The 57,365-nt window shown below is 43.1% G+C and overlaps 2 long non-coding RNA genes across 2 annotated transcripts; both read right to left on the reverse strand.

The window, feature by feature from the left end:
* Positions 1-7,770: 7,770 nt before the first annotated feature.
* On the reverse strand, positions 7,771-12,006 carry LOC120324793. Its single transcript, XR_005566377.1, has 2 exons — positions 11,759-12,006; positions 7,771-10,729 (listed from the first exon to the last, which is right to left on the reverse strand). It is a non-coding gene; the product is annotated as an uncharacterized LOC120324793 (long non-coding RNA).
* A 750-nt stretch (positions 12,007-12,756) lies between these two features.
* On the reverse strand, positions 12,757-56,212 carry LOC113986925. Its single transcript, XR_005566375.1, has 3 exons — positions 56,084-56,212; positions 18,001-18,108; positions 12,757-14,966 (listed from the first exon to the last, which is right to left on the reverse strand). It is a non-coding gene; the product is annotated as an uncharacterized LOC113986925 (long non-coding RNA).
* Between the last annotated feature and the right edge of the window lie 1,153 nt (positions 56,213-57,365).

The following is a 57,365-nucleotide window of genomic DNA, read 5'->3' on the forward strand; positions in this document are numbered from 1 at the left end:
TTTCACCATTCTTCCTCAGTTTTAAGAGGTTTAGCTCATCATTCCACAAAGTCAAAATACCTGTTTTTCAGTAGTCACGGTCTCTTTTTGGTTATTAATTTTAGACTGGAATTTGGGCAGATAATCTTGAAAAGTCTGGAGTTTCTTAGAGTTATCTTAACCCTTTCATTCTGGGCAGAGTTATTCCTGTGTTAACAAATTCATCTGCTGCAGATTGCCCAGATACATCTCAGCTCCTCACTCCTGCACCAGTTACAAGCATCCACAGGCAACTGCAGGTCATTCAAGTCTTCTTCCTTCACTGAATTCCCCAGTTGTTCTTGTGTTCCCCACAGGATAAACAAAACAAAATAGTGTGGCCAAAGCAGCTTGGAAAAGGAAAACCACCACTGCTTTGACATGTTCATCATCTCCAAAGTGCACGAGATTGAAAGAGCATTTTGGAAGAGCCTCTTCCTTTCACAAGACTTCCTATAGAGGAGACTCGGGGGTCTTTCAGATGAGGCCTCTAAATTTGCTGCTTCTTTTTGACTGCACCACCAAGAGGCCAAAGGCAAGAATCAACAGTTCTGGGGTTTGCACTGGAATTGTTTGTGTATGGTGAGTGTTATAAAATAACATTTGTGTTGAGAGGAGACATATTCTCGTCGACTTTCTCACAGAAAAGCCTCCATTGCTTTTAAAATTTGCCAAAATGAGGAAAATAAGAAGGCTGACAAAGAGACTCGATATTTTCCTCCCTTGCACTGCTGTAGGAATATGAGGCTCCCTGAGGACATCACCCCTAGCGTGGTTTTATGTTCCTGGCATGTGGGACAGAAGATATGAGTGATTGCCAAATTTGCCTGTCCTGGGAGGGCCCCAGCAGCAGGGCTGAGCACTGGGGAGCCTCAGAGGATGCTGAAGTCACGTTCGGAGCGCCAGGAAGAGATGGATGTTGAAAGTGTACAAAATGTGCTATGAAATACCCATCTTTAAAAGCTGAGCAGGACAATGTTTGCCATGTAATTAGGGATGCACACAACTCCAAAATAAAGATTGCCTTGGGACCATAAACATGGCTGGGCAGAACTGAGCTTAATAAATCATTGCACTGTCAAGAGTCATTTTATGAAAAGACTATTTTTTCTAAGATTTAGACTGTGCTTTGTCCTATTGATTTTTAATTCTGACAGTTGTTTCCCTTCATAATTTTTAAGTCAGACCCATTGACTGTTATCTGCCTGGAGAACTCTCTGTCTCTGTACTTATGGTGCCTTTCTGTTGGGGCTGCAATTCTACTCTATAGTCTAGGGTTGAGTAGTGCTTCTCTTGCCAGTCAACTTTGTTTTCTTCCTGTGTTTGGTGGGGGTTTGTAGTGGTTTGAACCTTGTTTTCCCCAGAAGCTAACAGAAGTGGTAGACCCCAAGGGGTGGAAACCCCTGGAAGTTTTGAAGTTCTGCCCAATGGGCGCTCCTGCAGGAATGTAAACATATCACAACCAGACCGGAAAAGAAGAGTTGTAGTTTGGGGTTGTAGGAGAGGTGGCCATGTTGTAGAGCCACGAGGAAGGGGCTCTGAGCCCCTTGGGGCCTCTGGCCCCCTCCCAGCCCCTGGCTGGGGGCTGCAGGGACCTGGCACAGCATAAAGCTGGGCTAGGTGCCTGTAGTATGCCGGGAGATGTTTTCTCCATGGGCACAGAGCAGCAGCCGACGCTGACCAGAGAAACGGTGGCAGAGAGCCAGAGATAAGACCTGAACTGAAGGAGCAGAGAAGCAACATGCAGCACCAGAGAAAAGACTCCTGGAAGGAGAGTCGAGGAAAGGAGAGCCAGCAGCTGAGAGCTACAGAGTTCTTGGGGGTAAGACTGATACCAGATCCCCAAAACTCCTTTGAGACCTCCTGGAAGGAGGAAGATGATGGACTCTTACTTGAAAGAGCCTTGAAGTGCGACATGCACTGTAGAAAGGAGCTAGAGAGCTCCGAGAGGAATGCAGGGGGAGTTGACCTTGGCTTCCCCCCCCCTCGCACTGCTGCCACGGTGGCAGCCTGAGAGACAGGGCACAGAGGCCCTGCAAGAGATACCAGACCGTCACGAAGACCCCCCTGTGTCTTCGTGATATGACGTGGTGATACGACCTTGTCTGGGGTTACGAAGCCACGGAAGACCCCTCGGTTGTGAGGCGATGGGGCCGAGAGAGAGGCTTGGATACCTCCCTTGTGGATGCTGGCAGAAATCCAGCTATCAGCTGCTGCATGCATGAGAAGAAGAAACCTGCTGCCTTAGAAGATGCTGCTGTTAAGAGACTGGAAGGGATCTGTCCTTCTTTCCCTCCTGGACTTTTATTTGGAGGGGAGAAGAGATCTGATCCATTGTAAATACTATATGTCATGGTAGAGATAGTTTGTGATCATGTGTATAATGTGATATGGTATTTATTTGTACAGTCATTGTAATATATTCCCTTTCCCCCACTTTGAGTCTGGTGTGTTTTGTCTGGAAAAACCTCTCTCACATTAGGTTGAGATGTGGGAGGGGGAATGGAGCTAGGGAATTGGATGTTGGGGCTATCTCAAACCATGACAGGGTTTTAAGCCTTGGGGTTTGTTTGCTGTGGGTTTTTAAAGTTTCTTTTCATGCTTTAGTCCCTTTATCATACTTGCCTTTGCTAAAAATTCCAAGTATCCAGTTCTCAGGCCATATCTTAGATACCTCCCATATTTCTTCAATATCCTTCCTTTCTTTCCTTCACCTCTTTCAGGTCATGTAATCAAGTCATCTTTCATTATTTGAAAAAGTGTCCTTCATAAGTTTTACTTCATCAGCTTCAGGCAAATGCTGAATCTACACACTCAGTACAGACATGGAGAGCTTGAGGCAGGATCATCCCAGGCTTCCTTCTCTTCCTCCCTGGAGGCAGGGGGTCCGTGTGATTCTGCCAGCACCTCTGCATGGGCCAGACAATCAAACTGCTTGAAACCACTGTGGGAAATGGTCTGGACTAACTCAGCAACTCATTTGTGACTGAGTGTCTTCTCCTGCACGCTCAGCTCTGGGAGAGGGTGTTCATCCAGCCAGGGATCAGTGACAGGGACCTTAGAGACCTTTTGCAGGGACAGTCTGACCAACTGACTCTTCTGATCACTGTTATCACGTCTGAGGAGACACTCAGTTGGAATTCTTGCTCCATTTACAGCAGCATGACCTGAAGATGAACTGGGCAACCCTTAGAGAGAATGAGCTTCAAACCAGCACAAAACATCTGCTGTGGCTGCCACCTTGGCCTTCAGCTCCACGTCACAGCAAGGATCAGTGAGTGTTCAGAAAACATCCATCTTATCCTTGCTTTTCTGTTCTCCATCCCAGCACAGCTGTCAGGGGCTCACACTCCCTCCGAACACGGGCCAGGGGCAGCTGTAACACCCCGGGAGTGGGAAGCCAGCAGGGATTCATTGGAACACCGAAATGAGGGGGTTGCCACAGGATCTATGAGGAAGCAGCAAGAGTGGGGCTTCCCCAGGAGGGGGACAAGCCAGAGGCCAAGGGGAGCCCCAGTTCAAGCCGTGCCCTCGCCAGCAAGGCCCAGTCCCACTGGGTGCAAACAGGGCAGCCAGGGCTGGGTGCTGCTGACGGGATCAGTCCCGGGCAAGGAGAGCAACGAACCAGCTCCAGGGGCCATCCAGGGGGAGTCCAGCAGGGAGCAGAGGGACTATAACACACACCTAAAGCCCAGCCAGGAGATGGGCCCTGCCTCCAAGAAGGCCCATCCAGGAGAGCAGCTGCTCACAGCAACATCCAGGGTCAATCCAGGAGGACGGTGCCCCCTCAGCTCAGGGAGGGAGGGAGCCACTGGCCTTCAGCTTCAATGGGGCACCAGAACCCCACGGCAGGACATGTGGGTGGGAGTGTGAAGGGGCCCAGACCCAGCTGTCAGCAAAAAGGAATTTGATCAGCTTGAGCTGTAAACCTTGGGCAACAAGGGCTGACAAAAATCCCATGATCTGAAGGAGCTGGACCCTTCTCACAAGACCTGTAAAAGTTCAACCTTGTGGATTTGGCCTGGCTCCTGCAGCAGAAACAATAAAGGACTCTTGGGATAATTGTATCAGACCATGTCTAAGCCCTTTAATCCTCTTCCCCCTTGGAACCTTGGTTGAGAGAAATATTAACCCATTGGGCAACGGTAGTAAAAACTTGTGTAATTCCCTAATTAACATAGCTCGTCCTCCTCATTAAGATGTCCTGCTCCAAGACCCTTAAATTGTGTTCTGGCGTTCAATAAAGTGTTCCAGTTTATACCCCACACTGGGGTTGCTTGGTTTGTGATCCCCACTGGAGTGCCAGCTGAGCCTGCCCAGGGCCATCACACCCCATCAGTGCCCTCAGGGCCTCACCTTCACACAACTGTGCTCAGGGTGTGGAGGCCACAGGCCCCTTTCACTGCTGCAAACTCCTCCTTCTGCACAGCCACGAGCTCCAGAGTCCTCTGCACTACCTTTGGTTGGCAAAGACTGTGGGGTCTGTGAGGCTCCAGGGCTCTTAAAATAGTGGTGAGAAAGGACTCGACATCCTGGCCAGATTTCCATAACCAAGGCTGGATCTGCAGCCCCCTCCATCCCATTTGTCCATCCCAATGGGAATATACAGCTCCTGTAAGAGGTCAGCCAGGAACTGCCCAGCTCCAGCTGGTCATCCAGGGATGACCCAGTTCCCAGCCAGACTGTGCAAGCATAGCCAGGATTTTAGCAGCATTTTAGGAGGGTTCTTAATTTCTTGTAGAGGCAAGGAAGAGGAGAGCACAGATTTGTCCACAGAAAATGTTACTGACCTTTTTTTTTTTAATAAAGAAAAGCAGAAGAGGGAAAGAAGTGCAAAAAAAACCTCCTGACAATGGCACTGCAGGGGAAAATGTTGAGACTTGGCAACATGCAGAGAGGAAGGGGTGGGGCACAGGAAGGAAGATTTAAATGCCACTTAGGGGGAAATCAAAACTTGGGCATGACCTCGAAGAACACGATCCCTGCTTGGGTTCCCAGTGTCCTGGGGTGCATCAGGCTGGTCAAGAGCTAAAATTTATGTTCTTCTCTTTGTTTGAACTGCCCAGCACAGGAGCAGGGAACTTCTTAGGTGAGGCTGCTGGTGGTGACACCAGTACAACCCACAGCTCCTCCAGTTACAGCCTTCCCATGATAGTTCCTTATTCTGAGCTCCCCATCCCTTACAACAACCACAACAACTCCACTTCTTGTCGTTGACATCTGTGGAAGAGATTGTTTGTCTTAAGACCAAATCAGTTCCTTGCAAATGTCCAGATCATCTGGGAATATTCATTGGTTTGTGTTGGGCATCGACTGCAGCAGAACGAGTTCCATGAGTAAAGAAAATCCACAGTGTACATTCCAAACCTGGAGGAAGCAGTGATGATGCAGGGAGGAAAAGCTGGATGGCTGCATCCTTGTGGGTTTAAGGAAGTTAATTCTTCTTTTCCTGTACACCAGTCAATAAAACCAGCTTCTTCCACTGGTCCTAGAAAACCTCCTGAGATGGCATTTAACAATTCCATTTCCACATGTCTTATCCGTGATGTGCTTCCCTTTCATTTTTGGCATTAAACTATATTGTGTTTCCCAGCACTGATGGAATTAGAGGTTATTTATGCCATAACATGGCTTCACAAAAGATGAGAGAAAATAGAGATTGCTTTATACAATAGTCTGGATTAGCAGATTAAGTGAGCTGGTTAATGAAAAGGTTTGTAGATTAAATTCTTATGTAGCCTACTCTCAAAAGGTGAATTATCTTTCAAAATATATTTTGCCTATAATTGTTCTGACATTATTTACCTGTATCCCTCCCCTTAGATTATACCTGTCCAGTATCAGATAAATTAGAATTTGCAAAGACTGTTCCCTAAAATAAGGTGGGGCAGAAGGGACTAGAGGTATCAAGAGTGTCTGAAATCACACAATGTAGCCAGGAAAAAAATACTGATATGTCAAAGAAATTACATTAATATTAAACATTTACATCAAGAGCTGTGTGGTCAATAAAAGGAAGAGAAAGCTGAGTTGGTCCAGTTGCTGGGAACTTTTCCAGTTACCAGTGAGAAATATTTGCTAGAGGATTGATTCTCTTCCTGTTTAAGATTGCCAGACTATATTGGAAATGGATAGAAATAGCCTGAAACCATAACATTTCTCTTATTCTTTGCCCAAGACTATATTAGGACAAGCTTTGATTTGCACCAGCTGGTCCCAGTCCTGGTGTGCAGAGGTGGGCTGGGAAATGGCAAAGCCAGGCCAGCCACGAGCTGGAGCTGAGGAGCTGGAAGGGAAGGGCTGTAGGAATTGGTGACCCCCTGTGACAGCAGCTCCAGCCTTCCTATCTGCAAACCCAGCTCCCACTGGAGCGGGACCGGCACAGCTGGAGTGACTGAACAGGGAGAATCCATCAGTGACTGAACAGGGAGAGTCCATCAGTGACTGAATCAGAATCCATCAGTGACTGAATCAGAATCCATCAGTGACTGAATCAGAATCCATCAGTGACTGAATCAGAATCCATCAGTGACTGAACAGGGAGAGTCCATCAGTGACTGAATCAGAATCCATCAGTGACTGAACAGGGAGAATCCATCAGTGACTGAACAGGGAGAGTCCATCAGTGACTGAACAGGGAGAGTCCATCAGTGACTGAATCAGAATCCATCAGTGACTGAATCAGAATCCATCAGTGACTGAATCAGAATCCATCAGATCCTGATGATCCTGATGATCATAGAATTGGGCAAAAGCCCAAAGGAGGGAAGGCTCTGAGGGAGCCTGGGCCAGGTTGTGTTCAGGTACCACCAGGAATGCCACTGCTCCCAGCACAACACCCGGGTTGCTTTCGTGAAAAGTCTCTACTTAGATTTTCACAGGGCCACAAATTAATCAAGATGTCCCATGAATTTCCCCACAAATTAGAACCAGGAAGAAGACCCTGAATGGCCCTGCAGTCGATGCCACATCTGGAGGAGAACATAATCAAGCTGACTATACCCCCAGTGCATTTTCTTTTCAGGTGAGTTCCATTTGGAAACCAGCAATAAAAGCTTCTGAACAGGGAGATGGGAAGATTGGTGGATTTGGGGGGGAGGCAGAGTGGGTTTGGCCTTTACTATTTTGGTGTTGATTTTTTCCACCTCCTTTTTATGTTACATGTGTCATTTTTGGGGGCCTGGTGCCAGATTTCTTATTTCCTGAGAGGCTGCAGCTTCTTAAAGGCAGCAGCTGCTGCAGCTGCATTAGAGGGGATTTGGAGCTGCTCTCTGCTCAGGTAGGACAGAGCTGAGTCTGTTCCTCAAGTCAAATCCTGTCCACTTCCTTTCCAATTCCTGCCTCTTTTTCCCCAATCCTTTAGTGATGCTGCATGTTGTAAAAAAAGATACCATTTCTTGGTTATTCCAGAATTTGTCTTGCTCTGGATTTTATGTTTTCCTTTTCAGCTGTCAACGTAGAGGAGATTTTGGTGAAGGCTCAAAGTTATTGTGTGATTAGAAGGAACATGATTCATGTGTACCATATTTCTGAAGTCAATATTCTGGAGGAAAGCTGACTATTTTAATGGCTAAATCATCCCTTGAACAAGCTGCTGAAAATATCTGTCGTTACCTCATAATTTAGAGACATCTATAAAGATAGGTGCTTATATATCTCAATATATATATTATATCTTGAACTGGTGCTGCAAACACCAAGGATTTCTTCTTGCAATACCTGGAAATCACTTTGTTTAAAAGGAATCTCACAATCTTTTAAAAATATATTTAATAGGTCTTCACAGATACAGGTTTGTACCCACAGATCTCGATGTGACATTTCCTGTTTGCCAGGAATTTATCTTTTGTAGGAATTTTTTTTTTCCCAAATAACAACCTGACTTGTTTTAGATTGATGCACCAAATTTGTGTGTGATTATTATCACTAACACAAATAAGAGGAGAAATATATTTCTGTGTTATCCATACAAAGCCACACAAAGCTCAGGTTGATGCTGCACCAATGCTCAGAATCTTTTAATTTAAAATCCATACTGTTTTTTTGTAGAATATTTCCTTTTTTGTAGTAGCTTTTTTACCTTCTGAGCCATTCTCAATTAAACTTTTATTATTCAGTCATAAAATTTCCAAGTAGAATTTTTTATATCTTTAAAATACAAGGAGCTGATTTGCCAAGACCCTTGGATTGATGGGCGTTGCTTAAACTGCCAAAGAAGAAACAAAATTCAAAATTATGGTTTCCCAACAGTGTTTATAGTCACTGTTTAACTCTCAGTTTTATAAGGAAAAATTGTCATCTGCTGTTTTATCTTTGTGCTCACTGAGACTGGAGTGTTTCCAATATGCAACATATATGGACCACTAGTTTTATTTATTTCATATTAGGAGGGGATGGTAATAAAGTCGAGCTCTAATGCAGCCCTGAAATACAAAAAGCACCTCTTTAAAGCTCTAATAAAAAAAATATTTGGGGTTTTTTGGACTTCCTTTTTTTTTTCATTTTCTCAATTATACTTAATTTAGAACATGACGAAACAGGAGATAACACAGCTCGTTTTTAAAAGTGACTGTGGTTCACCAACTGAACTCCCTTCAAGCCCTCTGCTAATGAAAGTTGGCTTTTCCTGGGAGGGGAAGTGCAGGAATGACATTTGTGAAGCTCCTCAGGTATTTATGAGAAGATAAAAATCCTCCCCATAACCACAGGTGTTTTTAATATTTGGGGGGAAATTCCACTGAATGAGTTTTGGGAGTGTTTCAGTAACTGTGTTTCTCTGTAATTGCCACAAATATCTGATGCAAAACCTATTCCAGCTCCTGTGAAAATGGCAGTTCTCTGCTGATGTTATTTCATGACCAAAGTGTCTGGTTCTAGGAGATTATTTTAAAGAATCCAAACTCAGCAAGTGCCACGCTCATGCAAATTGTGATTATGGTTCTCTTTATCCTTAAAAATGTAATAATCCACAAAGTATATATATATTAATATATATATATTATATTTATATCTATATTTATATATACACATAAAGTGTATACACACACATACAGATCCCTGCCAGCTGGCTGTTTACAGGAAGTTTTGAGTTATTAAAATAACACTTGTAACATTCTGATTTAAAGTATTTGTTGAAAAGCTTTTCTCAAAGAATTAAAGTATAATTTAACCACACTTTCTGTTTCATGTAAAGTCCACTGAGTTGTTTTAATCTACTATTGTTTTAATCTACTTTCCTGGCTCCCATATACTTATTAAATTTTTTCCTTATTCAATCTTGCTTTCAGTTTCCAAAATGCCAGATAAGTTTTACGCTGTTAGTTTCGTGTTTCAAATGCCGTATTTTCCTTTAATATATGAAATTGATTTTTCACAGTGCATTTCAACATTCCTCAGGCTGAAAAGACACAAGCTACACTTAAAAGGAGAGCTTTTTCAGGTTAAATTGTCCCTCCCTCCTTCCATGTTCTGTGGGCAGAAAAATAACCTGAGCTTTACGTGGCTGACGAAAGCACATCGTAATTTTTGCTTGGGTTTCATTAGTTTTTAGAAAATCTGGCCAAAGTTTGAAACTTCAAATTGATTTGTGAACGAAATAAAAATATGTATGTGTGTTGAGTAATACATCTGGGGGGGGGGGAACTCAAAACCAAAACAACCAAATTGCAATTCAGATTGTCCTTGCCTGATTAGCAATGTTGGATTTTATAGATTTTCGGTGAGTCTGAAGAAATAAAGCCCTTGCTGGCAGAGAAACCTGTTTCAGCTGCTGGATAAAAAAAAAGAAAAAGCATCTTAAAGAAAGTCTTGATGAATAAAAAACTTCCAGGGACAGATTTTACCGAAGTCACAAACCTCCCCAATCTGACATTTAACTAATTACTGACAAAAAGGATTCTCACTTCCCTGTCCAAAATGGAAACTTTAAATGTATTTCCTTCAGAAAGAATCTTAAATAAATACTACTTTTTTTTAATAACTCGAAAATGAAATCCTTGCATGTTTAGCACAGTCACCTCTGTTACCGTAACGGGGTTTGTGTTTCGAATGCCCACGTGCTGCAAGAGCTTGAGGTCATTTTTGGAATCTCCCAGATCCCTTTTTTTAAGACTCTGAGCCCCACAGCTCCCTTGACTTCTCGCTGCCATGCTGCCAATCCTCCCCAGGGGGGTTGTGGACGGAGTTTTCCACGTGGGAGCTCAGCTCAGGAAATCCAAGGAGTGAATCACGGTCCGTGTCCTGCACAACCTGACTCGTGTGCTTGCCCTTGCACACTCCAGGTGGGATAATTGGCTGCAATAATATGTTGTATGGCACTTCAACGAGGATTTTTATTCATAATTAGTATTAAAATATAACGTTTTTTATAAATCTAAAAATTATTTGTAAGCCATTTTAATGATTTCATTGTTGAAACAAGTGAAACCATTTTTTTCCTGATCTAGGTTTGCTCCCAACCTGTTCGTGGGCACGAGCCCATCCTGACTTGCCCTGTCCCCATCCCACAGTCAGGGCAAATGTTTGGCCCAGAGTTGGGATTTTGTCCTTGTTTCAGATTAACACTTAAGAAACAAGCTTAAGGTTTTGCCAGTACAGTCCAATGAGCAAAATCTGTTCAAATTATTTTATCCAAGAATCCTCTACAGCATTCGTTGAAAACAGGAGCAAGATCTTCTTCAGACCTGCAGAATAAGCCTGTAAAGTTTGCCAACTGTGAAAATAAAAGACAAAAAAAAGGACAGAAATGTATTAATTGTCAGACTCAGAATCTGGGAACCCTTTGGAAATTTATAGCTGTGCTTCTATTTAAATATGACATTAAAACTTTTCAGTCTAAAGCTTCGGGGAAAGAACTAGAGGGGAAATATTACAGCAACATCTTTAACAAATTACTCAAATTCACTGCAAACTATATTTTGTGGAGACCAAATTCCCTGGCAGGCTTGGAAAAAAGGAAGGGGATGTCAAAATATCACACTGCTAGGAAAAATGGTGCCTTTCAACATTTCTTTAATGCTCTGCATTGGCTCTTTCACTCTGTGTGTACCTTAAACAGAAGTGTTGAAGAGTTGAGGCAGCAGAAGGGGAAGCCTGGACAGATCCATTGAGCTAAAATTCCTCCTGCAATTTGCCTTACCACATATTGATTTATTTTTCCATTTTTCCCAGAGAAATATAAATCCTATATTTCTCATAATTCTAGGAAAGGGTTTGTGGGACAAAGGCATTGAAAAATTTTAGTTTTTTGTTTTGGTGTCCAACAGGAATTACAAGTTTCTCTTGAATGTCTACTGTGGTCTATTTTTCTCACGAGTTTAAACAGGCATTCTTGCAAAAAGGGTTTGCTGCAAACCTGGTCACAAAGCCTTGATCCCAGCAGTTTCTGAGGGACAGGATCTGCCTGCAGCTCCTTTTGGGAAGGAAAGACAACTGCTAAAAACACAAACCCAATTTTGTGTGCCAGTAAAACTTCCAAGACTTATGATTTGGGGGGCTGTTATTCAGTAAAATGAAGATGTGCTGGTGACTGATGACCATGAGATTAGTTCAGCTGGTTAAAACTTGGTGCTAAAAATGCCAATCCTGTGTAGGGGCCATTCACTTAAGAGCTGGACTGGATGTTCACTGTGGGTCCCTTCCAACCCAGAATATTCTGTGATTCTGCGCTGACAGGACAAGAACATTACACCTCACAAAAATTAGGTACCCAAAGGACACAGTTAAAAGTGTCTGCACTAACCCCCAACTTTGCTCCTGGCCCATTTAAAATTAGATCTTGGGCACCGTGACAGCTGTGGGGTTTGATGAGCCTCCAGGAGGTTAAACAGGAGCTTTCTCTTCTTTGTTTTTAAAGAAGACCTTTAGAGGTGCCCAGTTTAATCCAGTAGAGAAATTCGAACAGCTCAAACCACACCTCGAGTCTCCCGTGCTTTGCTACAAGGAATCCTCTCAGTTCTAAATACTGACAGTTTATCTGCCCCAAACAGCAAAGCCAGAGTAACAAAGGTTACTCTGGTAACCTTTGGTTTAGCCCTGGTGCAGTTTGGCATCTTTGCCTAAATTAAATTGGTCCACATTGACACCACTGTGAACCCAAGGATCAACCACGATGACCTCAATGCATCCACACCACAGAAAAGGGCTGATTCTCCAGAGCTGTCCAGGAGTCCTCTCCCATTCTAAGCTAAATCTGTGCTCTAGACAAAGACTCAAACACACTCAGCAGATTTTAGCTGGTGGCTGAGCTCTACAGCCAGCTCTGCTCCACCACTGCTTGTTGGATCAATCCTGGTCACAGGAATGTGCCCAGCCATGAACAAGGGGAGTGCAGTCGCAGTTTGTTTGCCCTGGAAATTTTCTGTGCATTACACTGGTAGAAGGGCACATGAGGATCCAAACACACACTCTGAACAGACAGAAAGGTTTGCTGGTTTGTCCCTAGTCTTGATATTTTCTGCTGGAGGAAATGCATCCTTCCTCTGGCATGTCCCAGGCCAGGCACTGCAAAGAAGAGATTGTTCTGAACAGGCTGTGAGCTGCTCAGAAGCTGGTTTAGAGTGTAAGACAAACTCAGTGAGATGCATCCTTAGGCAACACCACAGAAATCACCCCTGATTTTTAGCTGTTGAAACAGAACAAAAAAGGGTCAGTGTAACACAAACTGTCTCACAGCCTGTGAAAAACCACTTCTGAGCACTGTTTAAAACAAACCTTTCGGCTGAAAAAGCCACAGAGGGTGATTTCCTGAGGATGGGAGCCCAGATTTCTGGCTTGGGATGGGAACAGAGGTGACGTGTCTGCCGTGTGCAGTGGGACACACACTTGGACACAGGGCAGAGGTATCATTTTTAGACACCATGAACAGCTTCTTGGGGCTCAACCAGGCAGCCAAGGAGCAGAGGGATGGAGCTCTGGATGTTGCCCTGGAGCAGCTGGTCAGACAGTTCAGTTACAGAGCAGCTGGATGTGATTTTCCTCAGGATTCCTGTGGAGTAAAACACAGGAGGAATGATTATGGAGCAAAAAAAACCCATCACAGCACTGCACTGAATAAAAAACTTACTAAATGTCTTACATAACTTATAAAATAACTAATAAAAGTTATTAAAGTCTCAAGTAGATCAAACACTCAGATAAGAGCAGAGAGAGCTCTTGCCCTGGAAATCTAAAAATGTTAAGGCATCAACAGGAGAGATAAAGATCTGTTGTTGATACACCACAGATTTATTATTTTACTTAAATGCATCTTTCAGCAGTGCCTTTATGAAGGCACTTAAACATACTGAGCTGACACAGGACAAGAATTAAGTCCAAGACTGGTTTTGTACCAACAGTTGTTTAAAGGCTAGGGAAGAATGGATGTTTTCCAGAAAGGAAAGAAGTCCAAAAGGACTCACAGGATGCTCATAGTTGCCAAATGTTATCCAGTTCTTTTCCAGGATCCTTAAGACAGTTTTTGACAGAGTTATTCAGACCAACCATGCAGAAAGCATCAGGAGGTCCTGCAACAAAGCCTGGACAATAAAATTTCGACAATGCAAAGACATGCCAAGAAGGCAAGAACCGGAGTCCTTGATGACTCCTTGATGAGCACTTTGCAGAGGAGTTGTCAGAGTGATTTTCCAAATCAATTCTTATCATTGAAAAAATGCAGTTAACACACTGGGGGAGATACTGGAGAGGGAGGCAGAGGACAGACACCACTGCATTAACCAGCGATGCACCTCTGCAATTCTACCTGCAGTTATGAATGGTAAAATAATCCAGAGAGAGACAAAAAGGATAATCCCAACTGAGGAACCATTTCCCATCCAAATAAATCCATGTAACACTGGCTCTCAGAAGACATGACTGAAGAAGGTGCATGTGAAGTACCTGTAAAACAACCAACAGTGCAGAGAGGAAACGACTGTTCAACGTTCATTGAATTCCAGAATTAAACTCCATTTCCAGGCAACTGATTTAGTAAAATATATTCAAAACATATAAAGAAGACTTCAATGTCTTACAAAAAGTGCCCTTTCTGTTATAAGTGCATCACATTTTAGTTCTGAGAACAGAAGGGTTTTTATAGCCAACTATTTCATTACTGTTCTTGCTGAATACGTATCCAGTGTTTGTTTTGACACAAACCAGACCTCTGCTGGCATGGTATTTCCAACAGGGGTGGAACAGAGTCCTGCAGATCCCTGACACACAATAGTGGTCACATCTACAGCCAGATGTTCAGACACAAACCCTCGGCTTGCTTCACTAAATCCCACTTTCATTTGAATTCAGTAAATTAGTAAATTTTTAAAGCAATACAACTTTTTATCCCCCAGCCACATACTGTTGAGCCAATATTGTTAACAGTTGGATTCAATGGTCTTAGAGGTCTTTTCCAACGTTAATGACTCTCTGGTTTTATTAAAAGCAAGCACAGGTTCTGTGGTTATTGGCAGAGACACAGGAGGCAGATTCCAGTTTGAACTTCCTTGCCAGTTCATGGTGTAGCCCAACAGGAATGCTGAATGCCATTCCTGGGATTCATTCATGGATCCTTCCCTTCTCTCCAGCTCCTTTGAGGACCCCCAGCAGTCAGAGCCAGCAGGGCAGCTTGGAGAGGCACAGACACCCCTGAACTGCAGTTGCCCAGCACTGACACAAGTTTTAACTCCCCAGGATGTGCTGGGGTGAACTGCTACCAGCACCAGGACTTTGTTTCAAGACTCAGTGTTATTTCCAACAGAACTTCTGCTTTTTTCCACTTATTAGTTCTTTTCTAGATGCACAAACCTTCACAGGTCAGTTGTCCCCTGTTACCCATTCATTCCCCTCCATGACAGAGGAGAGGCTCCTTGGGCAGCAACATCAACCAGTAGGACATCATTTGGGATTTTTCCAGTTGACTTGAATCAACTTCCAGTTCACACTGCTTTGAATAAGTTGTTGATTTTCTCTCCTTTCTTGAAAGGAAGAAATTTTGTTAATTCTTACAATGCAATGCAATTAAAGGGAAAAACACATTAATTTCAAAGCTCAAATCCTGTCATTATTAGCACTTTCTTTCAAAACATTCAAGTTGAATAAACAGAGCATTTCAAGATGAATATTTTGAAATAGTCCTTGCCAGCTGTATCCAGTGGCAAGACAGTGATTACACCAGAAACTTGTACATCTGCATTTCCTTCAGAGGGTACGAGTTGTCTGCTGCTGTAGTGGGCTCAGAGCTGCAGAAATTGTAGCTCCCAACCATTCCGAACTCACTTCTCAGCAATCCAAACCCCAGGATGTGGGGGGCTGGCTGCAGGGCCAGGAGGATCTTTGTCCATTTCTCCCTCCATCCTACCTGTTGCCAAAATTAAGTTTACCAAGATTAGAGGGTGAAGCCTTGTGTCCTTTACTGTGACCTGTCTATAGATTATCATTTACTTGAAGGAAGTTATTGAAGTCTTGAATATCCAAGTCTAGTCTTGCCCCATGAGTTGGCACATCCCAGCATCCATGGGCTGCATAAATCCCACTCTTGCGTCTTCAGAAACGTTGGGACTAAATACACCCGTTTTTCTTAGGAAATTGTTTAAAAATCCATTATCTTCTTAATAATTTATTATTTTAAATGTTTTTTTTCACTGTCTTGGTGGTATCTGAGGGCAGTTGCCCTGGAGCAGGGGTGCTGGATGGTGCTGGACTGGAGCTGCTGCCTCTGCATGGATGTCATGTTTTAACCCAACTGGCAGCTCAGCCCCAAGGGGGAGAGAATTGAAGGGTAAAAGTGAGAAAACTGGAGGGCTGAGATAAAGACAGTTTAATAGGGAAACTCATTCCCCCCTTGCCGTGGGAGGCAGGTTCAGCCACCCCCAGGACAACCAGGCTCCATCACAGTAACGGTGACTTGGGAAGGCAAACACCATCCCTCCAAACATCCCCCCATTCCTTCTTTCCCAGCTTTACACACTGAGCATGATGCTGGACAGTCTGGAATATCCCTGGGGTCAGCTGGGATCAGCTGTCCCAGCTGTGTCCCCTCCCAACTCCTTGTGCAACCCCAGCCTCCTCGCTGGGAAGGAGCCTCATACCAGCTCCTGTGGAGGAAACAAACTCCAGCATTTTTTTTCCCACATTTCCATCCTTATTCCAGATGATTTTTTTGATCCTGCTTGCTCTCAGCTGGAGCCCAGCAGTTGGTGCATGCCCTGGTCCCTACTGTGTCCTGAGCTGCAGATCTCCCAGGAACAGATGGATTCACTCAGTCTGGGATTGTGCCACGCAGAGATTTTATATCTTTTAATTTGCAATTGGCCAGCAGAGAGGCTGCACAGCTGCAAATTGTAGCCCCTCTTTAGATACATTAATGGATATTTATTCCTGTGTCCAGGCTGCAGCATTGTCACACTGTCACCCAGCACAGCAACCAGGCAGCTTGAAAACAAAGTCTCACAATCCCACCACATTCCAAGATAAAATGAGTAAGAATTAATTGCTTTCTATTTCTCCTCAGCCCTATTAGATGTAACAAGATTGAAACCATCCCTTCCATCAAAGCATTCGAGAGGGGACTGAATTAACTGATGTCAAACATTCAAACTGCTTTGTTTTCTAGAGGAAAATCAGAACATTCAGGCAACTTTGAGATTCGTAATAATTAGTTACATTTGTTTTTACTGAGTTGCTGTTCATGGGACTCATAGTTCCAACCTGTATCTGGAAAGTGGTTGGGAATCAGCAGATCTGGCCTGTTTCTGTCACATAAAGGCCACTTCACTCTCTGCCTCCTTCTCCCTGTTTGTAATAATGGTGACTTCTCTGTGTAAAGCATTTTGTAGTGTTGTGGCAACACATTAAATATGTAATAGATTATTATTAAAGCAGAAGTGCCAATGTCACACAGGCAGTGCTGGGAGAAGAATGCAGCGTGGCACCAGAATGGGGATTAAGAAACTAGAGCCATGAAAACCAGCTAAGTAGGTTTGAAATGATGAATAAAATTATGACCAAAAATGAAATTAGAATCAAAGGCACTTGGAAATGGAGACTGGCCAGATTTTTGTTTTCTTTTAAATGTGTAAACTGGGAAACTATAAATTGGGATGGATGGAGAGGGACAGAAGAGAAGACATTGGGACAAGACAAGATGGGTCTTGGGGAAGGGTCTGGAGCACAAATCTGATGAGGAGCAGTTGAGGGAGCTGGGGGGGCTCAGCCTGGAGAAAAGGAGGCTCAGGGGGGACCTTCTGCCCCTCTGCAATTCCCTGATGGGAGGGTGGAGCCGGGGGGTGACTGGACTCTGCTCTCAGGGAACAAGGAACAGGACGAGAGAAAACATCCCCACGTTGTGCCAGGAGAGGTTTGGATTGGATATACGGGGAAATTTCTTCATGGAAAGTGTGGTCAAGCATTGGAAGAGGCTGCCCAGGGCAGTGGTGGAGTCACCATCCCTTGAGGGATTTAAAAGACATGTAGATGTGACACTGAGTTTTATGTGACACAGTTCAATGGTGGCCTTGGCAGTGTCAGGATTATGTTTGGACTCAGTCTTAAAGGTCTTTTCCAACTCCAGTGATTCTATGCTTTTAAAATAACACAGAAAAATCACATAAATGAAACAAAACACAGAAATAGGTAGAAGAATACAAATGGCCTTTCCAAAACTTGGGGGCAGACTGAAATAGTTAGCAGAGCCTTCAGAAACAGTTTTGCCAGAAATAAGCAAAATTTTTATGAGGGGCCTTCTGATTTAGTTACAATTGTTTCCAGGAAACAAACAATAGCAAAACTTATTTGGATTTAAGGAACCAGGCATTCAGATGCATAACAAACACACACACAGCTCTACCAAAACCTGTGTGGGGTCAGAGTGATGATAATTTATCACCTTAAGGAATTGCTTCAAGATGAGCTCAAATACAGCAGTTTTTGGCATAATTGCCTGTCTTTACCAAATACATGCAGTTTGAAGTGTTTTTATGTTTCCTAATGATTCTCTCAGTAAAAAATTACCTGGAGTTGCTGCTGGTTACTATGGAGAGCTTTGATCAGCTGGAGTCTACCTGGATTGCTCCTCAGCCACCATGAGAAGAGAATATGCAGATGGCATCCCAGCTAACGCTGTTTCTCATTCAAGTCCAAAACAAAAAAAGAGAACAAATCTTTAAGAAGCAGAAAGCAGAATCAATACTTTCAGTCCAAAAATAATAATAATAATAATAATAAAAAAGACAGGTATCCACCACTTCACTTGTGACTTCTGACTTTCTCCCCCACCCCCATCAATGCAAAATAAAGGATCTGGATGTTCATCAAAGCACTTGGTGTTTTGGATGGTGCCAAGGCTCCATGGGAAGGGCTGGTTTCTGGGACTCAGCTCTTCCAGTACCAAGGTCTGAAGTCAGTCCTCTGCCTGCCTTTCTGTCTCTTTTTGAGCAAGGCAACTTTAAAGTTTTAGTTTATGAGTACAAGCTTTGAAGAGTCTCTTGGTGGAGATTACAAGTGGAGGGATCTGTGGACAAGCTCCTGCCACAGGTACCCCTGTCCTAGAGATTGGGTGGAGGAATAGCATGAAAATCCATGTTCAGGTTTTCAATGGAGGGGAAAAGCAAGGAAGAGATGACTGAGAAGAGATGGTTAGACCAGGACTTTGTCCCTCTTCTCCTGGGAGGGTGAAAGTGTCCGACCTCGATTGAGGCTGGTTGGGATCCTGCCCTGGGGAACAACGTGCAGATGTCACAGGCAGGTGATTCATTAAGGAAGGTCAGTCCTTAATTATAAAAACCTAAGTGGCACTGGAAAAAGAGGAGAGCAAAGAAACCAAATGCAACCTGAAGAACAAAGAGGTCAACACTTTTCTCAGTGTCCCTTGTGCTCTGAAGCTGCACTGGAGCTGCAGAGACTGGCAAAGAAATGCCCCTGGCAGGAATTCCCATCTCAGCCCTCCTTCTTGGAGGGGAATCTCATAAGATGTGTGCAAGGATCCAGAGGGAGAAAGGACACTAATCCTGCTCCTGAAGCAGCAAATCTGTGGTTGTTTTCTTTCCTTTGGTTCAAGATGGGGTTTTTTTTCCTCCTCTTTTCCTAATTCACAACTTCCTTTTTCTGACTATTAACCAAACAAGCATGGGTTGAACAACAAGAATATTCTTCAAGGCTGGGTTGGAAAGGGCTTGGAGCACCCTGGTGTAGTGGAAAGTGTCCCTGCCCATGGCAAGGGGTGGAACTGGATGATCTTTATGGTCTTTTCCAACCTAACCATTCTCTGAAATTCAATGCCTGACTTTTAGGCCAAAAGAACACAATTAATTAACAAGGGCTTGTCAGAAATCAATCTTATGGCATTTAAGACCTGACAAACTGTATCACAAGAAATAGTTATTTGAATGTCAACTTCAAAGCCCAAACCATTTTATTCCTTACCAGCTTTTATTGAAGATGTTAGTCCTGTGATTAATTTGAAATAATTCTGAGCTGCTCTTGGCACCTGTTGATGAGTAAAGAACGGAGTGTTGCACGAGTTCACACCAAGAACTTGTTCTCTACACAGACATAAGGATGTAAAAAAGATGTTTTCCATGAAAGCCTCATTTTGGAGGGGGAGGAAAAAAAAACCAAGAAAGCACCACCACCAAAAAAACCAACCAAACATTTCAGATCACTGTTCCAAAAAGAGCACAAAGCCAAGACAAGAAGTCATCAAAAAAGCTCATCAGACCCTGTTAGTGCTCTGGGGAGAGTTCACTGCAATTCATGTATCTCTGTAAAATCCTTTGATTTTATCAAGAAAACATCTTCTGATTTTTGTATAACTGACACAATGTTTCCTTTTGCTCATTCTCAGTGTATCCAAAAAGTCAAGTTCTTGGAAAGTCTGGACTTCAAAATTCTTTGTTGCAAAAAGTGTAAAATAAATCTGTTTATTGCTTCCTGATACAATGATTGCACCCCTACTGGTTTTAAAAGGGAATTAGGAGAGAATAGCAGAATATAAAATTCCATCAGAAGACAAAGAGGTGTGGTGGTAGACACAAGGAAAAGTGTCTTAATACTGGGAGTGGAAAAGTAAGAACAATTACAGATTATTTCTGCAAGCCCTGGGAGTCGTAAACACCAGATCATCTGGCAGAAGAAATAGTAGAAGATTTATAAGAAATAAAAAACATTTTAATTGGGAGTACTTTGAAATAATGGTCCTCAAATAACATTATCACATTGGTAAGGGAGTAGCCAAAAAGAGCTTTGTAAGTGCCTGCAATATTGTCAAAGCGATTTTTCTGGCAGGAGAGCAGCACCAGCCACAGATGTTGGCTGTCCTACAGGTTTGCTTTTCAGAAAAGACACCAAATCCTTGGATTAAATGTTCATTAAAGGGAATACCCAGTTCTCTTTCAATTTGGCAAACACATGATTATAAAATGTCCTCATCTGGATAATATTTTTTTTTAAATTTGCACAATGACAAAATTCCATCCAGGCTGCCTGTTTGGATGACAGTAAGTACAATCACCACCCCTCCCTTCTTCAGTTCCTGCCCCAGCAAGTCAATGAAGAAACTTTTTTTTCCCTTCCTTTGCTTTTCCCACAGTACTTGAAATAAAACATTTACGAATATTTGGGCCAAATCCACTGGAACATTTTAATAACAGGGCCAGAACATATTCCACATTTTCTATTTTCACTAGGAAAACCTAAACTTGGTGCATTTCTTCCCTTATGCCCATTTTTCAGTAAATAAAAATAATAAAAAATACTTTTAAAAATTTACAATCTTCCTAGCCAGAAGGGAAGTAAAAGAAATAAGAGCTACACCATAACTGTGCAAATCTTTCACTTGCAATTGCTTTCCTTTATGAGCCTTTGACTTCTCACAGACTTTACCTTCCCAAATCCAGTGAGTGTCACCATCTTAAGTGGTCAATTGATGGGGACAATCTGGCACATCCGGTGATGGCCATCAGAACATTACACTGATGGGACTTTGCAGTCCTAAAATCACAGAATCACAGAATCAGCTGTGTTGAAAAGACCTCCGAGATCATCCAGTCCAACCCTTGATCCAACCCCGCCGTGGTTCCCAGCCCATGGCACTGATGCCACATCCAGTCTGTCCTTAAACACCTCCAGGGATGGAGAATCCACCCCCTCCCTGGGCAGCCCATTCCAATGGCTGAGCACCCTCTCTGGAAAGAATTTCTTCCTAATGTCCAACCTGTAGAACCGATGGGGGTTGTTGTGGCCAAAGGGCAGGACCCGGCCCTTGGCCTGGTTGAACCTCATCCCCTTGGAATCAGCCCATGGATCCAGCCTGGCCAGGTCCCTCTGCAGGGCCCTCCTGCCTTCCAGCACATCAACTCCCCCCCCAACTTGGTGTCATCTCCAAATTTGCTGATGGTGGACTCAATCCCCTCATCTAAATCCTCAATAAAGACATTAAACAGGACTGGGCCCAGCACTGATCCCTGGGGACACCACTGGTGACGGATCCCAGCTGGATGCAGCTCCATCCCCACCACTCTCTGGGCCCAGCCATCAGCCAGTCCCTAACCCAGCACAGAGTGCCCCTCTCCAAGCCTTTTCCAGGAGTGTACCATGGGAGACAGTGTCCAAGGCTGTGCTGAAGTCCAGGCAGACACATCCACAGCCTTCCCCTCATCCACCAGGAGGGTCACCTGGGCATAAAAGGAGATCAGATTGGTCAGACAGGACCTGCCCTTCCTAAACCCGTGCTGGCTGGGTCTGATCCCTTGTCTTCCCTTGCTTGCTGCAGTACTGTGAGCACCACAACCTTGTGGAGGGGTTCTGGAATTTCTAACAGCAGCATTGCTCCACCTATGAGGTGTTTAGAAGAGTCAGCAAAGAACATCACTTAAAAACTCAACATGTTGGGTCCTCAAGGGATTCTGCGTTCAGGTTAGAAACCCCATCCCAAAAATCTGGTGCACTCAGAAGCACTGATTCTCCCATTTCCCATCGTGTTCAGGATCTCCATTTTGAAGACAACAAGACATCTTTGGGAGCTGTTCTCTCCAGTTTACCTGGGACTGGCTTAAAAAGAAAGCTGTCCAGTGATATGAGGGATTTACAGAGCTTGGATGTCTCCAGTAAGATTCCTGGAAAAGGTTTGTGTTGTGGCTTAAAAAGGTGATTTCTCTTGCACACACCGAAAAATTATAAGTTTTTTTACTCCTCCCTTTTTATAGGTGCCAATGAAACATTCCCTACAGGAACTGGAATGATATTTTGTTCTCTGGTCTACCTGTTTCTGCTGTCACAGCCTATTTACCTCATTCCAGAGCATTTTCAGTTCATGGAATGAAAACTACTTTTATTTCTCAAATGGGTTGTTTCCAAAGTGTAATCCACTCAGATTTAGTGTCTGTGTTGCTACTGCTGTTTTCATTTTCTAGGTCTCGGCTATAGCTGAACTTCATTGTCCTTCTACATAATTGAAAGATGCAGGAAACCTTGAAACTAACCTTTAGCTGGCATCAGAAACAGTCACATTCAACTTTACACGACACTTTCCAAGCAAACAAAGAAGCCTTTTAAAGGGTAATAAGCCCCTCTAGTTTTCTGTTACTTGATAACAGAGTTGAAGAAGTGTCTGGATGATGCTCTCAGGCACCTCATGTGACTCTGGGGATGGGCCTGTGCAGAGCTAAGGGTTGGACTTGATGATCCTTGTGGGTCCCTTCCAACTCAGCATGTCCTGTAATTCTGTGCCCTTCCAGCATTTCATCTGGGAATTGCACCCCATGGTAAATCCAGATCACATCTATCCACTTCACTCACTTGCAGAGCAACCCACCACAGCCCAAAGCTTCATCCCTGCCCTGCCTGCCCTTCGTATTACTCTGAGTCAAAGCAGAGGCTTTACCTTCATTACGACTGTTGTTAAGGTGCTCCTTTACTTCCCAGCTGCTGTGATCACAGAGCCTTCAGGAACAAGAGCCGCTTCAGAGGTGTCCCAAATGGTGTTCAAAAAACTTATGATTTCATCATGATTTTGAGCTGTATTTCCCTTACAGCATCAGCCATTGCAGGTGGACAGTTATAGTAAAATCACCACTGCAGATGCATGTTCTTATTCCTGTGACTCTTTCTGTCCATGGCAGTAACCAGGGCTTTTACCTCTCCCTCCCCCTCAGCTGTCTGACTTTGATCTTGAAGCTGGGGGTGTGGAATGCCATAAGCCAGGTATCCAGGAAGGTTTCCTTGTCTCTTTGTATTAGCTCAGATAAGACAGAAAGAACACAGGAAAGGGACTACCAGGTCAGAAATGCAGCTGAAGCACAGAAGTCGGGGGCTGGTTCCTGTACAGCTGGATGCCATCTCTGCTCCTGCCAGAACAACTCCTCCTGAACGATGGAGACAATATCCAGCTCCCTCCTCCCCACACTCAGGACTGGTATATTTGAAAAAGGGTTCATTTAGAACTAAACTGTATCCACGGCTCTCATCACATGAGATTTTACAGCAAGAGGCACACTGAATAATTCTATCCATTCTGCATTCAGACCTAAAGTTTCCCCTTTGCTTTTTTACTTGGGTGATTCAGTTTTTATCACGGGCTGGTTTTTTTACCTAATTACATATCCACACAATGTAGAAAGGTGTTTCTGTGAGATTTAAGATGCTGACAAGTGACAGATGCCATGAACCCAACACTCACAATACATCCCCCACAGAAAATGAGGGAGCCTGACCCGGCAAACACTCACCAACATGTGCATTTATGAGCCAATGCTCAGTAACATCCCTCCAGTAATTAAATAGGCTTCAAAAATTAGGACATAACTTCACTAGAGTCAAACAGAATAACCTAGGGAACACACCTCTACAGTTAACAGCTTTTTTTGTTTCACAGTGGGATGATATTTCACTGTGAGTAGAACCCAGACTACCAAGGGGGAACAAAAAACCAAAACAAAAAAATCAGTCTTTGGAAAGGAGCCACAAGAATCACTTCTAGACATGCAACAGGCTCTTCATCACCTGAAGTTTTTAACACATCTGGGCACTCAAATGATGGAGGAGAAAACTGCTGTTACATGGCAACACAAAGACAAATAGAATGAGCTGTGGGTTGCAATGAACAGGGAGTTTTGTTTTCAGGTCTTGAAGTGTGTGGTGTTTTCCTTAAATTACCCTTGTTTGATTTACATGAAGAAGTACAATTTAGACAATTCAGATCTTCTCTTTTCTTTCTCTTAAAAAAAACCTAACAACAAAACAACACCAACCAACCAGCCAATCAAAGCTTCTCCACCAGCAGTGAGGCAGACTGAAATCAAGACATAAATTATACTAAAGGCTCAAAATCTAGAAGAAAATAATGCAATATCTTTCAAACTCCCCAATTTCTGCCAAAAAAAATATCACTGCAAAGAGTCAACAAAATGTTGATTCCTCTGTGTTTCCTGTAAAATATTCCCTTAGGAAGGAGCTGTGCAACTTGTAAGCCTCAAATGCTGTTGAATGCAGGTGAATCACTCAGTTGAAGTTACAACAAGAACACATAGAGGGTTAATTGAGCTCCTAACTTTGGCCATGGAAAATAAGGGAAATTTGTGATAAAGAGTCTTTCAGACACTGAATCACTGTGAGTCAGTGAAAGAGAAAAGGTCAAGGCATTAAACTGCTATGATTGCTTCTACAGATATATAGAAATCAAATATCAGGACACATTTGTAGTAATAGGTAATAATTCATCTGAGAGAGGCATCCAGCCCCCGGAGGGTTTTTAGTGACTCCTGCCATGGCACACCTTGCTTTGGCTTGTACTCAGCAGTCCTGAAGAGAAACTAATGTGATGTTATTCAGGGGAGAATTACAGTAAGATAGAGCAATGCAGTATTATTAATGCAGTATTATTCCCTGAGTATGGACCAAGGAATGAGTGTCATCCCCACGAAGCTGAAGGATTGCCCACAATTGCACTGCTGGACTCCTGGCAAGCCTTTGCTGCCAGTTCTGAATGCCAAGCTTTCCATACCCACGTGGTGAACCACATGTGGTGGCTTTAACAGGAGGCACAAGAGCCGTGGTGATCCCAGGCACCTCCACTTTCCCTGGAAGTACATCCCACAATTAGTCCTACCCAGCTTTTTTCACAGCCCATCCCCAGTAGCTTCTCTTAGCACCAATTAATTTTGTCTTTAGGACTTTGTGACAAAGAACCTCCCCTGATCTCATTTTCAGGCAGCATTATAGTTTTGCCTGTGTGTGAACAGGACTCACTTTTGCCTCTGCAGACCAGGCAGGAGATGCCAGAAACACCAATCCCAACCCATTAAAAGTATCTCTGCCAACCAGTTATTAATGCTGTTCCTTGGAAGGAAGAAAGGGTTCTTCCCTTGTTCTCTCTGTACTGAAGGAGGTGCCATCAGTTTGGCTGCCTGAAATCAGAGTCCAGGGTAATATGGTAACCTGGGCAGCAGCCAATGGTGGCATTTAATATTTTAGGTATAATGTCAAAAACTAGGCCCAGAATCTTCCCCACTGTTCTCACTGGGGGGTTCCCAGCCATGAACCAGGTCTAGGTTTCCTTTATCCAGTTCAGAGGTATTTAAATCTAACAGCAATTATGTGAAATGTCTGAGGAATCTGAAGTAGAACACTGATGCAGTTCATCCTTCATCTTCATTCTGAATTCCATTTCATTCCACAAAAACCTTCAGGTCACATCAGACCTACTCAGGGCCCTGAGAGCTCCAGGAAACCAGGTGAAGTTCGGATCAGGGAGCTGGAATATAATCCCTGTTGTGTGACTAACTCAGGATATTAAACTATGGGGCTTATCTGGATGTAGATGGATGAACTGAGTGTGTCAGTCAGCAGAGATCCCTTGGATATACCATATATATTACCTGAAAACAAGCCAAATGGGTGAAAGGGGCTCCCTTCTGGCACTCATGACTTAATTCCCAGTTCTTTTGACTGAGAACATTTCAGCACATACTACTCAGCACCAGAGGGGGTGTCTCTGTGGGACACAGAGCAATTTTCCTCCTGGCAAGCATGTTTTTGTAAACAGCTATTCTTATTCTAGCAAAATGTGTGTCAGACTTCAGCTTAAGATGGGAAACAAAAAAGACAACTCAAAACCCCAGTAAACCAAAAATCTGCACCATGCCATAGTTTTATTGAACCATAGGATTTCCTGGGTTGGGAGGGACCCACAAGGACCACCCAGTGCCATCCTGGGCCCTGCCCAGGACCCCCCAATGTCCCTCAGAGCATTGTCCAAACCCTCCTGGAGCTCTGGCAGCCTTGGGGCTGTGCCCACTGCCCTGGGGAGCCTGGTCAGTGCCAACCACCCTCTGGGGGAAGAACCTTTTCCTGAGATCCAACCTGACCCTGCCCTGGCACAGCTCCAGCCCTTCCCTCAAGTAGTTTATACTGTTTTGTCCTGACAAATTGGGCTGCTGGCAGCAGAGTGCCTGTGGAGCTGGGATTAAGGAACAGTCAGCAAATGCTGGTAATTAAATGCTTTTTTTGGGGTCAAATTTGAATGAAATGAGAGTGATGACCATGGGCCAGGGTGAGAAGGCCAGACAGGGCAGCTCTCTGCTCCCACACCTCTCAATGCACTAGGTGACTAAATATATTTATATATTTATAAATACATATGTCTTTGGTCAAAACTCATTCCTTGTGCACTGCTGGGGTCAAAGCAAAATGAAAATCCAGACTAAGAATTTGTCCCCTGGGTGATGCTGAGAGCCCATAAGCTTTCAAAGGGATGTAAACCAGAGCTAAAACTTTGTACCTGCACAACTTCATTTTAAGAAGGGCAAGGTTAAGAGCAGTAGGTTAAGAGAAGCTATTTGTTAGGCCTGAGTAGAGTGTTCCTGTGCTGCAGCACAGCTCCCAGAGCCCCTTGTGGGGGGGGGTTGCTGGGCAAGTCCCACTCATTTCAGCTCCCAGTATTTCATTTCAACCCCTTTGCTGAGCCCCAACAACACAAAAGCCAAGAGAGAGCTCTTTCTATAGAAACAAACACACCAGAAAGCCTTTCACGTTTTGTTTTTAAGATAGAAGGCTTCATCAATTATATAAGCTTTGCTCATCCCCAGCAGCTGAGAATTTGAAGTGGAGAAGCCGCTGGCAAATAAAAAAAAAAACCCAAAGGATTTTGGGGTTTGCTTATTTACATGGAGAAGGTCAACAAAAGCAGCCACGCTGCTGAATACAGCTTTCAAATGATGCATTCCTTGCACAGAGACAGTAAAATCTCCTTTTTCCACAGGGAGACCCTGCACTGTGTCACTTCCAGGTGTTGTCCTACTGTGGTCCGTGCTCAGTTCCCAGCTGCCATCCACCAGCACATGTTTCTCTTCATGCTACAGTCTATAAACATTTTGCCTTCAGCAGCAATTCACTTCAGCAGCATTTTTGAAGTTCAAAGAACTGCTTCATTTCTTTATCAGTCCTGTGTGTTTCCCTCTGTGAGGAGAAGCAGAGAAGCCTCTATTTATCAGTCAACCCGGCCTGGAATTTCCCACAAAACTGACTGAGAGGTTAAATTTTCACTCTTTGAAATTGTAATCAAAGATCAGTTTTAAAAGTGCATATTTAAAAAACCTTGAGCTTCTCTTTCATTGAGCACACAGAGCAGTAGGGGGCTGTGAGTGAACCCAAGCTCAGATAAACAATCCAGGATTATTCTTTCGTTGTGTTCTGCCTTGATCCCACAAACCACTTTATAAGGTTTTCCCGTCAGCAAGAAAAATAATTGTTTTCAAAATTTGATTAAAATCAAGTATTTAGTGAAGATATTAGTAGTCAGATATTATTAAACTTAATAGAAGCTTATTTTCCTCGCTATTCCCATTACTCCTGAAGTTTATTAATCTTGCTTTAGAAGTTTTTTAATTTATTCTTTATTTTAAAACCTTCTAATAGCTTATTAGAAGCTTAATAACTTATTAAATTTTCAATGTTATTACACTTCTAATAAGTTATTAATACTAAAAGTTACTATTCAGAAATAATAGGAATAGAAGGAGAGAAATAAATAAACTAAATTAACTAAATAATTAAACTTCTAATGAGTTTAACTTATTAGAATTTAATTTATTCCATCCCTGCTATGCTTATTATTTATGAAGTTCAATTTCTTGAATTCAGCAATAATTTCCCACATAAAACAATAGGTTTTGTTTCACCAGAAGTCTAAATGGTATGAAACATTTTCATTCTTTCTTTTTTTGCTTGTGTATTATTTTGCTATTTCTTCTCAGACAAATCTACACAATAAATACTTAAAGAAGAGCCACAATAGAGTGAATTTGGTGTTATTTCTAAATGACAATGTTTACTGTTCTTAAATATTCAGCTAGTTGTTCTATATTCAGGGAAATATTGCAACCTGTCAAACTGTCAGTTTGCAAAATGATAATTCTCAATGTTTAGGCTTAAACCCAAGTTGTTATTTTGTATAATCAAGGTTGTGTCTGTGCAAACAAGAAGAAAATTCTGCAAATACTGGAAGTGTGCTGAGTGCCTGCAGCAGTGCAGGAATACACAACCAGCGGCTCCCAGTCCCTCTGGGCAGTCTCTGAATCAAACACAGGCAAATGTCTCCAGATGTTCACTTTTGCTGGCACTGCTCTTGCTTTGGGATCTGAAGAGAGTTGGTTTCATGCACTGAGAGAAAAGTCAAAAACCCTTTTCCTCACGAAATAGTTAATATTTCCAATATTTACCAGACATAACGTGTTGCACTGAAACGTGGGCCCACAGCAAGTCAGTCAGGAGTCAGAGAAGTGACTGCCTGAGGAAATCATAGTCCGTCTGCAGGCCATTGAGGAAAAGAAGTGTTACTAACTGGTCAAAGTGACAAAAACTAATGCTGGCTTTTGTGGGACCACCTTGAAATCCCATCTCTGTTACGGATCTTATAAAAATTCCAGAGCCCAACTTTTCTTTTTCTTTTTCTGCCTTTAAATCCACACAAACACAGCCCAGCTTGAATCCTGTGCCAGAGCTCAGGTGTTCTTTGGTCCCTGTTTTCCTTTGGACCCTTTGATCTCTTTCCAAGCATTATTTGGGATTTATGTCCTGGGAGTACCTAAACTCTTCCCACACTTTGTAAGAGGATGGATTTCCCCCTGTACTGCTCATCCCCTAGAGATCTGAGCAAAGTTTATCCAAGAGATTAGAGCATTTTTCCTCTCTGACATTCTTCATTACAAGTTTCAGTCACTTCTCCTGATTTCCACCTTCTTCATTACACTGTGCACTGAATATGTTCAGTTTACCTTGAGGTAGAGACCACGAAAAGCAAAGCCAGGACAGCTCCTGCAAACGTTGTCCTGCTTGGATATATCCCAGCAGCATGATTTTCTCCAAGCACAAAGGAGCTGTCAGAGGGCACCTGAGGCTCAGGAGGAGGTGGCAGGGCAGGGCAGCTCCCAAGCCTGCTCCATGGGCACATCCAAGGCTCTGCTGGAGCTCCAAGGGCTTCACCCTGTGCAGGGCTGAGCAGCAGATTTATTTCTCTTCTTTCCTCTAAGGGTCTTTGTGGAGGTTGAACTCCTTGATCCCAAAGTTATGAACATCAGCAACTTCAAAGGCATGAAGTCTGGGGCAATATGAGTGCAAATTAAATTCCATAATCGGAATAATTGACCAGAACAAACTGAAAACATATTTTAATCGGTTTCCTGGACTGTTTTACACCAAGATCCATCTAGAGAGAGGAGTGAAAGAGAGGATTCTTGCAGGACAAACACAGTGATTTGGAAATATCTAGTTAGTTCAGATGCTGCTCTAATTTGGTGTTAGTTTTCTTAAGTTCTTTGAAGTGTTGTGCAGCCTGCCCTGTGTAGGCATCTCACTGGGATCTATGCCAACAGCCTCACTGGAAGGCATTTCTGTCCTCCTCTTGTTTTTCTTTTTCATTTAAAATAATGTTTCTGAGTCTGAAAAATGCTATCTGTTCTTGCCAAATCAATACACTTAAGCTGGAATAGGAATTTGTAAGCACCTTTCTCTCCCCGCGTAAAGGCTGCACTAGCAAATCAGACAAGATCTGTGTGTGAGTGATGCTCCTCCAGCCAGCCAAACATTACCTAGATTCTAAAAACAGAATTGAGTGTTGGCCTGTGGTCTTTACTTTTTACAAGAGACAGAGGAAAAAGCTGCAAAACTCAGTATAAAACTCAAAAACTCTAGCGAAAGCAGTGACATATAAAATCACAAAGTCATGGAATGGTTTGATTTGGAAGGGATTTTACAGCCCATCTCATTCCACCCCCTGCCCTGGGCAGGGACACCTTCCACTAGCCCAGGTTGCTCCAAGCCCTGTCCAACCTGGCCTTGGACACTTCCAGGGATGGGGCAGCCACAGCTTCTCTGGGCAACCTGTGCCAGGGCCTCCCCCTCCTCCCAGGGAAGGATTTCATATCCCCCACTGCTGACGCCTTTAAATAGCCAAAACTGGCAGGAGCAGAACCTTGCACTGTCAGCAGGGGTTGTCTTCCCTGGCCATTCACTGTTGTTTTACCTGCTGGCCACCAGATCATGGTAACAGTTTGATCTATTTAATACTAATTTGGTTGGGATAATTTCTGATAGCCATACTTAAATTAAACTTAAATTAAACTTAAATTAAACTCAGGTTTGTTAAGTAGAGCTGGGGAAGTTGACTTTTGTGGATGAGGGAAGAGCAGAGAACACCAACTACACAACATCCTTGTGTCCAAGTTAGGACATACAGAGCACAGAAATAGTGCTGGGCTTTATGTGCCTTTTATGGTAAGTCAGTATTAGCCTCAGTTCTTCTGTCTATCCTTAAGAAAACCCACACCCTCATGGGGCAACAGAGGGAACAAAGCACTGCAATGTTTCACAAAATTGAGCCTTTAAGGGAGGATAAACAAGAAAAAAAATGTGTCACTTCTTAAGTGAACAACAATAAAGCATTGACCTCTTTTCAAAAAAACAAAGTGCCAAAACAAAGACCATTCTTAACACAGGAATTATTGCTCAGGGACTCATCAGATGAAACTCTCCCCTCAGACTCAAAAACCGCATCATTTCAAAGTGATGAGTTTTAAAGGAGATGTCACCTCCCATCTGCAAATGAACTGAAAGAAGACCTTGATGCAACGTCTGGAGGGGAATGTGACCTTCCTACCGCAGGATTTCAAACACCAGAATCTATCCACCATGGTTCTGAGGGAATATCAAGACCAGATGCTGCTACGGACAGTCAGCCTGAAGTCGTGGTAAGTATTTTCCTTCCATTGCCCTTTTCAAGTAGACTCAGATCTTTAATCACCCAAGATAAATTAAACCTTGGTCCAAAGACATGAATATTGTTTTCATTTGAAGAGTTAAAAAATCATGGAAAATGTTATTCTGGATCTTAGAAAACCTGCAGAATCGAGAAATAACATGGTAATTCCACTTTCTGTGTGCTCACTAAATGCGTTCCAACAAATCTACTATTCTGTATCTGGAGACTCAATCTTCAAAGTGTTTTTGTCCTTCACTCACTATCTGCATTGTCAGATGTTCGAAGCTTGAGTTATTATAAGTTTCATCATTTTCATAGAAAGACCCAGAAGCCCAGCTGCACACACACACAGTGGATCTTTTAATGGATGTTGTCCCGGAGAATAAGATGTTATAATAAAACTTCTTATTGTTCAATATCTGCCTAAAAGAAAAGTCCTCTTAGTCTTGTTCACTGTTGCTTCACTAGTGAACACACATTCACTTAGCCTTCCCCAAATGTTTGCTGTCAAAACAAAACTTTCTGCATCTGTTGAATTGCTTGATTATTCATTGCAAGGAGTCTCTGGAATATTATTTTCTATTTGCAAATCAGCCTAGACATCTGCAAATGCATCTTTTTATCCAGTGGAGAAAGACAGACATTTCCAGGGGGTGAATCATCCAACCTATATCACAATTCCTTTGAGGAAAAGACGCTCTTAATGCATAGTTCTCTGTCTTGTGACAGTAAAAGTGGGCTCATTAGCTTAGTTGTTGACATCTGCATTTACTTATGTGAATTCATCCATCAGGACTGCAGCTTCAGACTGGACACTAAATATTTTACCTACTGCTTTAAAAGCTCCAGATAAGAAGGCAGTCCCTGCAACTCAGTTGTGACACTTTGTCAAAGGAAGGGAACTTCACCTGAAAACCGTGAGGTTGATCTCTTGTCTTCAGAGCAATAAAATTCTCACCTTTGCCTTTAAAACAGGTTTTGGTGATGGTGAGCACAATGTACCATATCAAACCCTGCTACTGAAGCATGAGATAAAACATCCTATTCCCATCAGGCTTGTGGGGCACCTTCCACTAGACCCTGTTGCTCCAATCCCTGCCCAACGTGGCCTTGAGCAATTCCAGGGACGGGGCGGCCACAGCTTCTCTGGGCAACAGAAAAATAACCCTGATACAAGTCATATTCCTAAGAAGGTATATATTTTTTTAGCTTTTTTTCTACTTTTTTCACTTCTTTGCTATTTCACGAACAGTTTGAATGAAGTATAAAATTAAACTTAATTGCTCTAACTGGAAGAGTAGTAAAATATGTGTATTCTCTGAGCAGGATGAGACAACCAAAATTACCTGAGTCTCTTAGGCAGGTAAGTGATAGAGCAGTATAAAAATGCTTCAGCGTTTTCTAAGCATGTAACAGACTGAGCATTCCAGCTGGGAACACTAAGTTTGTGCTGTAAAACCACACCTAGACGAAATTGGAGCTTCTGGTGAAACTTCTGCTAAGTAATGAATTTTCTTTTTTCCAAATCTGTGGGGCCGTATTTGCACAGCAATTTCATTCAGGGAGAAGATAAGGAAAAGATGTTGGAGAAATTAGGGAATTTCCAGGGCTTTCCCAGAGCTGGCAATCCCCTCGGTGCAGTAGCTGTGCTTCCATCTGTCCTGCCTGCAGCCAGGGAGGCGGCTGTGCCTGTGCCATGCACCAGCAGCAGGATGAGGATGTTGTGTGTTGCTCATGTGTGTTTGTTGTGGAGCTCTGGCAGGAACAGGATGCCTGAGGCACCAGCAGCCCTGCTGGAGCAGGAGCAGCAGTGTGGCTCAGATGCCCAACACCAGGCACAGCCCTGCCCATGCCAACCCACCTCTGATCACTCCAACTCACTCCTACTCCCTCTGTGTTACTCCCAGATTTCTGTCCAAGACTTTCTGGACAGAAATACAGGCACCCTGTCCTAAACAAAAAGAGGAGAACAGTAGCTTTAATTCATCCACTCAGCAAAACAGAGAAGCCTCTCTTCCTATTAATTTTAGGTTTTCTATTTATTTACAGAAAGGGAAACAATGTGCTCCACAGTTGAGTGGCATCTACAGACGCTTTTGTTCTTCCCAGTTCCCAAAAAAGCACTGAGGGAGGACCTGCCACCAGCCATATAAGCATCATCTTGGCAATGAGTAACATTTTTTCCATAGTCACAAAAGAAACCGAGCATCCATTTCTCTTATGTAAAACTTTTCATTAAATGAAGTTTGACTTTACAGCTGACACTGGTTATAAACAAGAGTTTGCAGCTGACAGTAGTTATAAATAAGATTCTCAACCCTAGGAAAATCTGGAATTTCATCTGGAAGTTCGGAGTAGCACATCCCATTCAAAGAGCCCTGGCTGGGGCTTGGTTGTCTTTTACTCAGGAGGCAGAGAGAAAGATGTTTAGCTAAAGCCAGACAAGGCATTTTATGTTGACCTCCCCTGGTGCTTGGAAGAGTTGGATGGCAAATAAGAGACATAAGTGTGGGAACACTTCAGGAGGGCATTTTGTGCCTACTTTTTCTGGGAGACACATTTATTTAGTGTCCTGCAGAGGTAAAAAGGGATTCCTTTGGTGTGCCAGCACCGTGTGATGCAGGTGATGTACAGACAGCCAAGGTAACACCAGCACCCTCTGCCACCCCCTGAGAGCACCACCACAGTCACACCTGGGCCCAGCACCCCCACAGCCCCACTGGAGTGGGGCTCCCCAAAACTGGGGCTCTTCCACTTCTATCTTCAGTGTCCCCACCATTTCCACACTTACGCAGGACAGGGAGACAGGCAGGACAGAGCTGTCACAGGAAGCCCCAGTCCAGCCCCATTTCCAGGGCTGGAGAAGACCTGGGAGCATGGGGGAACAGCCAGAGCCACTACCCCGGGCCACTGGGGCTGGGGATCCCTCAGCACCCTGACAAAGCTATCACAGGGAATTAAAAATGATGTGGCAAGGAGGATTGTGGGGAAAAAAGGTTTCTTAGCCACTAGCAGGGCATCTCTTGGACTAGAGGAATGGGATATGTTATTATTGAGAGAATACTGATGTAAGCACAATTACTACATGGTTGGAAAGTTTAAAAAAAAGCTCTTCACCCCCAGGATAAAGCAGAGGAGAATATGGTCAGTAAAGAGAGAGGAGCTGTAAGCACTAAGCCTTTACTTCACTGGGAGGAGAGGGCTGCAAGGTGCAGGATGGGTCCCTGGGCTGTGCAGCCTGCTCTGCTTGGAGTATTCACATCCCTACACAACTATTTTGCAATGCTTCACACACTGTCCTGTTCCAAGGTTTGTCCATCTGGCAGTGTCGTGCTTCCATTCAACTTCAGCAGGCTCTGCTGGAACGAGCAGCAGCAGTGTCTGCAAAGCAGTTTTAGGGAAAAATCAAAACTGCAGGACATCAATTTCTCATCTGATTTTCCACATGCTCATCTAACTTCTAAGTCTTCCTTAAGCTGATGAAAACAATCCGTGTTCCTTTGTCTTAGAACAGGCTGTGGGCTAAAGCAGTTATTGAATTTGCCCTGGGTTCTGATGGTGCTGTGTGCATAGTTGGAACCATGACTCACACAGCCAGGTCTGTGCCTCACACACACACCTTAACTCCTGATGCTGAGCTGAATAGCCCCTGGAGTCCTCCTGCCCAGTCTCCACCAGGATCAGGTGGGACTGCTGGGAGTGTTTCATCTGGACAAAGGAAATGCTCAGCAGCTGGGGTGGGGCAGATGCAGGGAGAACACCAGAAGCCACCTCTGCACACAGCATTATCCTGCCTTGATGTGCAGCACCGTGGAATCATGGAATGGTTTGGGTTGGAAGGCACCTTCAAAGCTCATCCAGTCCCACTCTCTGCCGTGGGCAGGGACACCTTCACCAGACCAGGTTGCTCAGAGCCCTGTCCAACCTGGCCTTGAATGTTTCCAGGGATGGGGGAACTTCCTTGATAACACATTCCATTAGAGCCTGAATGAGCACTCAGGAGCATGGATTCCACAAACACACATGTCCCCATCAAACATCCTGTTTGAAGGAGTGCACTTGTATCTTCACCCAGACAGTGCCCTTCCACCTTGCAGAACTCATTTTGAGTGTCCAGTACCCAATTGCAGAGTGGGACAACTCAACTGGGACTGACACCCTGACACCACAGGCTTGTGGGAGCAGAAATTATTCAGACAATAAGGTTTATTCTCTACAGCATTGAGGAGAATTATCTACCCACAACAGGGGCTATGTTGGGTCCTGAAACAAATCACTGGATGTGTTTAATGACAAGACACTGAAGTTTTCTCTGCCTTCACAGGGTGCACGATTCTTCTGATACATATTTTATTAGGATATTATTTTTTATTTAAGTGATACCACTCTACTTAAAAAGAAAATAAGGCAAAGGTGGTAAATACTACAAGAAGAACTGTTCAAAAATGATAGGAAATACTGGGCTTTGCCATAATTCCAGATTCCTGTCCATAAAGATGTGACTATTTAGTCTTGAAGTAAACTCGAAGGTAAGAGTCTTCTTGCAGCTCTCAATGGGAATGTGGAGTTAACTGGGCCATCCTGAGAAAAATACGTGTTTTTCCTTGATTTAAAATTAGTCTTTTGTTTCAGAGTTGGTCTCATGTGCCCATGTGCTCAGGGCTAAATTTTATTACTTCTTGTCATAGTATGGTAATTATATAGTAGTAATGATAGTATTAATATAATAGTGATAACATAACTGTGTTGTATGAAAGGATATGGTAGAAAAATATATAGTGAGAGAGAGAGGAGAGACTATCTTATATAATATTATCTTATACTGCATATTTAGTCAGAATTATAATATTTTTAGGAAAAAAAATGTTTTGCTTAAAGCAGCCTCAGTGAACAAAAACATGTCATTGCCTTTCTCAGCTTAATCTTCTTCTACCATGCAACTGAAGAGGGATGTGTGGTAAATATACAACCAAGTTGCCTAGGGGAGATTTCCTGTGTAATCACTGTCATAGGAAGCTGGAATAATCAGAGGTTTTGAGAGGATGGTTCCAGTTGGTTCTGGCAAGGCTGTATGTCAGCCATATGTTAGGCCAGGCTCAGCCTGAAGCAAACCAAACAAACTGAAACGAGAACAAGAAGCAGGGAAAATACTGAAAAGAAAGACAAATTACATTGTTTCCCTTTAAAAATGAAATGATGCTTTTCTGTGGGTACATTTCCAAATGAATTACCCTTAAATTATCAATATTAATGGTTCTTGGTTCTCCATCTTGACAGCTTACGACAAAAGTTGTTACCAAACAATTTCATAACTAGGTAATAAAGAATATTTTTATCTACTGAAAACCTCACTTCCAGCTATTGAAGATCATTCATCCAAGGAGAGCTTGCACTGCCCCAAAACTTCCTTCTCACTGAAATAACACCCGAAACACCACCTTTTCCAAGGTTCCAACCTTTATGTTTTTCTCTGCATTAAGTTGCTCTGTTTTCTTCCTTCCTGGGAAAGCTGGCAGGAGTAGATTGCTCCCCCGTGGAGCTGCACTCCCCATCCTCAGCATCCACCAGCAGGCCCTTGGGTGGCACGTTTGGGGCTGTGCAGAAGCACAGCTGTCCCTGTGCAGTGCTGGCAGCCCAGCAAAAGGAAAAATCCACACAAGTTTTGCAGGCGGGGAAAACAAGGAGAAGGTTTTTAAGGCTGCACAATGCTTATTCAGGCTTAGTCATTGCCTAATAAAAAATTCCATTCAAATAAACACCCTTAGACTTGAGAAAGGCAGAGCTGAGAGAGGGAATCACAAGAGAAGAACCTACCCCAGGCCTGAGATCTCAGACTAAATAGGTAAATAGAAATAGGGTGAGGGACAGGAGCTTGCCATGTATAATTTATTACAAGCACCACAAAATACCAGTGCTGAGAGAAAACAAATTATTGGCCTCTCATGCAACGACCATGAGAAGGTGATAAATATTTCATTATGTAGTACTCATCAGACAGCTGAATAGCTCATTCATCAAAATGTAGTTGGTTTGGGGACAAAAGTGAGGCTATAAATTCATATATTCTAAAGAATCGTGGAATTTAAAATGTATAATGGGAGGGGGTAACATGGCAAGAGTGTGACACTGAGCAGGGGACATTTAGAGCTGGAAAGTGGGAAATACAGTAAAATTTTGAGATAGATATCAATATATACATATACAGATGTTAGCCTTGGTCAGTTGGCTGCTCATTTGGATTTAGGATAACACCTCTGAACAATCAAAGCTGCCCTGATTTTGGCCCATTATCAAGTTTAAGCAACGAATTTAGTTCTTGTTATGATTGTCAAATTCCCTAAACGGCCTTCTGTGTCAGAGATATAAATGATCTTTTATTTGCTTTGCATTGATGTAGAGGATTTAATGAAGGAAATATTAGGATGAAATTAAAAAATATCCGCTGTTAGTAGAGGTGGGTGGACCATCAGTCAAGCAGGTGTCGCAGAAGCAGGACTCACTTCACCAAAGTGTCCTCCCCAGGCATCAGGGAAGCAGGAAATGGTTTGGATCCCATAGTTCAAGGCTTCTTCCTCTCTCTCCTTGTCCTGGTGTCATCCCCTTGTTGCTCACCAATACAAGGCCCATGTGGTCCCTGTGAAAAGCAGCCTCTCCTCCCAGGCCTTGCCTCACACAATGGAGGATGAGGACCAAGGAGAAGACAGAGGCAAAGAAAAGTACAATTCTTGCAGTGTTATCTGCACCTTTCTTTTCTGTGGGTATGGTTTGTACAAGTGGAACACCATGATCAGAGGGCTGGAGCACCTGTCCTATGAGGAAATGCTGAAAGAATTGGGATTTTTCATCCTGGAGAAGAAAAGGCTTTGGAGAGATTTTATTGCAGGTTTCCAGTGCCTGCATGGGCTCCAAGAGCTGGAGAGGGACTTTGGATAAGGGCTTGGTGTGATAGGACAAGGGAGAATGGCTTCAAACTGACAGAGAACAGGGTTAGATGGGATGTTGGGAAGAAATCCTTCCCTGGGAGGGTGGGGAGGCCCTGGCACAGGTTGCCCAGAGAAGCTGTGGCTGCCCCATCCCTGCAAATGTCCAAGGCCAGGTTGGAAGGGGCTTGGAGCAACCTGGGATAGTTGTTCCTGCCCATGGCAAGGGTTTGGAACTAAATGATCTTTAAGGCGCCTTCCAACTCAGGCCATTGTATAATCCATGAAAGGAAGGTACTGAACCAATAGACTTCCCTGTGTGACGGGCCTTTGCTTTCAGCCTTTAGTAGCTGCCAATACCAAAGGCACAAAACAAGGAGACAACAGGTCACAGACACACAACACGCAGAGAAAAATTAAATTATAAGTTGCTTCCCCCTCCAGAAATGCGCACTGTGCCTGAAGGGCTCCCACGCCCTGCCTACCTGATGTATAAATTTTATTGTGTAATTAAAGGCCCATATGAACCGACAGAATAATTCCCATTTGGCCTCAATTACGGAGGGAGGAAAAAATTATAACCCTTCCAAAGTACAGCCCCTGCCAACGCGTCCTGTACACTCCATATAAGCAAGACCGCTCACATCCCTCGTTCGCTGACTGAGGGTTCCCCTCCGATTTATGGGACGAGGAAGCAGGACCAGAACATTCAAAGCACAGCCAGCAGAAGGCCCGTGAGAGAGGTATGTGGTGAACGCATTTGGAGGTTCATTTCTGGTGCAGTTAAACCAGACACATGAGCACGTCCTGCCGTGCCTCTGCCCCTGGGCTCACACCGCAGGGCCAGGAGCCACCGCAGCCCCTCGGGTCCCTCCTTCGCTGGGGTGGCTTGTTTTTAGGAAAAATGAATCTATGTAAAGGCCTGAAGAGCTGAGTTACCTAAGAAGCTCCAGATAAATGAAAGGATTTAGTAGGATTAGTTTCACTTGGCTTGCAGTGAAATTTCTGGCAATGAGAGAAGCCAGAACTGCCACTCAGCACTTCAGCTGTGACTTGCAGGTCTGTCTGGAAGTAGAGTTTCCTCAGCGACATGCCCGGAGTGAGTAAATTATTTGTGATTTAAGTGGATGTTTTGCTTTTATTCGTAAGTTATTAATAAATGTATATTTTTTCACTGTTGTTCTAAATTAGAATAAAATATTTTAGGAAGGTGCAGCCCCAGTGAGAACTGTAGATGGGATATGGATTGTTTAGCAAGTTAAAATGAAAATGCAGGGGCCAGAGAAATCTACAGTTTAAATATTCTGCCGATATGTGGGCCTAAATAGATATACATAATTTACTTTAAAAATAGCAGCACTCTGTGGTTAAAACATGAAGGTAATAACTACTTACCAGTTTTTGTGAAATAAAACCTGAATATACTAATAAAGGAGATGATTTTAAATTAAATTAAAATATTAATTTCTGCAAATCTCTTTTATGGGCAAGATAGTATTTCCTTTCTGCATTTTAAATTATAAATTTGCCTTTAGAAACTCCACAGTTAATGCTCAGAAATATCTTTTCATATGAAACCTACTTTTACTTCTTACAGAGTTTTGTCTCGTACTGGCCTCAAATTCCTTATATTATAGGGGGAGAATAAGTAGTTTTTTTCATTGTGGAGAGTTAAATGTAGTTTTCTGCTTGAGAGATTTCACTAAATGTTAGATTGGGTTATTTTAAACCATTACCAGAATTTTTTTTTGTTGTTGTAGCAGCAACTCTTATTTATAAACATCATCCATCATCGTATATGTTCAGATTTATAGGAGAGGTTTTTATGATATACATAAAATTTTGAAAACTGTGAACACACTGATGGCATTAACAGAGATCAGATGCCCCTGCCTTTCTTGTACAGAAAATAAGAAGGTGGAAGTTGTGAACATTTGAAGGATTTAACGACTCTTTCTTTGAACGTGCTGCCTCATTTCACGGCTGCGCAGCTTTGCGGCTCTTGCACGGACACTGAACGAGTTTTACACTTTAAAATTAATTCTAGTGAAGGTTTCTGACAACTTTCACTCCATTTGTTGAAGGAGGATGGCAATCTCTGATACTTTTGTAGGGCAATTAGATCTTCATTTCCTGTAGCCTAATTTTTAAATGATAGAAAAGTAAAAATGAACATTCGTGGGGGATTCCTTTTCCCCTCTGTTTCAAACTCCTTTGCAACAAAAAAATGTACAGATTTATCTCCAGTCATCCATCAGCACTACTGAGAACTGTCTAATACTGAATAATATGGCAAGCATTACTGAATAGTGTGAGGTCCTTAAAATTCTTTTCTAGGATTAGTTAGAGAGTAGGTGTAATAGAACAACTAAAACTGATTTCAGAGATTCTGAGATACCAACAGCACAGCCTGGTTTAATGTTCAGGTTTAATGTTCAGATCCATCCCTCCCAGCACAGTAAATCACTAAGGTGTGAAAAATGTTATGACTGTAACATGAATTAACAAAACTATGAGTGTTGGATGTAAATTAGTTATTTAATTGAAATGTTATTTTTCTTTTAATGCGTTGGTCATGACTATCACTAGAGCTTGTAATCTAAAATGCAAAGAATATAAGAATTTAATGTTAAGTATTGAAGCACTTAGGAAACCTCATTTTATATGAGAATATATATGTACATAGTGCATATATTTGACATTTTGAGCCATAATGATGCACCATGGATTAGTTTTGCACCAATCAGAAATACAGCAGGTATTCACAGAGTAAAGAAAATTCCTTCCCTAAAAACATTTACAATTTGAAGTCCTGAAAACATTACTGACAATGATTATTGTACATCTGCCACCTTTCAGTTCCTGTTCCTATTGCCTCTCTCTTCCCTTCATTATTCCTAAAGCTCTGCTCTTGCTGTCTTTATTCCCCAAGCAAGTGAAAAAACTTTTAACTAAGAACACATCCCTTAAAATTTTACTACTTTTTTTTCTATGAAAGCAGAATCAAGTTAGATAAGCTTGTTATACAAATTTGAAACATTCAGCCTTCTGCTAACCTCTTTCTAATTAAGTATGAAAGAGAAAAGAAGGTTGGGATTAACAGTTTCTGGGCGGTTACCATTATTAAAATAACATAATGAGATGCTCTGGATTAAGTTTTTCAATAAATACTTTGCCTGGTATTGTTCCATTCCAAAAGCTCTGCCATTTTCTGTGTCTCTATCATCAATATACTTTCTCTATTTCTCTTCTCTGAGATATAAAGCATTTAAAATGCAAAGCATTTGTCTCATATTGGCCACGAGGTTCTCAAAATTAGCGCAACGGGTAAAGAAACAAGATCAAATCTGGCTGAAATGGTTTAGATCATCATGAGAATGAAAGACAACTCACATTATGAATTTCCAAGCATTTGGAAGTAAGGAGAGAAGCTGTGGCAACAGTGACTGTAGAATATCAACAGGGGGTGGGAGGTTGGGTTTTTCTTATGTTGCATAAACCCAGAAGTAAATCCAGCACCAACCATGTGTGGATTTTACTCCTTTTTACTTCTTCCAGTGAAACAGATTGCTTTGATTTCACAGATCTGAGGAGAAACCACTGAACACCAGACCTCTCGAGCCCAAAGGTAAGACATTCTCCTGAACTGATGTAGCATTATTATACCAAAATTCAATGCAACTATTCACTCTGTTTCACTCAAAAGCATAGATTGGGTTGGTTTCAGTTGAATCAGTAATGTGTCACTTCTCCCAGTGCTAAGGTTTCTCTCAATGGTCTCCAAACCTGCCCATCTTCTCCATTACTTATTACGGAAAAAAGCTAATTTTATAGCAGTGCAACTCCCCAGAACTAGCAGCGAGCGATGTGCCACTGAAATAGTAAAGGTCTTAAACTGCCTTCCACTGACTTTTGCAAAGTCAGATGTGCACAGCCTGGTATTTCTGGGACATTTGTTACATTTACTCCTACACAAAAGCAAGAACTAGATCAGCTATAACCTGTTTAACCAAGTTATCTATTTTCAGGAGGGATCAGGAGCTCATATTTAAGAGAATGAGAGACCTCACTGAGTGCTGGTAGCCTTTCTGCAAAGGAACTTTCATGGTTCATTGTACTGTTCAAACCTCATCCTCTCATGATGCTTCAGGCACTCATTTACTCTAGTTTTGTTTATCATTATCCATTTTCTCATGTACACATAAGAATTTGCTTGACATTGTTAATTTGTTCCCTTTTTAAAACATTAGGTGTAAAACCTGTGAATTTCCATTCTGATGGTTCCTTCTATTGCTGTCTTTGCTTTTTGCCACCTGTTCCATATTTGCTTTCCCCGGTTTCTGATGAAGAAAATGTCTGATCTGACATGGCACTGACTTAAGTTGATGCAGGGCACTTGAGGTGATTCTCAGGGCACTGAAACCCCCTTGGTCCATCATCCATTCTTGCCTCTGTCTTCAGCACACATGACAGATCAAGAAGGTTTCAGTGTCCTGAACTGGAGGACCATGACTGAGAATGATTAACTCCCAGTCAACCCTCAAATTCTGCTCAAGCTGGATCCTACAAATCTGTGGGGCCTGGTGGGATTCATTAAAGAGCTGCTGATGTCATTGCACAACCTCTCTGGGTGATTTCTGAGTGGTCTTAGGAATCCAGGGAGGTCCCAGCTGACTGGAAGCTGGTGAACGTTGTCCCAGTTTTCAAGAAGGGCAAGAAGGGGGACCCCGGATACTCCAGGCCTGCCAGTGCCACTTCAGTGCCTGGTAAAGTTATGGAGAAGATTATTCTGGGAGGGACTGAAAAACACCTGAAAGACAAGGCAGTCATTGGTCACAGCCAGCAGGGCTTCAAGAGGGGAAAGTCCTGCTTATCCAGCTGGTTTTCTTCTATGACAAGGTGACCCATCTGGCTGATCAAGGGAAGCCAGTTGATCTGATCTTTTGCGATTTCAGTAAAGCTTTTGTTACTCTCTCTCAGGATCCTTCTGGACAAACTGTCCAGCCCACAGCTGCATAAACACATCCTGTGCTGGCTGAGCAATTGGCTCTGGGGTCGGGCACAGAGGGTGACAGTGACTGGGGTGACATGAGGCTGGCACCTGTCACTACTGGGGTTCCCCAGGGCTCCATCTGGGCCCTGTGCTCTCCAACATCTCCATCAATGACTTGGACACGGCACTGGAAGGGACACTGAGCAAGTTTGCAGATGACCCAAAACTGGGAGGGGCTGTTGAGCCCCTCGAGGGCAGGGAGGCCCTGCAGAGAGACATGGACAGGTCCGAGGGCTGGGAATCACCACCCATGGGAAGTTCAACAAGGGCAAGTGCCAGATTTGGTCACCACAATATAATGAGGATGTTCAGCCATCAGAGAGTGTCCAAAGGAGGAAACAAAGATGGAGAAAGGCCTTGATTTGAAGCCGTGTGAGGACACTGAGGGCACTTGGTGTGTTCAGCTGGAGCAGAGGAGACTGAGGGGAGACCTCAGTGCAGTTCCAACTCCCTGGGCAGGGGCAGAGGAGGGGCAGGGATTGAGCTCTGCTCTGGGGGGACCAGGGACAGCACCCAGGGAATTGTGTCAGGGGGGTTTAGGCTGGGTATTACAAAGAGGTTCTTCCCCCAGAGGGTGGTTGGGCACTGCCCAGGCTCCCCAGGGCAGTGGGCACAGCCCCAAGGCTGCCAGAGCTCCAGGAGGGTTTGGACGATCCTCTGGGGCACAGGGGGTGACTCTTGGGGATGGGCTTGTGCAGGGCCAGGAGCTGGACTTAGTGATCCTTGTGGGTCTTTTCCAACTCAGCACATTCTGTGTTTCTACTCCACTGTTCTGTACACAAGTATTTAAATAAGGACTGCACTGCTCCTGGGTCCCAAGTGAAGTGAGCAGGTGCTTTGTTGTGTGAGGACATACCTTGGTTTTATCTTTCTCTAGCCACCTTGCATAAATTAATAATTCTTGGCCTGTTTGTTTTGTACCTTATGATGCCTGGCTTAGACTAAATTGTTTCAGACGCGTTTGATCTCCACTACAATGGCTGTAATATCTGAAAGCCATTAGGACAAATCCATCTCTTGGATTACCCCCACGTCTTGGCCTTGTTGCTTTTGTCCTGCCTTGACTAACACATTTTGACAAGTAAATTATCAGATCAATAGCACTTCTCAGATGATGCTGATTGAGAAAAGTGGAAGCAGCTTCAAAGCATAAATGGTTTATTTTCTCAAGAAACAGAAGATCTTCAGGGATATTGAAGCCCATTATCCACATCCTCCTCAGATAATGCCAAGATGTCTCAAGCTAATTACCATTGTGGATATGAATTTCATCTAGTTCTAATTGGCTTTGCTTGTCTCAACTGCAGTGAATTTCATTTTTGAGTTAATGTTGGTTTTGTTTTATTTACATCACAGAATAATTGGATGGCTCAGGACTAGGTGCTTAATAACACAGTGTTGCACAGTGCTGTCATTTAATATTAAAGTAAGCTATTGCTAAGTACAGAGGTTTTGGAGCTTTTTCTTCTGAGAGAAGCAGCCCAGATTCAAAACCAAAACTAAACAAAAAACAAACAAATAAACAAGCCTCAAAGCATGGAAATGTGAAAATTTGATTTTGCTCTGTCAGGGTTTCCCATTACACTGCTTTTGCTGCCCAAAGACAGGTGTTATTTTTCCTCTTAGGGGTGAGCAGCACAATCATGTGAAATCTGTAACTGCCCCTTCAGATCATCCTTCCAGTGAACACATTGAGGTCACCTGCCAATATTGGCACATCACAGGGGGAGAGAACCTCCTGCCTACTAAAACCTGTGGCAGACTTGTAAATAACAGAAACTTCTGTTTAAGCTGGGCTTCTAACTTTCCTATTTATATGTTAGAGAAAGCACCTTAAGCCAAGCTGGGAAAGTTTTCAAAATAGCGATGGTTTCCGATAAAAGCATTTGCAACAGAGATTAAAATTAATAAATTCATTAATATGACTAATAAAATATTAATAAATTACATTCTTTCACTGAACAAATACAGCAAAAGAAGGGTGGATCAACTGCTTTCTGTCACATGAACACGACTTCAAAATCAAAGAGATGTTGCTGAGAGGAGTCAGGTCTCAAGTACACAGAGAAGACACCAAATCTTGCTATAAGGTGGTACAAGGCCATTAAAAAACACGATCTGTAACAATCCACAGACTATTCAGTGGCCTTTGTAGATGATGGGTACACACTGATCCTTGTCTGAATGCAAACAGACCCCATATATTCCAGGGAGGAGGCCCAGGAAGGAGGTGGCAGGAAAGAGTCAGAGAGCAAAGAGTGATGAAGAGTATGGTGAGGGAGCCAGGAGAAATTATGAGGAGATGAAGGGGTTGGCAAAACAGGGGGAATTGAGAGAGATCAAAAAGCAGGGATACTAAGAAAAATGAGGTGGATAAAGGAAAGACAGATAAAGATAGGTGGATAAATGAAAGAGTCTGAAAACAGAGAGGAAAGGAAACAGACTGAAAAATATGGGAAAGAAAATGTCATAGAAGAATGTGTTCATGTACAGAAGAAGAGGAAGAAAATCTGAGATGTGCCAACTATAGAAGAGGGTGAATAAGGAAAGGCAAAATCCATTGGTTTTGTTGTAAATTCATGAGAATAGAAAATAAAAAGAGCCAAACAGGGAGCAAATGATAAAGCCAGAAGAGAGAGACACAAACTTGCTCCCACCCCATATTTTTCACAAGACTGGTACAGTGAGTGCAAACCAGGCTCCCTGCATCATGTCTGACAGCCCAAACCATGCTCCACAGTGACAGCTGAGTTTCCTTTCAAAGCAGCACAGAAAAAATCCCTAGGATTTCCTTCTTTTTTAAATGAGAAAATTAATTACATCCCATAAATGTCCGCAGTAAAACAAGACGTAGATTCAGGGCCCCAAGGCTAGAAGAGAAGCAAAGAGCAGAATCTGGTCCTAATTCAGATAACAGCAGAGTCTGAAAAATAGCTTTTCTTTTATGGGAACTTTAGAAATTTAGACCAAGTTTTTATTTTAAATGTTAAAAAAAAATCGTAACATTTTGAACATGAACTTTGGGAATGGAACGAGAACAGCATTTTCGAAAGAAAGGAAATTCCTGATGCTGTAGATTACCCTGCAGATATCAGTACATAAAATTTTGTCCTTGAAACTCTTTCAGATGGATACTTTGGTTGCTGTTAAAGTTTTTCATGGGACAGATATCAATTTTAACAACGAACATTCCAATCCCCTAAAAATTCAAGCAGTTCTACCACGCTTCATATCCGTCACCCAACGAAAGTGCAGCAGCACAAGCAGAGAATGAGGGAAAAACATCTGATTTCCCAAGAGCCTCAGAAAGTCCTTATGTTCAGGCAAGCCTGTGTCCCTCCTGCTGCTCTGGGTGTTTTCTCAGAGCTTCTCTGAGAAGCTGCTCTGAGCATCACTCGGGTATTTTTCCTCATGTCCACCTGGTCCCTCAAACGTTGCCCCTCAAGCACATTCAGGTGACTCACAGAAGCCCCATTTTGCCCCCCACATTTCTGGTGGCTGGACACATCTTTTCTTCCTGCAGGAACTGTGTTGTTGGGTAATCCCTCAGCATCCCAGGATCCAAGCTAACACTTCGGATGCTTTTTGGAAAAAGCACTTCCTTTAGCAGGAACAGAAAGCTCCAGATGTTCTGCACTCAGAAATACTGCACATCATAAACTGTTAATGCCTTCAACCTGAAGAAGTAAAACCCAAAGGAACAACTTTTGATATCTACAAAATTCTCTGATCTGTGGGTTGTGAGGAGTGGTTCCAGCTCCAAGGCAGGGATTTGCATGGCCCTGGGTTTTTTGCCAATGTTTCAAGTCCTGTAAAGTCAGCTGATGTTACCTTAGTATCATCTTTCTCACTAAACTGCCACAGTTTGGAGGTTGACTGAGGGGGGGGGGGGAAGTTATTAAAAAGACCTTCAAAAGAGGTATTTTTCCAACCCTAGAATAGTCCTGATGAGACCCTCAGCACTAAAATATAGATTTATTAATAACACAGAGAAATGAAAGGGGGCTGCAGTTTTATTTCATATCAGAACCTCAACGCCTCCATCAGTTTTTGTCATACAAATACTCCTGAGGGTGTTAAATCAAATTTGATCATTCAGCTTCTGAAAAACCCATTGCTGATTTGTCCTTTCTTCCAATCTGAAGCTTTTGGTGCCCCAGGCTGCAAACACCAGCAGTCCTATCAGTGGCTAAAGAGCTTAATGATTCCTGATTTCTATCTATCCCCTCACAGAGAAATTACCCAAGTAGGCATAAAAAAAACCCCTCATGGCACACACGACACACACAAGGCTGTAAAATGGCCAACAAAAAGTATTAATATATCTTGATGATGTATAATTCAACCCTTGGAATTTTAAAGGGACATTTGATACGTTTTCAATAATCATGGCCCCGTTCTGGTAAACTCAGTCTTTGTACGTGCCTTTATCAAGAGCAAGAAAAAAAAGCCTCTCCTCCACAATGTTTTGGCTTTTTATCTCTGCTGACTCCACAAAACTCTCTCATTGGAGTGGATTTAATCAATGAAAACCTCCCAGTTCTCCTGCCTAGGGAACGGCTGAGGAGCTGCTTGTGCAGATGCCCAGCACTCATAGTGATCTTCCCTGCCAGACATGGAAACATGCAGGAACGAGCCCTAAAGAGAACAACAGATGGTTTTTCATCAACAGGTCATTTCAGTCACTCCCCTGTTATCCATCTTGTTCTACCTGAGTGGCAGGAAAACCTCAGCTGAAATCACCTCTGCCCGAAGACGGCGCAACCAGATCCGTCCTGGCGGGTTTCGAATGGGAGGAAAAAGGAGGGGCTGAGGGTTAACTTTCCACTAGATTTTTTTTTTCCATGAGACAGTGAAGAGAGAAGGAAAAAAAAAAAGAACTGAGAAAAAGCAGAAATCAAAGTAGAATAGCCCGTCCATCCTCATTAGAATTTGGTAGATGCCTGTGCCTGCGCTTGGACAAAGGCAGGAGCGTCGCGGTCCAGCGGGAGCACAGCCCGCTCCGAGCTCTGCCCAGACCTCTGTGGATCAGCAGGACAAGGGAGCCCTGGTTGGCCTCAGGGCCCGATGAACAGGACAACAGCTTTTTGTTTCGGTAGGACCCAAACCTTTAAACTCTTCTCAGGGCATTTACCTTCCCCACTGCTGCCTGCACCGGAGCGACGGCGCTTTCCTGCTGCAGCACCGCAGAGATTTGTCCTCCTTTACCTCCAATAGTCCCGCAGATCCTCTTCTGATCTGGGAAGCAGTAAAATTTTAAAACTCTCTGAACTTTGATGTTTTTACCTTTTTACTCTTCTGCATTTATTTGCTCCAGTTTTCTGTTTGGCTTCAAACCCTTGTTTTGCAGCACTGGCTGCGATTCAGTTGTTTCGATTCCATTTGATGTTTCTGCCTCTTCGGGTTTTTTTCTTGTCTCAAGTTTTCCTTTTTCGTTTAGCCTACTTGTATGCAAGCTTTTCCCTGAATTTTTTTAGATATTATATTATCCCTACACTCTCTTTTATTACGTGATTAACAACATACATTTCCTAAGCTGTATTTTTACAGTGTTCCAATCCATAGCTACATTATTTTATTCCCGTAAGTGAAGTAAATAAAATCATGATACAATATTGAAACAAATCTTCATTTTCCTGAAGCTTTCATCACTCCAAAAAGATTAAAAGAGATTAGATTTTATTTATTTTAGGAGTGATAATATCTCTTTTTGAACATCAGACTGTAATTATTTTTCTGACTCTCCCTGCGACATCTCTCTCTAGCACCTCACAGAAATAATGCTACACTACACACATCCAATTGTCTAATCTTCCACTAGTATTCTTAATATTATATAAATTTGTGCAAGTTCAGCAAGCAACAGCTGCTTTACACGGTTAATAAGGTACGGAATGCAGAGATAATTTATGATTGCTGTTTGCAACACCAGAATTTCTCTTTCAACATCAATTTCTCGAGCACTTGTATAGATTTTATAGCGCCTGCAACCACTGGAGAACAAACACTTTTATTGCTCATTTTATTACGTTTGTTATTTTCCTAAATGGGTTCCTTTCTTCCTGTTTTCAAGATTTTTTTATCCACTTTTCCTCCTGCTTTATTTCTCTGTCTGTGCTTTACAGGTCTCTCTTTCTTGTGCCTTTCAGGCACACGACGAAAGCAAAGCAAACCTCGTTGTGTTCTGAAGGGCCTTTTGGGGTCGGGTAGCAATTTTGCAGTTTCTGGGCGTCTCATTAATGATCCCAAATGCTCTGACCGAGACAGGAAAGGTCCTCAGGGCTGTTATTGCACTGTAGGGTCTGTCCCCCTCCTCCCCGTGCAGAATTCCATGCATTTTGTTTGAATAGTTTGAAGTCTCTCCCGTCTACATTTTGGGCAATTTAATCAATCTCTCTCTAAAAAATCTTTCGATGCTTATTTGGGTTTGAGAGGGGATATTTGTCATTTGGTTTTGGAAGTGGTTTTCAGCTTTCTTTTTGTTAGCTCGTTGGCTTTGGTTTTTTCGCTGTTTTGAGGTTTTTTAGTTTGTTTGTTTGTTGTCGCCACTTGTTACTTCGTTTTGTTTTTTTTCTCCTGTTTGCCTTTCCAAATATCAAAGTTCCACTTCCCGCTGCATTTCCCCCTTCACAGAATAATTATTTTCCCCCCACTGAATCAGGCTCAGAAAGTTTTCAAAGCATTCTAGTCCAAATGCAAAAATACACAAATGATGACAGAGAGGGAAGTTAACTAAGGAAAATGTTCTCTTTTTTTGTGCACAGAAAAAAAAAAAAAACAATTCACTGAAAACTGAAGAATTTTCCCAGTTTCAATCTACATTTTTATCTTTAGCATTCCCTTCTATCTGTATGCACAGACACAGAAGTAGAGCTACAGTCATGAATTAGCCCCCCCCCCAATTTTGCAGAGTAAAGACCTGCTAAAACCCTTGACAAAATAGGGTTAGTATTAAATAATTAGTATAATTATTATTTTAATTAAAATACTTAACCTTGTTAATTCAGTGCAAATGCTCTTGTAGGATATTTTCATAGAATAAATACTGATTAATTTTTAAATTTCAACAGCATTCCTTTAAAAAAGCAAATTTAACAGGAAAAAAAAACCAAACTTGACTGGTTTGTTGTTTTTTGGGGTTTTTTTTCGTTGGGTGTTTGTTTTTTTTCAAATCATATTATTCCTCTTTGAAACTTCTTTGACTCGTGTGGTTAAAGTTTTATTTAATTTGCAATAAGTTTTAATAATTGAATAAGTCTATTGAATTTGAGCGACAAGGGAGCAGAAGGCAGCACTGACCAGTGCTCTCTTCAGGGAGCACTCACTGCACCTTTCCTATTTGCTTTTCTCTGCGTTTTGAAAAAAAAACCTGACACATTCTCACCTGAAAGTAATTAAGACACTGCTTTAGTATTTTGTTAAGCATTTCAAATCCACTCAGCGTGATAATTTTAACTGTTTAGCAAAATATGAAGTCTGGTTTTGTGCTGTCAATAGGAGCGTCCCCATGAACATACGGGTGTCCACGCAGGCTCTTCCTCCTCTCCCTGCAGAGCACAGTTTTAAATTCCTGGGCTGGGGAGCTCTGCCGGGAGCTCCTGCAGCTCTGGGGTCCAGCTGTTGAGGGTAACAGGGATGTTCCTGGGGGGAACCCTCCGGGAACGTGGAGCTGGCGGCGACGGCTGCGGGTTTTGTGGGTGGAAATGTGTCTGCTTAAAAGGCGAACTAGAAAGGTGGTAAACCTGCAGTGGGGAACTGTCCCCAGTGACCCACAGGGAATTATCAGCTGGAATATCTGATAAAGCGAAAGCAAGCCCTGTGCTGAGCAGATCTGCTGCACTGCTGGGATCGATTATAACCATGAGCTACAGAACCCACCCAGGCACTCTTCTGAGCCCAAACCATGCAGAATCTACAAAGACTTGTTTCCTACCCCATTGTTTACATCAAGAAGCAGAGAAGCAACTTCAGGCATCTGAGCACAATATACCATGTACTTATTTTTTCACATCCCCCCACCAACCCCCTCAACCTCCCCCCCTCCAAATTGGACCAGCAAACCTCTGTGCGCTCCAAGGATCCTCTCCTCTGCCCCCCTCCTCTGGGACGGCCCACCAGACCCCACCCCCAACCCCCCTACCCCCCCAACCCCCCCCTCCCCCACCCTCCTTTACCCCCACCCCCCTTTCCCCCCCCCCAAATTGGACTGGCAAACCTCTGTGCACTCCAAAGTTCCTCCTCTCTACTCCCCTCCTCCGGGGTGCCCGCCAGGGGCTCGATACTGTGAGCAGAAAAGGTCTGTGGCAGATTTTGGAACGTTTAGGTTGCCCCCCCAAATTCCTTAAAATTATCATCTCACTCCATGAGGATCAGCACGGCCAAGTCAGATATGGCAACACACTTTCTGAGCCCTTTCTAATAACCAGTGGTGTGAAACAAGGCTGCGTTCTCGCACCAACCCTATTCACAGCCTTTTCCAGCAGGATGCTCCAAAGGGCCACAGCAGACCTCGAGGATCAGGACGGGATCTACATCCGATACCGTACTGATGGAAGCCTTTTCAACCTAAGGCAGCTGAAGGCCCACACCAAGACCTTAAACCATCTGGTCCAGGAGCTGCTTTATGCTGATGACGCCGCCCTTGTTGCCCACACAGAAGCAGCTCTGCAGTGTTTAACATCCTGCTTTGCAGATGCTGCTGAGCTCTTTGGGCTGGAAGTCAGCTTGAAGAAGACAGAAGTTCTCCATCAACCTGCACCTCAGGAAGTCCCCCATCATCCTCACATCACCATTGGCAATCAGAGCTCAAATCAGTCCAGCAGTTTAATTACCTAGGGAGCCTCATCTCCTCGGATGGCAAGATTGACAGGGATATAGACAACAGGTTAGCAAAGGCACAGAGAGCTTTGGAAAACTCCATAAAAGAGTATGGCAAAATAAACGTTTGAAGAAAAGTACCAAGATCAGTGTTTACAGAGCCATAGTGCTGTCTACTCTCTTATATGGATCCGAATCATGGGTCATCTACAGCCACCACCTGCGACTCCTGGAACGCTTCCATCAACGCTGCCTCCACACAATCCTAAACATCCACTGGTCAGATGATGTGACCAATCCATCTGTTCTAGAACAGGCAGCTGTCACAGGTATAGAGGCCATGTTGCTGAGAACACAGCTGTGCTGGGCAGGGCACGTCTCCAGGATGAAGGACCAACCACCCCCTCCCTAAGATCTTGCTCTGTGGTGAATTTGCCACTGGTTGCCAAAAGAGAGGAGCCCCAAAGAGGAGATACAAGGACTCCCTAAAACAACATCTCAGCCTTGGCCATATTGATCAACAGAACTGGTCTACTCTGGCCTCCAATTGGGAGGTCTGCAGACAAACCATCTATAACACTGCCATTTCCTTTGAGAATGCAGCAGGATCACCCTGGAGGAGAAAAGGCAACGCAGAAAGAATCGTGTCTTGCAGAATTTACCACCTAAGGAGTCTTTCTGCTGTGCCTTTTGCAATCGGACGTGTCTATCTCATATTGGCCTCATCAGCCACCAGTGTGCCTGTAACAAACGTGGGTAGAGCCCTCCCCAAATCTTCGTTCGCAAAGTGTGGCCATGATGATGATTTTTTCATACACTGCAATTACTACCTTATGTATATATCCCTAAATAATCTCTATGTATATATTAGTTACAGATTCACCCTGAGCTTTTTATCATTCGCGTGCTGAATTTCAAAGCTTGTTGTTTCACTATATTGTCCTAAGATTTAGAGTGGGCTCCTAAATAAGTCTGAATACCTGACACTCTAGAGATAAATAAGATTTCTTTTCCTTGACCTAAAGGGGTTTCAGAGACATCAGAATTTAAAAACAAAACAAAACAAAAAAAAAAAAAAAAATCACACTTGGAAATAAGTGGAGAGGTGGATCAATTTGGTAGGAAAACTCTGGAGCCATAACTGTAAAAGCAACATCTTTGTCTCCAGGATTTTATGTGTCCCCAAAATGCTAGAGCTGAATTGAACATCCCCACTCTTGGCACAGGTTCAGAGAATTGTAAGATCATAAATAAAACTGAAGATCTGGTCATTAGCTAGCACATAACACATACAATGATGTAATTCCCAACAATCTTGCTTAGAAAAAATTATATATATTTCAAGTTTCTACAGGAGAAAAGTCATATCAGCCTTTGGATAGATGTTCTAAAACGTTACTAAACCAGAGCAGTCCAGATTCTGGAAATTTTTTGGACCTGGTTTCTATTTCTGCCAACTTCATCTCATTAGAGCTTTGTCATCTTGCTTGAAAACCCTTTTGTCACCCCATCGTCCCTCCAGCCCTGCCAACCACGCTCAGGAGCTGAGACACTCTACGTTTCCCCTTTGGGAATAAAGACATTGAGCTCTGAGAGGATTTTTTTTTTAGCCATACTTTTGCATTCCTCTGATTTTTTTTTGTTTACCCGAACTCTTCCCCCTCAGTCAGAGGTGTTCTTGGAGTGTCTTCCAGACACAGCCACACCGTTTTCAAACAAATATTCTCTCTCTTATTGAAGTTGCTCCAGTTTTCCCATTCAAGAGCTACGTTAACACTTCTGACAGAGGTGTTACACTGTGAGCTCATTTCCACCACAGCTCCCAAACCCTTTTGCGTTCCTGCTTCCCAGAACAATATTTCCCATCCTGGATGTATGACGTTCATTTTTTTCCTTAGATGTTTGTCCACAGTTCTTTCATCTGTCCATAGTTATTTCCTCCTCAGAATGTGTGTTGTTTTCCTATGGGCAGTTTATCAGTTACCACTTCCAGACATTTATCTTCATCCTTACTTCCCACTTCTGGGCCACACATGGATTTCCCCCCTTCCATGAAAAAGCTGTGCCCCACAGCACTTTGTAGAGATAGTCCAGTCCTCTCACTGATCTTGTGGAGATATCCAAGGCTGCTCTGATGTCTTTCCTCCATATGGGACATGACATCCAAGTCCCTGATCCCAGGATTTTACACACACACACAAGAGCAACACAACTGATCTCATTCCTCATTTCTAAAGGGGCACATGATTGCAACAGATAAAGTTTGCAGCTACTTCATACAAATCTAAGGGCTCCAACCATTCCTACGTGTCCGTGCCACAGTCAGGATAACATGACCTCGCCAGGACGTGGAAGGAACGTCCAGAAACCTCTGTTTCTCCCCACAGGCACCAGTGGCCATGCCAGGAAGGTCTCTCCTCCCTGCCATTCAGCACTTTCAGCTGGGCCAGGCCAACACGTGTCATCAACATGCAAATGGTACCTTCAAACAAAGATTAACTCTCACTGAGGATGTCAAGGATGCAGGCAGGCAGAAGAGTAGGATATTTAGAAATTCCATTACACAGGGAATGGAAGTGAAAGGCTTAATGTTCTCTTTTAAATTTTACCCTTTAGTCACAGCCCCTTCCAGTTTCCCTTTGGCAGGTCCATTTACCATCAGCTAAGCAGGGATTGCTCCTTCTCCATGGCATCCAAGGGAGCCCCCGAGGAGGCACCCCCCAGCAGCCTGATCCTGGGTTAGAGCTGTGCTGGATCAGAACCAGCCTAGAGCAGGAGCAGCCTCAGCAGCTGGAGCAGCCCCAGCAGCTGGAGGAGGCTGCAGAGCTTGTTGGTGCCCCAACAGTCTTGGATACTGGGATACAACACCCTGGGTTGATCAGCACTGAGCACCACCACTGCACCCCATCTCCCGTGCGTGCACTGCACGGGGGGAGCCTCCACCAACACCACAGCTCCTGTTACTCACTTTGCTTTCCACCCTCTGCAAACAGGGATCACGTGGCACTCAGCACCTCCCAGCTCCATCACCTGCACTGTGGAAATGTTCTGTCCTCTGACTTTCAAGAAAATTGCTCAAAATTTATCAGGAAAAACCAGAGAGTGAATTTATTTCAGTTCTAGCATCAGATACAAATCGACCATTGTTCTTATTTGTCACATTGCCACCACGACCAGAAGGGTTATTGTTGCCCAAAGGATTTCAGAGGTGAATTTGCCATCAGCCTCCACCAGTCACAGATCAAATATTTCCTAACTCATGTCCTGTTTAAAATAAAATAACTTCACCTCTTAGATAGCTCGATTGTAACAAAAGCCAATTTGTCCCTAAATATATAAATAAAACAAAACCAAAGAAAATAGAAGCTTCACAGGGAATACAAATAGGAAATCTCAGGTATCCATGTCTGTAAAGCCTTCATCAAGTCATGAACAGGGAGAGAAGGACTGTCAAAAAAGTAATGTCTCTTAATCAAAACAATATACAAGCTCTTACAAAACAGTAAAGGGATAAGTATTTTGTACAGGTCTTTCTCTAGAAAGTGAAAATGGAGCAGGAATAGTTTCAGAGCTTCCTCTTTCCTACAGTCTTCAAAGACAGACCCTTCCCTGGTTCCCCTTCCTCACATGCCCATCCTTCTTGAGGCAGTTCAATAGAGCTGGAAACAATTATAACTTAGATTTTCCCCAAATGAGCTAGGAAAAGACTTAAACATGTAGAAAATGAGGAACAGGCCAGAACACTCTTAGAATGATTTATAAAGTTCCCTAAATGCCAGTATGAAGTCAGGAGTACATTTTCAAACAATCACAGTCCCTGCCCCCGAGCTTTAAACAGCCCTAGGACCAGGAAAACATGTAATTTTAAAAGGATAAACTATTATAAGAGGTTAATGCTGTTAAAAATAAATCAGAATATTAGAATTACTTAAAAATGGGAAGGAGAATAATAGTCTCAGAGGCAGGTTAAATTCCAAGCAGGCTCTGTGGAGCGCCCTGTAATTACTCCCCCTAATAACACTATCCATCTAATAATGATTTAAAAAAACATCTTACCTTCCACCAGCTAATCAGAGGACAGGTATTGAAGTTGTTTTAACTTAAACAGTCTAAACAATCGCCGCAAAGTTGGCAGATGAAGGGGAGCTTCTCATAACTGAGATGTGAGAGAGAAGGATTCCTTCCCCTTCTAGTACCTTAAGGCAGGAATCCAGGAATCCTTCTGGAATAAGCAGATTGGTTGAGTCATTCATCCACCCACAACCCCACACTTTCACTCCATACTTGTGGAATCTGCTGCTCCTTGAAGGAAGGCTAAAAATGCAGTTTAAAGTAGGTGCTAATTGTTAAGCTGGTGAAGTTGGCTGGGAAAGCTCATTTTCAGTAATACAGGGGATAGCCAGAGAATTATCACTAATTTAATGGCTCTGTGGACAATAAAGCCATTATGTGGGCTTTGGCTTGACTCAGATCCTGGCAAAATTTTGGAGTAGAAGATGGAGAACTAGATTAAAAATAACTAGAGTGGAGCAAGGAGATTATTTGGCATAGTCGGGGTCACTAAAGGAGCACTACCTCTGCTTCTAATGAGAAATTAGAAAACTGAGCAGAAGAGCCATTGGATAACTGAAGAACTGGGAGAGAAATCATTTCTATTTTGTGATTCTCTGGGCTCAGGATGAATGGTTCTTGTGACAGAGCTATTGTGCTCCTGGCTGTGTGTTTACAATGGATTTAGAGTGCCTGTTGAACCGATGATTTAGAAGAGCCTGAAATCCCCAGAACAGGACTGGGTAAACAAAGTGCTCTTAAATGTCCAGGAGGGAGCAAAGCTGGAATGAACCCCTTGTGATCATATGCTCACATTTCTTCCATGACAGGCTGCAGACCCTGCCTGGATTTCAGTACTTGTGTCTTAATTAAACCAAGTGATAACATGTCTGGTAATCCCTCACTCTAAACGTGTCTTATTTCAATTTCTAGGAGCCAAACCCTTCTAAACCTTCTTCTTCACCGTGGAAAATGCTTTTGTTTTCTTTTTTTCCCCTCCTGAGAGGTGCTTGGATGAGCAGGTAGCTTCCTAATGTTTTCCCAGCTCAGGTGAACAGCTTGAACCCATAGAATCACTAAATATAAATGATTTCTCTCCCAGTTCTTCAGTTCAGTTCAGTGCACACAAGGAAATCTCCCTTATTAAGAAATAGCCTTCCCCTTTCATGGGGAATCAAAAATTCCTGGGTTTGTTCTTTTGAATGTGCTCAAGAATTTGCCTTTAGTGATTGCATTTGAAAAGCATGAAAATTTGATCCCCAAATGGTCTAAGAACTCAAAGACCAGA

Source organism: Pipra filicauda, unplaced genomic scaffold, assembly GCF_003945595.2.
Source record: "Pipra filicauda isolate LSUMZ 115617 unplaced genomic scaffold, ASM394559v2 scaffold707_size140544_pilon, whole genome shotgun sequence".
Taxonomy (NCBI): Eukaryota; Metazoa; Chordata; class Aves; order Passeriformes; family Pipridae; genus Pipra; species Pipra filicauda.